Consider the following 72,089-nt stretch of genomic DNA (forward strand, 5'->3'; position numbering starts at 1 on the left):
CATCAGTCCTCTGGATATTCATGAACGAAAATATTCTTTCCACATTATGGACTGGGATTGCAAATAAATACCTTGCAATTATTACCCACTCAGAGTAATGCTGAAGACAGTCACAGCTTTTAAAAAAACTCACCCACTTCTCCTGACATTCAATGGTGTTTTTTTTTTTTTTTTTTTTCATCATTCCACTTGTGAAGACTTTCTTCAACAAAGTTTGTTAGTATGCCGAACTGATCAAAGAGAATGGAATCATCGTTTCAATCTCTTTACTCTTCAAATAAGAAACTGTCTCTTCAACACTTTCCCAATTTGGCACTCTCAGTAACATCCAATCAAACACCGGCGATGAGGGTAAATATGAGGCGCTCCACTTGCTGAGATATTCTACACAAGTATCATAAAACTTGTTAACTTCTTCTCTAAAACTCCTTTCCGCTGCTTCTGATACTTCTGCTCTTTTAAGGACAGATTTAACACTAAAAGAAATGAAATGCTGTTCTCTCCTCTTAGTAACAGTTTCCAGAGTATTTTTCGAAACATCATTTACCTCTATTATATTTTTCGTGCTTCCCTCAATTTCCTTTATCCCATGCTGTAAAGTGCTAAGCTGACTGTGAATGAACCGTAAGTAGGCTTCACTTAAAGTGTTACTGAAATACTGAACCAATATTTTGGGGGCTTTGTCTTCATTTAGGAAAAAATCTTTTAACGGTTCAAACAGGAGGATTACTCTTTCAACTGCTGGAAACTGTGGTAACCAGCGAGTTTTCGAGTGACATATTAAATTCGTATATTCAGTTCCCACATAATCGCAGAACTCTTTAAGCCTCTCTGTTGTAACAGTATATATGTAAAAGTGTGAGTATACCTTCATGACGATAGTTTCAACATCACAGCTTAAACTGTCAGCAGATGTCTGCACGCTATTGTGTAAAACATGTGCTGGGCACCCTATGCCTTCAATGTATTTATGCAATGTTGCCTTTCATTTGGTAAATACGTTGCATTGGCCTTGTCTTTTTAAACCACCAAAGTTTGTGTGGGTGTTGTCTCCACAAAATGCCACACATTTATTTTTCTCAAGATCAAACATTTCGATAGTATTCATACAAAATCTTGAAATTTCGTCAGATGTTTCATTAGGTAGGGAACTTACCTTCAAAAGTTTGGTCTGAATTGCCTGATTAATACCGAAAAACTGAACAACAAACGGAAATATTTTAGTGGCCTTATGATTGCTGGCATCAGTGGATATCCCGTAGAAAGAAGACTTTTTGATGTATTCAAGGCTTTCCTTTACACTCTGGGGAGCGATAACTCCTTTCACTAAGCCTGAGACTTTAGTTCTTGCTGAACTAAATTGCAATGGAAGAATCATGAAACATAATGCTGTTAAGCTTATTAGTACAATCACTAGATCTATAAGTTTGGTGATGTTTTGCCGTGTGGTAGGCTAGTGTAAGCTCGGCTGCTCGAACTTTCGTCTCTTCACTTGACTGATGTTTCACAAAATGATTTTGTAGAGTTCTACTTCAACTCGGTGCACTGTATCTGTTAATGTGTTTCTTTGACCTGATGTGATCAACTATGTCGGAACGTCCACCATGACTTATACTAATAAAACAGTTACATACGGAACACTCTGCTTCGTAATCAAAACGACCATTCTTAATGAAACTCCATTCCTTGGAATAACAGTCACTGAACTTGCAGGCACGTTTCGGCATTGCGTTTCACAGTACTGCAGCAATAATACCACTAATATGAGAAAAAACTATTGAAGTTTGTCTGACAAAACTTCAACTACTACACTGTTCTGACAATGAGTGTGTGAGTAAGTGGCGCGACAGTCGGACTGTTTCATACCTCTGTTACAATAATACAACTTACTACTTGTTGGCCAAAGTACCGCTCAAAGTAAATTATTGCCTGAGTGTATCAATACTGATACTGTGATTACTAGTATGGGAAAATGGAGGTTTCAGACAAATAATCTAAAATATATTACATTCTTGTGTTGTATTTCTTTTAATATAGCGAAATCCAAAAAAAATTTGAGAAAGTTTCACTATATATATTTAAAAACTGAATTCCAGGACTTTTGAGCGTCCCGAAACAAATTTTCGGAACACCGGAACACAGGGATGAAAACCGGGACAATCCCGGTTTTCCGGGACGTTTGGTCACCCTAATCTATTGCGGTTTCAGCCTTTGTTAACGCATTATCCATCTCGCAGTTATTATCAATTCAATGTCGAGGCATTTCGTCGCCCAAGGAAGTTCGACGACGAGCGAATAAACGTTTTCACGTCAAAAATAGCACAAGTAAGTGTTGGTGCGTGATCATTTAGCACTGAGTCGAAACATGAAATGTATTACAGAGCGAAGTGTTACATCTCTCAGCCATTCGTCTATGATTTTACCCGCGCTCGTTCAAGAAAGTAATTCAAATCTCTTGAATAAATGCGGAATCTTTTTTATAATTAGGCAAGCCAATGAGCTGCTCGTACTTGAACCACAGCCGCCATTGCAAAAATCTCGTCAGCGTGCAGCCGCGAGTGTACAGGGAGCGGGCAGAAATAAGGAAACACCAGAAATAGAACACATTACCATGCCCGATACGGTGTAGGGAAACCGTTGGCATTAAAAGGCTTCCTGTCATCTCGTAATGGATAGATGAAAGTCCTCTAAGGTTTTCATGGGACTCCTACACCATCTTCCCACAAAATAGTGGCAAGTTTACGTTACGGCAGGGCATCCCAACGTGTGGTCCGCGGACCCCTTAGGGGTCCGCCGGCTCCTTCTAGGGGGTCCGCGGCCACCCTTCACCAAATCGTGTAAAATAATGAGTAAAATTATTGAATAAAAATGTTTAAATCAAATTCATCACTTTTTTTCGTGTGGAAAACATGCTTACTTTTACTTCAGGTCGTATTCCCAAGCAGCCTTTGCGGTTTCTAAGTGAGAACGCATACACAGTTTAGTGCCGGAGAATGCGGCTTCTCTGATTGTTTCGCGACAATACGGGGGTCGTTTGTGCGCCGGCTCACAGCGGTAGTTGCGCTGAAACCTTTTACGCATGCGCGGAGCGAGCTTTGTCTACCAATCACAGTGCTCGCTGGCACGTATGCGGCCCCGGGAAACATTAAATGTTAAACTTGCTTTGTCATTGCACTACCTATTTCTTAAGTCGATTTTTGACCTTCAAGTTGTTTTTACTCATCTCTAAACCAAAGACTGTTGATACTTTGGAGGGGGGAGGGGGGGGAGAGGGGTGTCATTCTGAACATGAAACTTGCATTAAGCTTTCAGTTCCCATGGGTTTCGCTCTGAAATTTAAAGTTACTGTGCTCTTGACTGACTAGGGGCCCGCCATGGATTTTATACTGAAGAAGGGGTCCACCAGCTGAAAAGGTTGGGAAGCCGTGGGTTACGGTGCTGGACCCGGATAGCGACCACGCACCCTTCTCTCCAAAGTAGACAAAAAATGCCCAACAACAGTGATATCTGCTGACTTTGTCAGGAGCGGCGCACACAAAACAAGTCCTGGACGATACCAGCTTTTTGAGCAGGGGTCCAGTCGTCAAGGAGCACAGTTTCATCACTATAACAAAGGTTCGACCTTATCAGCCAAAATGGTGACGTAATCCTTGGCAGGTGCGGCGCAGGGTCCAGTCCTCCCTCGGGCATGGGTGTGTGTGTTTGCCCTTAGGATACTTTAGCTTAAGTAGTGTGTAAGCTTGGGGACTGATGACCTTAGCAGTTAAGTCCCATAAGATTTCATACACATCTGAACATTTTTTGAACCCTTGGCAGTGTTGAGATCTTGCAGAGTTCCCATGGGGCCAATGGAATACGATGACCAGGATGCTCAAAACAGCACCGAACCTCTGCCATGATTTTTACTTCGGACGTAAAATTGGCCAGAGGTTGTAAACAGTGTGATACAATGAAACAAGACTCACCCGACCAAACGACTCTCTTGCATTGCTCCATAGTCGAGGTGTTATAGCTCCGGCACCAAGTTCTCCTGTTACGGGTACTTCATTGATGAGTTGTTTCACTGATGAGTTGTTTTGGAATTCCGCCCCGCCCTGCAATTGCCTGCTTGCGGAGCTTCCTTCGCGTTGTTTTCGTGCTGATAGGGTATGCAAGTTCAACATTCAGTCTCCAGTAACTAATTTTACATCACAATCCTCTTCAATGACCTTTTTTACAATCACTGTTTCGTTCGCGTATTGTGCATTATAAATCGTCGATACATTGCCTCTTGGAACACCAAACACGTCGGCAGCACTCATCACAGGAGCACCAACAATTTGCCCACGTTCGAACCCACCTAGCTCAGACATGATGCGCTCAGAACTACATAGAACACTGTTCTGCCCACCGCTGACACTTGCAACATATTGAGAACGGTGCACAGGCGTCTCGTCAGTGATCAAATACAAGAGCACCACTTGTCGCCTCAGCTGGCATCTGCATTTACCTTCAAGCATACATTTCTCGCAGTATTTTCATATTTTGGTCCATCTCCTTTGCTCTGCATAGACCGTGCTTTGTGTCACATTAGCGATTTTCTGCCCGTGCATTCGAATACTGAGCTTAGGAAAACAACCGCGCTCTGCCTCATCTCCATAGAGAAGTACTGGAATCTGAAATGTTGAGTTTGACGGTGGAGCGTTGATTAACATCACTAGAAAGTCAGAGTTTATCAGGAACACTCAGCGGAAACACAATTTCTTGATGTTGTAATATACAATCACGGAAAAACTACAATTCCAAATGAAAACAAGGTGCGGGAATGAACTGTATCTGCGGCAAAGTTCTCTATAATTACCGTCAGTCAGTAATGCATTGGCACTATCAAGGCAGTGAGGTAGGCTGGGAAGCTGAGGACATTTTATCATTTCATTTTTCTTTCAGGGCTACATGTTAACGTCTGGCTCTTCACTATGACTAAACATGTAAGAGCCAGCAAGAACATCGTGGGAATTTTCACACCGGGCGCTCATGAGAACCAGAGAATTAAGACGCCAAGGACCCACGTGGTCGGGATTAAGATTATGATGTGAGAAGTGTTTAATCCCGGACAATCCGTTGATAAATGCAGCGTCAGCATCCGACGATGTATATTCTTGCACGACACTCTGTATATTAGGACAGAAACACACCGAAATGCGCTAGAGCCCTAAACTAACATTTACGTGCCATTCCATGCGTATTTCTCTGAAGTCGACTGCGATACAAAATTGCTGATTACTTAAATACACTGAAAATCCAAACAATTATGACCACTGTCCACCGTGAGACTGAGTACAGTCTGATGGTGTTGCAGGAACGTCACGTGGTAACAAAAGTATTCCAGCAGAACAGGAACGATTGGAGAATCATTCCGGCGATGATAGAGACTGCAAGTGGGGTCACCCATAGACATATGCAACTCTGAGAAACAACAGATCGTAACTGATGGTGCCTTGAAATGAGCGTGTCGGAAACGACGAAGGTTGTCGCCTATTCGCGTACTACTGCCGTGAGCATCTATGTAAAGTGGCTGGAGGACGGAGAAAACGTGAATAGACGACAAGGCGAACACACCTCATCACAAAACATGGTCAAGAGTATCCCGTTGTCTAAATAAAGACAGGCGGCGATTTGTTGCAGGTCTGATAACTGTAACAATGCTGGTGCATGTGCAAGAGATTCGGAGCACACCATTGTTGAACACGGCGCTCTGCAGCGTACGACCGCTACGTGTTCCCATGCTTACCAACGACAACGTGTTTTACCATGGAAAGGGGCACGATCATGGAGGTTACACCGTTAATCAATGAAAACATGTTGCGTAGTTCGCTGAACCACTTTCCCAGATATACCAGGTCGATGGTGGTGCCTGAATTCGCCGTCATCCAGGCTAGTGGCTGCTCGGAACACGTAACTAGTCACAGACGCAGACTGCTGGGAGCAGTGTTATGCTGCTTAGGGCATTCGCATGAACTTATATGGGAGCTGTGGTAATGATCTATGGCACAGTGACAGCTTTGGACTACATGAACATTATTCCGGACCACCTACATTCCTTCATAGGTGATGTCTTTCCTGATAGCGATGGCGCCTTCCAGCGGGTAACTGTCAGACTCACAAGACCAGAGTTTTCCTCCAGTGGTTTCTGGAGTGTTATACTGAACTCACGTTGATGTCTTGGTCGCCAAATTCGGCTGGTCTTAACACGATGGATACATATGGGTCGATATCGGACGCCAGCTCTGTAACAAGAACTCACAGGTCGTCAATTTATGGGAATTGAGTGACCTGTGCGGAAACCTTACCAAGGACATGTCGAATCTATGCTACGCAGAATCGCTCTTGCATTGAGTTCTAAAGTTGGTCCAGAGTTCATAATACCTTGGTTCATCAGAGTCGTGGACGTGAATATGAAAAATGGAATTAACAATTTAAAAAATATTTGGTGCGATTATTTTTCTCTCCCTGTTAACTTTTTATGCTATTGGGTGTAGTTAATTGGTAGCAGTAAGACTTTTACTTAATTAGTTTAAGGGCGAAAATTTTCAGGGTTCAGAAAAGTAACTGAGAACGTCTGTCTTGATGTGCTGATGGTATTGCATCTCAGTTAGGTCTTTCAGATAAATTAATAAGGAGACAGATAACCTCAATATAAAATAAGCTATTGCTCTATCAAATAGCTGTATTTTACTAATATTTGAGTTGGGGTTAGGGTGGTTCACAGTTATTATTATACGCTTCTAGGGGGACTTAGTAGAGGGGACTTAATGTACAAAATACCGATAAGGAATCCATGTCCGGATAGTGACCTTATACATGTAAAACAAGTATGGAGATCGGATGTCTTTAAGATCTCGGGCCTTGTGACACGCACACACTGGGATGCGTGTTGCCTAACACAGCCCATGGCCAGTGCAATGTTTCGAATATTCGCCGCCGTGTTCCGTTCTACGTGGCGGAGGATCTCTTATGAAAAGTCGAGAGTTCAGCGCGACCGTGGGGCACCATAGCCAACCCTCCTACATGCATAATAACTGAGAATATACTAGTTTCTCGCAGCGATTGCTGGAGTCAGACGAAAACGGTGTGTGATGTCATATGACAACCGGAACTGACGACGGCGCCCGCTTCCGAGTTGATGTGCGTTTTGCGTAGCGCGAGATTTGAAAGTGATCCGACTTTCAAGTTTCCGCACATGGGCTGGTTATCAGAACTATCTACTAAGTCCCGTCTGTAGCCCCTAGAAGCCTGTAATAGGAATTGTTAAATGTCCTACGGAAGCCTTCTCCGCTTGTCAATATAGACTCCTTAGGGTAAACTTCAATTACATTACTAAGCCCTGAAGATATGTCTTGCACCCTGATTAACATCTAGGTCTATATAAACCCAAAAAATGACAGTTTACGGACTGCATTGTGCTTTTTGTTACGTGTAACCAATTTCGCACGACAGCTGATGAATTAACAATTCACAGTAAACCAGAGAGACTATAACTAATGATTGGAAGAGAACAACGAACTTAATGTCGGTGTATTGCTTTTAAGGAAAACTAATACTTTATCAGTTCATTAAGTTCTCTAGGACCATGTAAACCAAAGCTATTTCGTCATCAAACTAGTCATTACATACCTGATGAGCAGCTAATAAGAAAATTTAAAAACCAAAATAAACACTATAAAATAGAAAATGTAGAAAATTACAATGATGTACACAATAAATAACACTTCCGTTAGCTGAGACAGGGGCTAACTTGTTATAAGTTATTATTTATTATTTTTGACACAATCACTTTCTTATCTTATAATCATAACTGGTTTCGGCCTACAGTGGCCATATCACGTGCTACGGGAAGAATTCGCTGCACAAATGTTCATACGTTGAACACTTGTCCACCGAATGCCGCCCATAGCACCTGAATATGGCCATTCTAGGCCAACACCGGTTATGATCAGTAAAAAGTAATTCTGTGAAAAATAAAAAATAATACCTAATAGTAACAATGTCTTCTAAGACTTTTGAATAAAATCCAGGTGTTAAGTATAGGCGATGGCTTATCTACATTTCTATTCAATGATGTGTTTGAAAAAATATTAGGAATATGGCATTAAAATTGTAAGAGCATCAAATTGAAAACAAAGAAATGATGTGTTTAAATAGTCTGCTATAATGACAGAAAATTTTGTTATTTTATCTCACAATGTAGTAGATGCAAAAATGCAAATCGGTCTCTCGGAACAGGATGTTGTATATCACCAATAAAAGTGTATATAAAGGATCAGTGTATTGAAGTAAACTGGCTGACTATTGCAGACGATTTTGTTGTTTTATCTGCAAATCTAGTATTCGTAGAAATGCTAGTCAGTCTCTTTGAGCAAAGTGTCGTATAATAGCAATAAAATTAGAAATAAAGGAACAGTGTATGGAAATAAACTGGCTAGCTATTAGAGACGATTCTGCTGTTTCATCCGCAGATCTAGTATACGCACATGTGTAACACAGTCTCATAGAACAGAATGTCGTATATCACAAGAAAAAATTGGAAATAAAGGAACAGTGCACTGGACTAATTGAAGAACTGCAAATCAGTCTCTTGAAACAGACTGTCATTAGAGCTGGTTCAAAGCTTCTTCCGCGGGGTTCTGCTGAACAGAATAAGGGTCGTGTGCGACAACTATACTTCTCAACTCAGATTTGAACTAGCTCTATTACTGAAATTTCTGGAACACTTTCGCTAACGAAACCCGCAAAATAGTGCCCCCCATAATACACAAAGGTAAAAGAACCGTTATCCAAGTACATACCGTTTTCGCTTCTACTGTTCACTAAATTAATTTAGCAGGTCCTTTTTAATTATTCCACATTATTAACAATACTCCCCATGAGGGAGTATATTCATAGGGATGGCATCAGATTTCCACACAATCGAAAAAAGACATCCACGGCATTCGCGAACTGACACAACTGCCGATTTCTGGGCTAAAAGTATTATTTGTGAAAACTCCGTTTTCCCCAAAATGCGTTGCTATAGGATGAAATAAAGTATACACAGTAAATATGGTTTCCTGTCTGTAAGTCGTAAACAGGGCGGTATTCCGACAGTAAAGATAACAGCTTTGTTTTTACTCCAGAAGTCTTCTTTTATTCATTTTCTTCTCATCATTAGTCTTCTGACTGATTTGATGCGGACGCCACGCCTTCCTCCCCTGCGCTACCCTTTTCATCTCAGAGTAGCAGTTGCACCCTACGTCCTCAGTTGTGTGTTGGCTGGATGTAATCCAGTCTCTCGCTTCCCCTACAGTTCTGATGGGACGGTATCCATCCCGCCTAATTTGATCTGAAGTCTGTAAGACCTCTTTTCAATTCGGACTCTAATATGTCTTCCATATCGCCTCCAGTTCCTCTCCCTCAAAGAGGACGTTATACTCTGTTCACCTATCCACTTCCTCCTCTGCGTTTAGCAGTGGAATTACCACTGCAGCTTGGATTTGAACATCTAGCTCTATTACTGAAATTTCTGGAACACCTAACGTTAACATCTTTGCTTTTAATTTCATCGAAGTTTGTTTTTGCTTTTCTATATGCTGAGTCAGTCCTCCCTGCGACCCTTTCGTTCTCGATTTCTTCGCATGTTTCGGGGGTGCAGCCATTTCTCGTTGACTGTCTTGCACTTCCCATTTATTTCATTCCTTAGAGATTGAAATTGCTATATTCCTCTCTCTTCCTTGATATTTTCTTTCTTCTGTTACCTATATTTCTTCGCAATGACGTTTCTTGTACATTTGTTTGTCTGTACAAGACGTTTGATGGCTTGAGATGTCTACTCCCTTTCAACAGATTTGGCTACTGCTGTATTCCTTATCGCAGTATCCACTTGAAACGCGCCTCATAATTCGTAAGTACTTCAGTATCCAAATTTCTTCCTTAATGATTATTCCTGATGATTCTCTTAACCTTCTGTCTACTCTTCATCATTACTGAATTGTGGGCTTTGTCTACATCTGCTCCTGGGTACACCTTATAGTCCCGTATCCGATTTCGGAATCTCTACCTGACCATGATGTAATTCAGATGGAATCTTCCGGGGTCTCCAGGTCTTTTTCAAGTATACCTCCTCCTCTTACGATTCTTGAACAGAGTATTCGCTATTACCGTCTGAAATTTATTGCAGACCTGAGTTGGTCTTTTCTCTGCCTAGCCCATATTCCCTTGTAACCTTTTCTTATATCCCTCGCCACACCCGTGTTCCAATATCCCACGATTATTAGGTTTTCATTACCCATTGCATTCTGAATTACCCGTTCGACATCCTCATATACTTTCTCTACCTTTCCATCTTCTGCTTGCAGTGTTGTGTATACTTGAACTATCGTTTTCGGCGTTGGTTTGCTGTCGAATCTTATGAGAACTGTTTACAGTTGCTCACTTCTTTACCGTATTTTGCTATTCATAACGAATCCCGCTTCCATTATAACATTTTCTATGCTGCTGTTGATATTGCCCAATATTCTCTGACAGATATCCTTATCTCCTTTCCATTTCACATCACTGACGGACTCTACATTTGGACTGAGCCTTTTCATTTTGTTGAAGTGTACTGCCAATCTGATTTCAGTAAGTCACAATGTTATACAATTTTCTAAATTGTTTATATTCCTTGTCTTTCACAATGACACTTACATCATCTGCAATCGGAAAAGTTTTTTATCACGCTGTCCACGTTCGGTGGTTCATAATTTACATATGTATTAAGAAAAGCAGAGACAAAGAACAGTCCTTTGGCCATCCAGTGACTAGCCGCTTTATGCAGAAACACAGTCAGAATCCAATCTTGCATACCTACACCGTCAGTTGTCATGCCTGGCGGAGTTACGCATTCGTAGTTTCATTTATACTGTACAACTTCGGAGAGAACAGTATTTTTGCAGGAGTACACTGCTAGTGGCAAAGTGTTTTATGTATCCTGAAGACTTCTAATCGACTACTCGACGATTTTGCCCGTAAATTGCGAAGAAAGAAACAATACTTTCTTTATGTTTATTTTCACGTCTGAACTGATAACACCACGCAATTCTAGTGGGATACTGGTCTGTAACGAAAGCGTAGATAACAACGGAATATGTGTAAAAAGCCAAACCTCTTGCTGCATTATGTATTGGAGCTTTTCCTACATTAACGAAACATCTGAAATACTTGAGCCGTGCAGCATCACACAGTGTGCATTGCGAACGGAATATAAGCCCCATATGAGTGGGATGTGAACGTGTTAATTAGTGCAGGTAACTTTACTACATGCCACCAGAAGTTAATTGAAGGCCCCGCAACTTTAACAGAACACAACGTAATTAGGTTAATAGCAAGCGGTGGTCTCGATTTGCAGAAGCCAACCCTACGTAGTTTGAAGTCACCCCGCAATATTTGAGGTACGTGCCACAACTGCCAAATAAAACGAGTTCTTTACTCTCCGAACCCATATTCCATAATATGGTAGAGTACACTTTGTGGGAGAGTTTTGTTTATTTATTCAGTCTCAGTGCAACCTCGCTAGTTAGAAGGTTTTCAAATCGCTCTTCGTCCATTATGATTTGCGTTGTGCTTCGTTTTTACGTATCATAAAAAGTATATGTTAGTACTGTTCCTTGGAGGTTTTTCTCCTAGCTTACATCAACCACGTACGTGCTAAGTACCTCCTCATTTATTATTCGATCTGCTCATGTAATTTCCTGTAGTCTTTTAAATGATGCAATACAAAAATGCTGAAATTTAAATGGGTAGATCGAATAACAAATAAGGAGTTACTGAATATAATTGAGGTAAAAAGAAATTTATGGTTCAACTTATCTAAAGCAAGGAAGTGGTTTTGCATCTACATCTACATGGACACTCCACAAACCACCGTACGGCGCGTAGCGGAGGGTACCATGTTCCTCTACTGGTCATTGGTTCAAATGGTGGTGGTTAGTGTTTAACGTCCCGTCGACAACGAGGTCATTAGAGACGGAGCGCAAGGTAGGGTTAGGGAAGGCTTGGGAAGGAAATCGGCCGTGCCCTTTCAAAGGAACCATCTCGGCATTTGCCTGAAACGATTTAGGGAAATCACGGAAAACCAAAATCAGGATGGCTGGAGACGGGATTGAACCGTCGTCCTCCCGAATGCGAGTCCAGTGTGCCAACCAATGCGCCTCCTCGCTCGGTTACTGGTCATTTCCTCCCCTGTTCCAGTCCGTATTAGCCCTAATTTCTCGAATATTATGCCAGATTTCTAAATCTTCTCAATAGTGGTCCTCTAAAACAACGTCGCCCTCCCTCCAGGGTTTCCCATTTGAGTTCCCGAAGCATCTCTGTATCACTTACGTATTGTTCGAACCTACCGCTAACAAATCGAGCAGCCCGCCTGTGAACTGCGTCGATGTCTTCCTTCAATGCAACGTGATACGTATCCCAAACACTTGAGCAGTAGTCAAGAATATGTCGCATCAGAGTCCTAGATGCGGGCTCCTTTGTATCTGAATCATCCTTTACTAAAATTCTCCAATAAGCTGACGTCGACGATTCGCCTTCCCTACCACAGTTCTGACATGCTCCTTGCATAACATACGCCCAGATATTTAAACGACTTGACTATGTCAAGCAGGAGAACACTCATACTGTTTCCGAACATTACAGTTTGTTCTTCCACCCATCCGCATAAACTTACTTTTTTCCACATTTAGAGCTAGCTGCCATTGATCACACCAATTAAAATTTTTATCTGAGTCGTCTTATATCTTCCTACGATCTTCGACACCTTACGGTACACCACGGCGTCATCAGTAAACAACTGCAGTCTGCTGCCCACTCTGTCTACCAAATCATTTATGTATACATATAAAGAACAACAGCGGGGATATCACACTTCCCTGGGGCTCTCCTGACTATACCCTTGTCTCTGGTGTACTCTCGCCGTCGAGCACAACATACTACGTTCTATTACTTAAGAAGTCTTCGAGCCACTCACATATCTACGAACTTACTCCATAAGCTGGTACCTTCGTTAACAATCCGTAATGGGGCACCGTTTCAAATGCTTTCCGGAATTCAAGAAATATGGGATCAGTCTGTTGCCCTTCATTCACAGTTGGCAGTATATTTCGCATGAGCGATGCTTTCTAAAACCATCCTGATTCATGGACGTAAGGTTCTCAGTCTGAAGAAAGTTCATGATATTTTAACTGAGAATATGTTTAAGGATTCTGCAGCAAACCGAAGTTAGGGATATTGGTGAGCAGAATTGATGAAGAAGACCAAGGCCTCAACATAGGAAGCAGATTCAGACTGATGTAGATGGCAGTAGATATTCGAAGATTAAGCGGCTTGCACAAGACATTATCTTCGAGAGACGTATCGAACCAGGCTCTGTAATGAAGATCACAACGACAACAATGGACCTGTTCATTTCTTTACATTTTTGACGATTCATAGCCGTAAGTTTTCGGTGTAATTTATAAGCTTTATCTGATATCGAGCTGTAACTATGTGACTGAAGCGTCGGCAAGCGTAATTTTGTGAATGCGGGCTTGTTTACAGATACCGCAACGGAGACCGGAACAATAAATCTAGAAACAATCGTTATCCGTTTTTCTATACCAATACCAGTAGAAGAAATAACGCTGCTGAGCAACAGCAAGCGATTATCAACAGCCACGTATCAACCGGAGCTAACCGGAATCGTCATCAAGACGATATTTTCCAAGGTGCGTGTACCATGAGGTGCGTGGCAGTGTCTTCAAAGGCGTGGAGGTGAAAGACATTGAAAACGGGAATTCTGTATGTTGTGGATTGGCAGGAGCCAACCCACGGAGTTTGGAGGAAGCCGAAAGGCACGCGTTTAAGCTCACGCAGGCTGGCGGGAGGTCTGGAACAGGACAAATAAATTAGACTTCAGAAAAAAGGTGGTACTAGATGGAATACTTAACTTTAATCCATTAATGTTGAACGTAGCTCTTGTCTGTACATTATTTACAATATCAATAGCAACTGATAATGGCGCCTTGCTAGGTCGTAGCAAATGACGTAGCTGAAGCCTATGCTAACTATCGTCTCGACAAATGAGAACGTATTTTGTCAGTGAACCATCGCTAGCAAAGTCGGTTGTACAACTGGGGCGAGTGCTAGGAAGTCTCTCTAGACCTGCCGTGTGGCGGCGCTCGGTCTGCAATCACTGATAGTGGCGACACGCGGGTCCGACGTATACTAACGGACCGCGGCCGATTTAAAGGCTACCACCTAGCAAGTGTGGTGTTTGGCAGTGACACCACACTGTACATGCTTTCCTCCCTCGAGAAGTTTCCATTCAAAGCCGAAACTGACAATCGAGACTGCGAAATACCCAACATTTACTGGCAAGAATTTCTGGCCTTCAGTAATGGGAATATATGAGTAGGCAAACCGTTGACATACCAGGATCCACCTATCTTTTAAATATTTAGGATCGTTAGCTCTTACAGAGGTAAATCAACGGAGTCGTTTCTTTGCCAAGTTGCCAATGAATAAATTAAATGAATTTTTTTCTTATTATGTATGTTTATTTCTCACAACCCAACAAGCTGACGATAACACTGATGGTGTGTGAAAAGTGTCGCCACCATGAAACATGAGCAGTGAACACTGTGTCTGAATAGATAAGTGACATGTATGGCATACTTGTGTCCATCATTATGTTGTAAACACAGCCTTCCTTCTGTTCGAGCAACTGCTTTTCAGGTAGCGACTCATAGTATCATTCTTAGTGGACTTCGTCATTTCGTTCTAACATTTATTTCAACGTTTTGTACGTGATTACTTTTATCCGAAATTCATTTAACTGCATCTGAAAAGTGCATGTGAAACTTGACTTTCTACTGTATCACATAACAGGGGATACTCGCTTTCCACTCGATTGTAGAGCAAGAATTATGACTGATTGCATGCTTCAGATAGCGCTGTAATTAGTTTAATCTTCGATTTTTTGTGTTACAAAGAGGGCTCTACTATCTTTCTTGTTTCCTGACTTGATACTGGTTTTTTGGACTTGGGCACAGTATTCCGCTGGAATAAAGAGCCAAATCATTGATATCGATTTGCAGTAGGGTTTTAGAGCGTATACTGTGCTCGAACAATATGAAGAGTATAGAACAAAACGATATATTGACACATAAGCAGGACGGATTCAAAAAATATCGTTCTTGTGAAACTCTACCTACTCTTTGAACCTTCCAGCCGATTACAACTGTGCGCAGTACGGGGGCTCGAAACCAGGACCTCTGTAAGTGGGACGTATATTGCTTTCCTGAAACGCTTGCCACGAATGATATAAATGTGATATCCTTTCAGTTTTCAAGAAGAAAAATTTTTGCGCATTCATTAATTCTGCGTAATGCGCGTACGCTTAGGCGCTTCCAGGCGCGTGAATAACGGGTTTCACCCATCTGCATATAAATCAAGGAAATAATTTTCAAATTATGATTCGTTCGATTATTTGACAAAATGTTAATTACAGGTTGCACTTTTGATTGTACATCTCGTTTTACTGATTGTAATAGACTTCTAGGCTGACTCTATGCATGTCACATAAATGCGTTGGAGTTGTTCTCCAAGCAACATTCCTTGCTGTTCTGTCTCTTTGTATTCCATAGATATGACCACATCCTCTGAAATCTGATGCCTTCTCAAGGTGAACCGTTCCCTCTTTCTTAACGCGTAACAGTTGGCCCCCCTTCCTTATTTCAACGGGGGCTTGGGGAGAAGAGCATTGGCGATGCATCTCAGGTTAAACATTTCCAAGGTGACACCTTACAAAATGTGAAAATTTCAGGTTTCTGCTCATCACCACTGCCTTTATCGATGATGTCATCATAATGCATGGTTCATACATCGAATACGGTTTTTGTTTTTCTCTGCGCAGTATGACACAGTTCATTTGATACTGAAGTCAGAGACCGAGGAGTGCCCAATTGTTCTTACTTGAAATTATTTCTTTGGGAGTTTCTCTTCTGGCTCTTCTAATGTCTGGCCCAATATCACACTGCTGAACGAGCTGTCACATTTACATTGTTGTCCGACAAATGGTTACATATCAATTGTGTAGCTATTCTTAGCATCAACAAGAGCGCAGCGCATATATTTAATCCATGTTTTGCTAATTTATCGTGTATGTACTGCCTAATGGATCAATTACCCCTGAAAGATACACTCCAGGAAATTGAAATAAGAACACCGTGAATTCATTGTCCCAGGAAGGGGAAACTTTATTGGCACATTCCTGGGGTCAGATACATCACATGATCACACTGACAGAACCACAGGCACATAGACACAGGCAACAGAGCATGCACAATGTCGGCACTAGTACAGTGTATATCCACCTTTCGCAGCAATGCAGGCTGCTATTCTCCCATGGAGACGATCGTAGAGATGCTGGATGTAGTCCTGTGGAACGGCTTGCCATGCCATTTCCACCTGGCGCCTCAGTTGGACCAGCGTTCGTGCTGGACGTGCAGACCGCGTGAGACGACGCTTCATCCAGTCCCAAACATGCTCAATGGGGGACAGATCCGGAGATCTTGCTGGCCAGGGTAGTTGACTTACACCTTCTAGAGCACGTTGGGTGGCACGGGATACATGCGGATGTGCATTGTCCTGTTGGAACAGCAAGTTCCCTTGCCGGTCTAGGAATGGTAGAACGACGGGTTCGATGACGGTTTGGATGTACCGTGCACTATTCAGTGTCCCCTCGACGATCACCAGTGTAGGAGATCGCTCCCCACACCATGATGCCGGGTGTTGGCCCTGTGTGCCTCGGTCGTATGCAGTCCTGATAGTGGCGCTCATCTGCACGGCGCCAAACACGCATACAACCATCATTGGCACCAAGGCAGAAGCGACTCTCATCGCTGAAGACGACACGTCTCCATTCGTCCCTCCATTCACGCCTGTCGCGACACCACTGGAGGCGGGCTGCACGATGTTGGGGCGTGAGCGGAAGACGGCCTAACGGTGTGCGGGACCGTAGCCCAGCTTCATGGAGACGGTTGCGAATGGTCCTCGCCGATACCCCAGGAGCAACAGTGTCCCTAATTTGCTGGGAAGTGGCGGTGCGGTCCCCTACGGCACTGCGTAGGATCCTACGGTCTTGGCGTGCATCCGTGCGTCGCTGCGGTCCGGTCCCAGGTCGACGGGCACGTGCACCTTCCGCCGACCACTGGCGACAACATCGATGTACTGTGGAGACCTCACGCCCCACGTGTTGAGCAATTCGGCGGTACGTCCACCCGGCCTCCCGCATGCCCACTATACGCCCTCGCTCAAAGTCCGTCAACTGCACATACGGTTCACGTCCACGCTGTCGCGGCATGCTACCAGTGTTAAAGACTGCGATGGAGCTCCGTATGCCACGGCAAACTGGCTGACACTGACGGCGGCGGTGCACAAATGCTGCGCAGCTAGCGCCATTCGACGGCCAACACCGCGGTTCCTGGTGTGTCCGCTGTGCCGTGCGTGTGATCATTGCTTGTACAGCCCTCTCGCAGTGTCCGGAGCAAGTATGGTGGGTCTGGCACACCGGTGTCAATGTGTTCTTTTTTCCATTTCCAGGAGTGTAGAAACTACTCGTCGACAGTTACGTGCTCACTTGTAGATAAAAGATCGCTAAACAGACTTGTTCGAATGGTTCAAATGACTCTAAACACTAAGGGACTTAAGATCTGAGGTCATCAGTCCCCTAGACTTAGAACTATTTATGCCTAACTAACGTAACGACATCACACACGTCCATGCCCGAGGCAGGATTCGAACCTGCGACCGTAGGAGCAGCGCAGTTCCAGACTGAAGCGCCTAGAACCGCTCTTCCACAGCAGCCGGCAGAACATACTAGTCAGAAGTTCAAATAATTCTCTGAAAAAACCATGTTTATCTTCCACCTCCCAAGAATTACGGGTATTTACATTAACGAAACGCAAACATGGGGAAAACTACTTCTCTTCTCACTCATAGCAAGAAACCAACACTCCAATACGTCGCCTTCAGACTTTAACAGTTATCCCACAATTGCTTCAGTTTATTTCGTCAACGAGCTATCGTACCACTGACATAAACGATGCCGAAGGAAGATCGTATATCTGTACTCTCTGTCAATCTTGCATCTCTTTCTCTGGTAAATCTTGAATGATCGTTTTGAGTGTATATCTCAGTACAAGAAACAGTAATTTGCATGTTGTCATCAGCATTTAAATTCACTGCTTCTGTTGGAGTATTGACATAATGAACCCCACCTTTGCTTCCAGGAAGATGAATAACTGCGTTACTTGCTGGAGTATGTACATTTTTTTCGAGAAAATTGTCTGTCACGTCTTTTATCAATATCCTTTCCATAAAGAAATTCAGACTGGATGCACACTTACTATTCATTTGAGCGGAACTGGATTTATTATCTTCACCACTCATTTCTGGTACCAATTCAGTGTCGTGGTCACTTGGAGTCAGGTGATCAATTTCATGATTAGTTTCATCAGAACACATTACACACGTCCGGCGCCTCCTCTTCCACTCAAGCCACTGCAGAACAACATCCACTTCATGTCATCTCCGTCTTTAGGCGTTTTGACATTTTACTTGTTATGTTTGTAGCTGCTCGATTGACAGCTGTCACCCAAAGATGCTTCTGCAGAGGATATTTATTTCGTACAAGCTGTGGACAGGAAGCAGGAGTGTGTTCTTGCCGCCACAAGAAACACCAAAAATAAACGTCCGGCGACAGAAATATCACGGTGGGACAGCTGTCATCCACGGGCTTAATCTAGGATTAAGTAAAGTCTGACTGCTCTGATAATTTTTATCTACTGATAGCTTCTAACCATTTATCTCCGATCCACCAAGCTGCAGACACACTTCATTCCTGAAAACTAGCCTTTTACTGAAACTATGAAACAAATTTTGTAATATTAACTGCGGAGTTTAACACAAATCCTACAACCAAGGATTGTGTACCAATGACCATAGGGCCTAAAATTGCGTGGAGTTCATACTGTACGCTCATCTCGTACTTTACAGCTGTTTCCTTGTAGCATATTCTGAAAGTTGATTACTACTTTCCTTCCCTAGTCTCGTATATTTTGATACCACTACTGACATTTGTAAATGAAGCTTTTGGTCTCAGATATGTAGATCTCTCGTCAGTTCTCCTTTAGCGCAATTGTAGAAATACTTCGACCTTTTCCCCTCTTTCCTTTAGCGGTACACTTTCGCGCCACGCACTTCATGCCCTCATGTACAGGTTTCTTCTTTCCTAGTCGCGATGTAGTACCATTGTCATATTTTCTTAATTTTGATTCCTTTTTTAAGCTTTGATTTTCGCATTTTTCCCACAGTCACATCATGCGTACTGTTGTTTTGTTGCCGTATAGTTGTCACATCACATCAGAGTTATTTGTCCGTTCTTACCATCAAAAATTTCGCAACTGCAAATGAAGAATGCGTATGTTCGGCAGCGCACTGTAATAGTATTAAGAATATCAATTAGAATTTTTCTTTAACGAATTCTTAATGAGTATCGTTCTCAGTGCAACACAATATCAGCGATAAGTAAGGAAAGGTAGAAGAAAACTTAAGTCAGTGTCAGAAGGCATCTGCTCTTATAATGTCATATTGTATTCCTCATTAATGACTTGAAGAGGACTTCGAAACAAGGGCCGTAAACATTCGTTTACTATATTCATCTAAGCTCTGCCCCGACTCGGGAATAGAATAGATCGCCAGAAAAATTCTTCATTGTATTATCGTTTGGTTTCTAAACTCTAGCAGCTGCTGTCTTAAGAGATTTAAGTATCGGAGTTCAGTTCCACTTATTATGAAAACAACTGTTCTTTTTAATGGCTACTGGTAATGGCACAAAAGGTGCTGATGTATATATGAACCTTAAATAAAATAGTTGATTACATAACACGCTAAAGTGAATTCGCTTAATGATTGTTATTTATCTCAATACAAAGAAAATATTTCGATTTCATTTGGCAGTTCAGTAGATATCTTAGAGATATCGATAGTATCAACTCAGTTCTGTTGTCTGTTATTTAAATAACCAGTTTCACAAGTGTTATTGTTACCTAAGAGTAAGTATGTTTTCCTCATTCAAAGTTTGTAAAAGTCGCAATCATTACGCAGGAAAAAAATCCCCACAGGACGTTAGGGTACATAACTACAGCTGTTTTACCGAACAACCGCTTTAATGGTTTTTCAAGAAGAGCGGTTAAAGCGAAGTGCGTCGTTATCAAAGTTTTGAAGCACTGTTCTCAAACAAGAGCAGTTTGTAAATTTAATGATGCGGTTTTCGCAATCGTTCTATTCTTTCTGTTTTTTGGCCTACAAGGGAGCAGGAAAATGGAAGATGACCTAGAAGTACTTTTAGAAAGTGCGTCCTGCATTAAATAACAAGTCAGAATGAAACATGCTACTTGCCAACTACGATATGGTTCCATCCACGCAACCGCTTCAGACGTAGCGCTCTTTCCCAGAACTCTCCCAGCAAATTGGTTTTCCTTTCACCCTCCGCACTACATCTGTTACAGTACAGTCTCGTTACGTGTCATATTGAAGCGCTGTATTACGCTCAGTATTATTGGAACGGTGTGACATGCTCTACACGTTTACCACAAATCTTGTAACAGGGCACTCCCGGTTTTTTTCTGCTTTTTACGGGTCCATAGGGTAAGTGCTGTAATGTTGTTTAGTTGCCATATTATTTTACGCGTTACACCATAGCTATTTTTCCGTTCTTCACATCAAAAATTTCGCATTTGCAATTGAAGAAGACGTATCCTCGGCAGTTCATTCTAATAGTATAAAACATTAATTTCCATTTGTCTTTAACCACTTGTTGAACACCATCATTCTGACTGCACCCCAATAATAACATAAGAAAGGAAAGGTAGAAGAGAATAAATGTATTGAGTGAGACGTATTTAATACATCATGTCGGTGGTGCGTTATCCTTCCAGTAATTCATAATTCGAGCATGTTATCGTCATCGGAAACAGCATATACCAAACAAACTGGTTGTGCGAATAAAACTGTAATCTCTATCCAATATAGAGTTTTAGTCTGTCGAAACAGTCTTCACACCGAAAGATTAGCTACAGTGTAGTCACGTCTTACGTGCTGTATTTTTACAACAGATGTACACACGTATTCTTTTATATATTTTCGATAAATTAGGGAAAATACTTATTTCCTTGATTTACGGAAGCATGTTCTCACCATCTACTATGACGTAGTCGTTCTGCTATTGAGAATCAGGCAAATTCCTCTCGATGTCATCGTACCTTTAGAAACAGCACAGAGAGTCAGAGAGGTCACAGTTCGTAGTAATTGACGGAAAGTCATCGAGTAAAACATAAGTGATTTCAGGCGTTCCCCAAGGTAGTGTTATAGGCCCTTTGCTGTTTCTTATCTATATAAACGATTTGGGAAACAATCTGAGGAACCGTCTTCGGTTGTTGGCAGATGACGCTGTCGTTTAGCGACTAATTAAGTCATAAGAAGATCAAAACAAACTGCGAAACGATTTAGAATAAATATTGGAATGGTGCGAAAAATGGCAGTTGATCTTAAATAACGAAAAGTGTGAGGTCATCCACATGAGTGCTAAAAGGAACGCGTTAAACTTCGGTTACACGATAAATCAGTCTAATCTAAAAGCCGAAATTCAACTAAATACCTAGGTATTACAATTACGAACAATTTAAATTCGAAGGAACACATAGAAAATGTTGTGGGGAAGGCTAACCAAAGACTGCGTTTTATTGGCAGGACACTTAGAAAATGTAACAGACCTACTAAGGAGACTGCCTAAACTACGCTTATCCGTCCTCTTTTAGAATACCGCTGCGCGGTGTGGGATCCTTCCAGATAGGACTCATTGAGTATATGGAAAAAAGTTTAAAGAAAGGTAGGACGTTTTGTATTATTGTTAAGTATGGGAGAGAGTCTCACAGAAATGATACAGGATTTGGGATGGACATTATTAAAAGAAAGGCGTTTTTCGTTGCGACGGAATCTTCTCTCGAAATTCCAATCACCAACTGTCTCCTCCGAATGCGAAAATATTTTGTTGACACCGACCTACATAGGGAGAAATGATCACCACGATAAAATAAGGGAGCTCGTACGGAAAGATATAGGTGTTCATTCCTTCCGAGTGCTGTACGAGATTGGAATAATAGAGAATTGTGATGGTGGTTCGATGAACCCTCTGCCAGGGACTTAAATGTGATTTACAGAGTATCCATATAGATGTAGATGTAAAAATAGTACATCCATGCCTAGACATGTAAATTTACCACAATTTACACGAGAGGGCTAAGGGCCGTATTTCCTTCGATTGGTTTGCTGGTCTGGTATTCTCTTTCGCTGTGCAGCTGACCTTTCCATTTTACGTACCTATCCTATTCTATCCACGGTCTAGGGGTAACGTCTTAGAGGAGTAGTCGAAAAGTCCTCAGTACCGGGTACATCGCCACTGCTTATATTTTGAATTAAAATCACCAGTAATGGCGGATGAAGATTTCCGGCGTGATAAGTCACCCTCGTTTTGTCAACATCCTTATCAAAGAGGACGCAGGAGCGGACATAGGTTGAGGGCATTCTCTAGCCCTTGGGTGGGAACCTTCCCCTAAAGGCGAGAGATTCAGCAAGACCAACGGCATGAGGAAGCAGAAGGCACAGGAAAACACTGCGTTGAAGACATATGCTGTGTATAAAGAGGACATGTGGCCTATAAATGAAAAAGTGTCGTGGTAATTTCTCCATCGGTAAGAGATTCCGGAATGATCCCTCATTCGGATCTTCAGGACGGGACTGCCAAGGGGAGGGTGAACATGAGAAAAAGACTAAATAACCAAAGAAAGGACAGCGTTGTTCTACGAGTCGGAGCGTGGAATGCAAGAAGTTTGAACGTGGGAATGATACTAGGAAATATGAAAAGGGAAATCTAAGGCTCCATCTATATATAATCAGGATCAGTGAAGTGAAATGGAAAGAAGACAAGGATTTACGATCGGATGAATATAGGGTAATATCAACAGCATCACAAAATGGTGGAACGGGAGCAGGATTCGTTACGAATAGGAAGATAGCGCAGAGAGTTGTAGTGAACAGTTCAGTGATTGGATTGTTCTCATCAGAATCGACAGCGAACCAACACCGAAAACGATAGTTCAGGTACACATGCCGACGCCGCAAGCGGAAGATGAAGAGACAGAGTAAGTATATGAGAATATTTTACGGGTTGTTAAATATGTAAAGGGAGACGAAAGGCTAACAGTCATGGGAGACTGGAATGCGGTTGTAGGGAAAGGAGTAGAAGAAAGGGTTACAGGACAATATGGGCTTGGTACAAGAAATGAGAGAGGAGAATGACTAATTGAATTCTGCAATAAATTTCATCTAGTAACAGCAAATGCTCTGTTCAAGTACCAAAACAGGAGAAGGGATATTTGGAAAACGCTTGGAGATACGGGAAGATTTCAGTTATATTACATTATGGTCAGGCAGAAATTCCGAAATCAGATACTGGATTGCAAGGGCTATGCAGGAGCAGATAGAGATTCAAATCACAGTTTAGTTGTGATGAAGAGTACGCTGAAGTTTAAAAGACTAGTCAGGAAGAATCAATGTGCAAGGAAGTGGGAGACGGAAGTAATAAGGAATGAATGTTTCTATGACGGGGAAGACTTGTGTGTTGACGTGGTAGAAGAAGAAACACGAGTCGTTATAGAAGAGAGAGGGTATCCAGTATTAGAATCATAATTTAAAACAGCTTTGGATCTTTAAGATCAAATAAGTATGAAGGGATAGATATCATTCCATCAGAATTTATAAAATCATTGGGGAAAGTGGCAACAAAAAGACTGTTCACGCTGGTGTGTAAAAAATATGAGTCTGACGATATACCATCAGACTTTCGGAAAAACATCATCCACACAATTCCGAAGATAGCAAGAGTTGACATTTGCGAGAATTGTCGCAGAATCCGCTAACAACTATTACTGACAAGAATAATATAAATAAGAACGGAAAAATAAATTGAAAACGTGTCAGATGACGATCGGTTTGGCTTTAGGAAAGGTAAAGGCACCAGAGCTACGGTTGAGAATGGTTATAAACAAAGTCAGGACACGTTGGTAGGACTTTTCGCCGTCGAAAAAGCGATTGACAACGTAAAATGGTACATGATATTCGGAATTCTGAGAAAAATAGTGGTAAGCTATAGGGAAAGACGGGTAATATACGATATGTACAATAACCAAGAGAGGACAATAAGAGTGGAAGGTCAAGGACGAATCGTTCGGATTAAAAAGAGCGATAGATATGGATGTAGTCTTTCGCCTCTTCTATTCAATCTTCACACTACGGAAATAAAAGAAAGATTCAAGACTGGAATTAAAATTGAAGGTGAAAAGATTCGCTGAAAACATTGATAACTTGAGGATAGGTCGAAGAAAGACGATAGTAACGATAAATAACAGAAATTAGAACAGCGAAACACTTGACATTAGGATTGGTGATGTCGAAGTAGACGAATTTAAGGAATTTTGCTACCTCGGTAGCAAAATAACGAATGTCTGACGGAGCAAGGAGGAAATGAAAAGCAGACTAGCATTACCACAAAGGGCATTCCTGGCCAAAAAATGTCTACTAGTATAAAAATAGGCCGTAACTTGAGAACGGAACTGAGAATGTACGTCTGAGTCACAGCATTGTATGGTAGTGAAACACAGAGGGTGGGAAAATCGGAACAGAAGAGAATGGAAGCATTTGAGACGAGGCGGTATAGAATAATATTGAAAATTAGCTCGACCGATAACGTATGCAATGAGGAGGGTCTCCGTAAAATCGGTGACGGAAAGAATGTATAGAAAACACTGACAAAGAGAAGGGACAGGATGGTAGGACATCTATTAAGACGTCACGAAATATCTTCCATGTTACTACAGGGAGCTGTAGAGGGTAAAAAATGTAGAGGAAGGCAGAGATTGGGATACATCCAGCAAATAACTAAGGACACGGATTGCAACTGATACTCTGAGATTAACAGTTTGGCACAGGAGAGAGATTCGTTGCGGGCAGCATCAAACCAATTGATCACTGATGACTGAAAAAAAAAAACCAAATGTTCTCGATAGTAAGTTTTACACATTTCAAGCATTGTCTGGCTTGATCATTTGTAATGATGCTCTCCACTTTCCCCTGCCATATTCTTAATCTGATAGTACCTTTATACATTTCTGATATTATCCAGCATTCTAAGTCTTCTTCTTCCTATGCCTCTTTCTATCCTGTAACATTCCCTTAGACCACTGTGTGTTGCAGGCAATGTCTTCACAATATTTGTAACTGGTAAGATGTTTACATCTTCCCTATACCACTGGTTTCCTACTCCGATATTTCGAACTTCTTCTCCGCTCTTAATTCTATCAGTCTATTCAATTTTAAACGCTTTTCGTCTCAACTACATTTCAGAACTACATTTTTCTTCTCTCTTTTTGGGCTTTCCTGATTCTCTGGCACACAGTATCAAGCTATAGGAATAAATTATTTGGTAATCTATTCCTATGTATTGTCGCAATTCTCTTTGCTGGGAATAACCAAAACTTTGCACCTTACTACAATATTGTTCACGAATTCCATGTACTGTTACAAAGCGTCCCCAGTAACTAAACCATTTTTCCTGTCCAAGATTTTTCTCTTTGATGCAAATGACATATTGGCTGATTATTTTTGGCTTCAGTGGCATTCAGTTGCAGCCTTTCCCACATTTGTGATCCTCTCCGTCATAAATTAATTATGATGAAAGTGTTTTTGCCCTCCGTAGCCCTTTCTAACGAGATGTTAATTATTTCTTCATACTGCAGTAAATTCTCAAGGTAAAATTTTCATATTTACAAGCAACCAATTTCAGACCCTATCTGCTGTGTTTCCCAAGAACTTTATAAAATAAGCCATGATTCAAAATCCGCAGTCTTTGTCGCCTCTTGACAGATAGCGCGGAAAACTGTTCTTGAAGCTACAAGTAATTTGAGTGTGGTGAATGAAAAACGGTATTTCACATTGTGTCAGATGATGTAGATTTCGGTTTTTGATTCATTCCTGCATTTTATGCTATTTGGCTCTGAAATCGTTGGAATATTATTTGACACCAATAAATGTAGCTAACTGGGGAAAGAAAATGAAAAGAAGTTTAAATAATTTTTAATCTACGACATTTTTATCAGCTGACATCCTGACCTCCTTCCATCTCGAACACTTCTTTCTTGTGGTAAGGGCTTCTCAAAAACTTCATTCAGTCAGTCTAGTAGCACTCCATACTTTAAATTATCTGTCTATCACATTTTTATCGATTTTCTGTAGCACTTAATTTCAAATGCTTCCATTTCCTTCCACGATTTTGCAATGATTCCGGTCTGACTTTAATGTAACTGATTGTTCTAGACACAGATTATTAATATCTTGTTCCTAAATTCCCGTATAAATTATACTTAAAGTCAATTTCAGTGTTGCGGTATATCTCACGTGTACTGTTATCATCTTCATACCTTTGTTTATCCTGAAGTTTGCTGTACATTCCGTTCTATGTGGTTCTTCCTTCGTTCAGACAGGCGACATGTGTGGGCTACTCTTTTCCTCAGTTAGTCTTTTACTTTGTTTACTCTGTTAGTTAATGAGTTCACTTGTTAGTAAGTAGGATGTTTGGTTAGCTAGTTAGGTAGTCAGATGATTTGTTTGATAATTAAAAGTTGTGTTGCCTCATGACCACGAAACTAACAAAACTTATCCGAATCTGCGGAAAATATTAATATTTGGGTCAACATTTGTAAAACTCTAATTCTTCTCTCTCAAACCACACCCTATGGGTAGAGAGGGAGAGTTTTAGTTTTAGCGAATCAAAGTTTACGAAGTAAATAAGTACTTTCTATTTATCCGTAACCATTATCCTCGCAAAAAAGAGAACATGGATTTTCTTGAAATAAAGCGCCAAATACCAAGAATCAAAACAAATGTTTAAGACAAAATGTATGTAGTTTTTCGCGTAGAATCTGATTCTGCAATAAAAAATGGGGGGTTCCCATTTGAAATTTAAAGGTTGCCTCCTGACCCACCCCCAGGGGGCTGGGGTGGAGGGCTAATTTTAGCACCAGCAGATGTCCCCCTCGAAAATAATCAACTTTGGATTCTACACATTTTTTCGTGTAAAGCTTATTTTTCGGTTTATTCTGGTTCGTCAACTAAAAATTTACACCCTATATATTAGGCGCTCCCTCGACTTCTGGTTGCATTTCGCCGCTTTATCTTTGAGGATATCTCCCGCAGCCTGAGGTGAAACTTTAGGAGAAAGCTGTATACATCGATCACGGCCCATCAACCCGGAAATTCAGCATTCTATCTTCGTGCCTTTTAAGCATTAAGAACTTCCTGATTATACTTTTGAAAACTTACGCCCTGTGGCAGAAACGCTGTAGCATAAAAGAGAATTAATTTAAGTGCCTTTACATTGCTTACAAAAATAGAAATATCCTACAAGGAAGGAAGGAAGAAAGGGAGGGAAGGAGAATAGGATTTAACGTTCCGTCGACAACGAGGTCATTAGAGGCGGGAATTACCACAGAGTCTGTCCCATTGCTAACGACGACATAATCTAAAAGTCACCAGATTATGCTTACAAAATGATGCGAACATCTTCCCTCAAAGTAACCAAACTATGATTACAAACTGATTCGAACAACACCCCTCAAAAGTCCAAAAAAAAAAAAAAATTGTGTGTGTTAGGCACAATTGGCTGTAAGTTCTCCCCATCCCTCTTCCCAACCCCTACCAATTAGTTCCTCAGTTGTCCATACAAGGGGTGACAGGATCCCGCTTGCCAGACTGGGATAGTCACCCGTCCAAATGCTGGGCAGAGCCGACAGCGCTCAGCTGCGGCGAACTAACGGGAACCGGTGTCACCACTGAGTCAAGGCCATTGGAACCAGTTCAGCTATAATCAAAAAACTGTGAAGGTCTAGACGATTCAGCTAATCAAGAAAATGTGAAAGGCTAGACAAGTCACACGTATTACGCACGGCGATACTATACAGCCACACAACATCGACGGATGTAGAGAGCACCGTATCGCCGTACAGTGACGTCTAGAGCCAGCCCGGCTACAGAAATAAACCACGGCACGTACGCTGTGGATAGCTCGGTGCTTGTTGACTCCGGTGATATTTCTTGTACATTTCACAGCTGTTTTCCTCGTACTATCGTCGTCTTCATGGCTACTGTACACTGAGCTGTCGCCGCACGCTCGGCCATCGCCGACTTCCTTGTCGCACTCGCCAACATTGCGTCTTCGCGAGTGTGGTGGCAGGCGCAGTCAAGGAAACCATAGATAACACACGACAGCACGCTGTGGCGGAGGCGATTAATCGAGGAGTCGATAGTCACGGATCAAATACATTGTGGAGAGAGTATAGCTCGAGGCAGAGAAGAAGTTATTTTCTCGAAATTTACATGATCGGCGTTAGTGAGAGTTTGCAGAGCAATTCTACTAACTCCAACCTGCTATTCACGTAAGGCCTATAGAGACAAGATGCTGGGGCTCGTATAGAGGCATGCTCCATTTCCAAGTGATCGAACGAGCATGCACAGAGGTGGAGGAGACGGCAATTCAAATCTCTCTCCGTCCATTCTGAATTTGGTTTACCGTGCTTTCCCTAATTCATTTATGGTAAAAGGCGAGATAGTCCCTTTTAAAAGCCACTCCTTCGCTTTTCCCATTCCGAGCTTGTCCTTCGTCTCTAATGTCCTCATCATCGAATGGACGATAAACCCTAATCTTCCTTCCTTCCTTCCACACATCTCCAAGTGCAACAGGAAGGGGAATAAGGAAGCTACATAATCCCTCTCCAAGCGATCTACGGTACAGCGGTACAGTAGCCTAAATCCCACTAATCTCAAATCAAGTTTCTTCCGCACGCATCTCCTGCCGCGTATTCTGTTTAGTACTTCTTCAATTCTTACTTTATATGTCCAATTACTTTGTAAGATTAGTCGATAACATCTAGAATTAAAAGCGTCCCAAAATATTTTTCCTGGAACTTCTTCCTCATTTCCATATCAGTATCTGCCAACAACAGCCATTTATTGAAGAAAGCTTTCTTCGTTTGTACTCATTTATTTCCTGGTTCAGCCGCTATGTAAACTTACATGCCAGATAGGAGAACTTTCTCACTTCTATTACTCCGTCTTTCGCCCATTTAACTTTGAGACATTTACTATGTCATCGGCGAACTTCATCCTCTTGCACTTTCACTCTTCTTACGAAATTTTCTTTCACTTGCTTCATTGCTTGTTTAGAGTGCAAGTTTAACGAAAGTGGTGGCCAGATGATACAACCATTCTTAAGATGAGCTTGTTTTTCTTGATTTCCACATTTACTCCACATCTAAAGTCTTGCAGAGTCCTACAGCTCATTAAGCCAGTATTCTGAGGACTGTAACACCTCATTATACGTTACACTGTCAAAAACATCCCACAGGTCCTCCAGTACTAGTAAAGTATTGAAGTTTCCATATTTTGCTTCAATCTGCCGTCCATTAGTAAGCGAGATGTCGGAATTACTTAGCTGGAAAGTTTTTTTTCTCTTCGTGAAACAAGTCTCCCTCCAGTACGTATTCGTATATTTTTTAATTGCTGTTATTGGCTAGGCAAAGTCCATTTGACAAGTTACACAGATCAGGACTTAATACTCAATGTATAGTACGAAACCAAAAATAAGAGAACGATAAAGTGAGATAATTAGTCAATGTCTTTCATGATGTATAATTACTGCCTGGCAAAAAAGATGAAGCACCCGTTAAGACTTTTAAAGAAGAAAAAAAATTAATCTTCACAGGTTGAGATGGTATATGATTTCAGTGAATATTACATCGAATCGCATTTATAAAGAACTTGTATGAGGTAGCTTACAGTATGACACTGTATTCACCGTAGCCTGGGTGCATGCAATGGTTCAGCTGGGACGAAGGTCATAAAGCCGTTGCACCCTTGACTGAGGCAAATTTTCCTAACTTGATTTCCCGGTTATTGGGGCAGTGGGATGGAGTTGATGTCCGAGCTGATACCACACATGTTCCATTGGGGACAGATCTGGGGATCTTGCTGTCCATGGAAGTATCTCAATATCAAACAGACAGTTCATACAGAGACGTGCCGTGTGTGGTCAAGTAATGTTCTATTGAAAAACGGCACCACAGTACTGTCTCATGCCAGGTACCACATGAGGACGCAGGATGTGCCTGATATACCGTTGTGGGGTCAGATTTCCCTGAATCAGTATCAAGCGTTAATCGAAGCGACAGACGATAGTTCGGTGTACTGCGATGCCGTGAGAAACACAACTGTGCCTCTGCAGATTATTGGAAGGTCAGGACCAGCTCCGGCGACCACCATACTTCCTGCGATTATAGTCCGTCGTTGGACAGATTTGTGATTCATTAGCCGTCCATGTTTCCCGGTCACGGCAGCACTCCAGATGCAGCCATTTGTGTTGTGTTAACGGCGGCCTATGGCCGGGATGGTAACTCCCTCGAACAGCTGCTCTGACCAACGGTGCGGGATGACACAGGATGTTTCAGGGAGTCCGTCACTTGTTCGAAGATGGAGGGTGCAGTTGTCAAGGAGCTACGATGTGGATGGTGCGCTGTAGGGCGATCTTGGCATGTGGTGGTCAGGCGAGTTCGACTACAATCTTAACGACTAGGAAGTCTGTTCTCACAATCCCCTGCAGTCCAGCGTTGGGCCAGTCTTACATTCGAACGCTACACAAATCTATATCTTGCACGATTCGATCAGTCGACCAACTGAAACCCTATAATGAGGCCCCCGTCAAACTCTCTCAGGTGCTGATAACACTCTTTCACATAAGTAAGAGAAATGTCCGCGTCCTTCACAGTGATCGCTTAATTTCGGAAGACGATCAAACACCTTATACGGCCTACCAAGCCTGCTCACAACACTAACCTCGAACAACACTAATGAACTCCGCTCTTTACCGAACTTTGTGGAGGAAATTCATCACAAGACTATTACTAAATGATTGAAAAGAATTATATTTTCATTTCATCCGCAACATATCCATCTGAACATCAATGTGAGACGTGACAGCGCACATAGGAACAAATACACCCTCGTATTCTTTGTGGGATAATGGTTCAAATGGCTGTGAGCACTATGGGACTTAACATCTGAGGTCATCAGTCCCCTAGAACTTAGAACTACTTAAACCTAACTAACCTAAGGACATCACACACATCCACGCCCGAGGCAGGATCCTAACCTCCGACCGTAGCGGTTGCGCGGTTCCAGACTGAAGCGCCTAGAACCGCTCGGCCACTTTGTGGGATAGACGCCAACCGAGTCGGAATCTCATCACCAGGAATATCTTGTTATACCTAAGACAAGTGCTCTGATATTTTATGAGGACCACGGGCTGTAGACAGGTATAAAATTATGCGTCTTCCCGTAGCCGGCCGCTGTGGCCGAGCGGTTCTAGGCGCTTCAGTCCGGAACCGCGCTGCTGCTACGATCGCATGTTCGAATCCTGCCTCAGGCATGGATGTGTGTGATGTCATTAGGTTATTTAGGTTTAATTAGTTCTAAGTATAGGGGACTGATGACCTCAGTTGTTAAGTCCCATAGTGCTCAGAGCCATTCAAGGCGTTTGTGGTGTAAACTAAACTGTGACTTCTTGCGTTGTCCTAACGGGATATGCCATTTGGTATTCTGCTTATCAAAAGTATGACAACAGGCTTTATCATTCTTGACACGCACTGGCGAGCATCCAAATTTCCCCTCAACAGTTACCGAATCAGTCTTGCTACTATACATACTAGCTCCTAAACTTTGAGTCAAAGAGTTGGAAACTTATGGGTGTGATCAATGGCTGCTTCTTGTGACCTTTCAGCACGTCGTCGAAGGACGCGTCAGCGTAAATGTGAGAGGAGACGCATCGCTGAACGGCACTGAAAGCCACTAAGTGGCCCAGCTGACTCCGACACTGCAGCATGTAAGTCTTTTTTGTCTGTGGGTTGGAGTCAACAGTAAACGGTGAACGGTAACTCGATATCTCTAAACCCAGCTTCCAGTAATGTCTTCCCGACGTTTTGTGGTGAAACTCTGTAGCTTCTGCTTGGATTTCAACTGTTCGATCCTCTGGTGATGTGCAGCCGTTAGTCCAATTTTTACACGCTACGCTAACAATTGTTCGGACACACACACACCATGTCAGCCCGCACATTAGTTACATAATGACAATTCGTTGCTTAACAGTGTTGCCTAATTTCTTGACAGATTTACTTCAGATTTTTACACGATAAGCATTCAAACGGACGTAGGTCACATTTTTATCGAGCAACAGTGACGAAGCTTCGTTTCAAAATTAATGCGAGAAGGAAAGTGATATGTTGTGCTATGAAAACGTGCGGTTTTGTGTTCTCTATTACAGTTGGTTTTAACTACGATAGTAGGACGTTTAAACCACTAGAAAAATTGCTTCTCCGTTTCACATCCTTTCTCCTTATACTTAATTTTACATAAAAACTATATACACCGCAAGGTCTTGTTATTTCTTCTTCCTCGCAGTCGGTTTTAACAGAAACCAGGAAAGTTTTAACTGTGGCTCAAGACACACAATCGGTTTCGAAATGTGTAAGTTGCATCTTCTCTTAAAAATGTCTGTACAATATAGTTTTTTAAATTAATGCTTTGATAATAAGGAATTGCAGTTACCTGAGATATCTAACACTGAATGACTAGACTTAAACATGGAAGAAGATATTACGCATCAAGTTTGGAAACTGGTGTGTATCGCATACGCCCCACAAGAACGGCATTATACGTGCTTAATAAATACAATTTGCAAGTTCATACTAAAATAAAATTACAACTACTGTGTCGTATGTTGCAGAATGCCGAAAAGTAATTACTGGCGTGGCTAGATAAAGTTTTAAGCCCTCCTCAATCGATAAAGATCCGTCGTCAGTTCATAAAAATACCATCCTCAATGATGAATGTCCTGTCTGCAACGAAAGAATAGAATTAGGAATCATAATTGATCCTTACTTTAAAAAATAGTAAAACGGTAACATAAAAGGAAAAACAGATGGGAATCATCCCCATGTGACGTGGATCAACTGCCAAAACCGTGACTGAGCTGTGTTAAGTCGCGGACTGTACAGTGTCCGATTAAAATACTCTTTTGTCGGCAGCCCATGTGAAGCAACAAAATGCTCCTCATAGAAGTTGTTCAGGGAAGTACTGGGCACTTGAGTGGCCCAAGAATCAAATAAAATTAGTGATGAAAACTAGTAAACTTAATGCACTGAAATCTACAGTTGAATTAATTTTCAGCATTAATTTAAAGACTATTTTAAACAGACATTTGCACCAGAAGATGCCACATAAAAGTTACGATCTCGGTTGTGTGGGTTTGTAAGTGACTTCAACAAATGCAGCTACAACGGACCGCCGGTCGCTGTGGCCGAGCGGTTCTAGGCGATACAGTCTGGAACCGCGCGACCGCTACGGTCGCAGGTTCGAATCCTGCCTCGGGCATGGATGTGTGTGATGTCCTTAGGTTAGTTAGAGCTTCTGTAAAGTATGGAAGGTAGGAGACGAGGTACTGGCAGAAGTAAAGCTGTGAGTACCGGGCGTGAGTCGTGCTTCGGTAGCTCAGTTGGTAGAGCACTTGCCCGCGAAAGGCAAAGGTCGGGCACACGGTTTTGATCTGCCAGGAAGTTTCAGGTTTAAGTAGTTCTAAGTTCTAGGGGACTGATGACCTTAGAAGTTAAGTCCCATAGTGCTCAGAGCCACTTCTTTTTTACAACAGACCATTGGACATTTCATTCAGTCTCAACGTTTGTATTTTACAAACTGTTCACTATGTGAATTGTCACGCAACCATGTATGACTATTTCCAATTGTCTTGAGGCTTCTCAATTATGCAGATGGAAGGCGCACGCTAGCGATTATTTTTGATTAGGTCGCACGTGATTTTCTTCATTGTTGTTGTTGTGGTCTTCCTGAGACTGGTTTGATGTAGCTCTCCATGCTACTCTATCCTGTGCACGCTCATCTATCCCCAAGTACCTACTGCAACCTACATCCTTCTGAATCTGCTTAGTGTATTCTTCTCTTGGTCTCCCTCTACGATTTTTACCCTCCACGCTGCCCTCCAATGCTAAATTTGTGATCCCTTGATGCCTCAGAACATGTCCTACCAACCGATCCCTTCTTCTAGTTAAGTTGTGCCACAAACTTTTCTTCTCCCCAATCCTATTCAATACCTCCTCATTAGTTACGTGATCTACCCACCTAATCTTCAACATTCTTCTGTAGCACCACATTTCGAAAGCTTCTATTCTCTTCATGTCCAAACTATTTATTGTCCATGTTTCACTTCCATACATGGCTATGCTCTATACAAATACTTTCAGAAACGACTTCCTGACACTTAAATCTATACTCGATGTTAACAAATTTCTCTTCTTCAGAAACTCTTTCCTTTCCATTGCCGGTCTACATTTCATATCCTCTCTGCTTCGACCATTATCAGTTATTTTGCTCACCAAATAGCAAAACTCCTTTACTACTTTAAGTGTTTCATTTCCTAATCTAATACCCTCAACATCACCCGACTTAATTCGACTACATTCCATTATCCTCGTTTTGCTTTTGTTGATGTTCATCTTATATCCTCCTTTCAAGACACTATCCATTCCGTTCAACTGCTCTTCCAAGACCTTTGCTGTCTCTGACAGAATTACAATGTCATCGGCGAACCTCAAAGTTTTTATTTCTTCTCCATGGATTTTAATACCTACTCCAAATTTTTCTTTAGTTTCCTTCACTGCTTGCTCAATATACGGATTGAATAACATCGGGGAGAGGCTACAACCCTGTCTCACTCCCTTCCCAACCACTGCTTCCCTTTCATGCCCATCGACTCTTATAACTGCCACCTGGTTTCTGTACAAATAGTTCCAAAAGGTATGCAAAGCCTCTTTCAGTTTTCTTTCAGTCTCTTCAAATGTTATTCCGTGAGCAGGTGTCCCGTTACTTTTTATCAGATAGTGTATTGATAGCATAGTTGTTCGGTACCGGTATATTATTTCGCACAGTAATTCATAAGAGTGACCTGTAAGACCAGTCGTCTGAAAAAAACAGTTTTAACTAGATTGGTAGGTTCACTTAGTCGCGTAATCGGCTGCACGAGAACCTTGGGGCCTTATACTGTGGAATGGCAGGCGGGTAATTTCGCGCCGCGTATCTCAGCAGCGACGCACCTGGCCTGTGCAAAGTCGCGACCGTGACGATAACGCAGAGGTCGCACACTCTCTGACAGCTTAACAACAAGGCAAGTGCGGCGCGGCGTGGCACGCAACCCGTTCCGGTGCACCGCACTCCCTGCCGTAAGTCCTTGGCCCAGTTACCTTTGTATGCCTCCCACCGTTCCCAGAAGTCGACCGGCAAACAGCTCTGTCCCAACCCGCCAATACTGCGGCCGGGTCTGGTCGGCTTCCGGAGACTGTTTGTTACAGGTGGCGCGTACTGACAGCGAAACAAAGACGCTCACACGACCAGCCGGCGCAATTGTAGGATGCACTAGTTGATTTGGTGGAGTGGGGAGGGGAGGGGGGATGGAGAAGGGCGTTGCCCGAACAGTTGGTCGTGCAACGGAGAAACACGCGGAAGGCACGCATATCCCGGGCTATCTCTCGCTCTCGCTTTGCAGCGCGTTAAGCCGTGCCTATCTCACGCTGCCGGCTCTCAAATGAGCTTATCACTGAGCTTTACGCACGCCTAAAGACAGCGAGATTGGGAATATCCGCCTTGCTGCGGCGCTGGGAAGGAGCAGGTAATCACGTGTCGTACACAGTGTGACTAGACAGCCGCCAGCATTACCAGTGTGTCTCCAGAGTCTTCCCAACGGAGGTACTTTTTCTTTTTTTCTCCCTAACATCACCGAGTGATGAGTTTGACAGAGCACTGAAAGAGCTGAGTCGAAACAAGGAACCGGAGTAGACAACATTCCATTGGAACTACTGACGGCCTTGGGAGAGCCAGTCCTGACAAAACTCTACCATCTGGTAAGGAAGATGTATGAAACAGGCGAAATACCCTCAGACTTCAAGAAGAATATAATAATTCCAATCCCAAAGAAAGCAGCTGTTGACAGATGTGAAAATTACCGAACAATCAGTTTAATAAGCCACAGCTGCAAAATACTAACACGACTGGCAATGGCAAGGAAAGAGTTTCTGAAGAAGAGAAATTTGTTTACATCGGGTATAGATTTAAGTGTCAGAAAGTCATTTCTGAAAGTATTTGTATGGAGTGTAGCCATGTACGGAAGTGAAACATGGACGATAAATAGTTTGGACAAGAAGAGAATAGAAGCTTTTGAAATGTGGTGCTACAGAAGAATGCTGAAGATTAGATGGGTAGATCACATAACTAATGAGGAAGTATTGAATAGGATTAGGGAGAAGAGAAGTTTGTGGCTCAACTTGACCAGAAGAAGGGATCGGTTGGTAGGACATGTTCTGAGGCATCAAGGGATCACCAATTTAGTAGAGGGTAAGAATCGTAGAGGGAGACCAAGAGATGAATACACCAAGCAGATTCAGAAGGATGTAGGTTGCAGTAGGTACTGGGAGATGAAGAAGCTTGCACAGGATAGAGTAGCATGGAGAGCTGTATCAAACCAGTATCAGGACTGAAGACCACAACAACAACAACATCACCGTCGCTGAGAAGCTGATCGGTCTTTCAAGCTCCGATCTATCAAGCGGAAGCCTTAATCTTGAAAAAAGGGAGACTAATGTCATGTCGACAATGAGCCCTCCAGTCACTAATTCTTATAGATGAAGCTGGGGAAGCACACTGATCGCGCCCAGCTTGTTGGAACCAGTACCGAATCCATACATATAAAAATGGATGACCAGGTGATCAAAAAAGTCAGAATACATTTGAAAACTGAATAAATCACGGAATAATGTACATAGAGATGTGCATATTGACACACTTGCTTGGAATGACGTGGGGTTTTAAGAGAACCAAAAAAATACAAAAGTTCAAAAAATATCCCACAGACGGCGCTTCATGTGATCAGAATAGCAATAATTACTATAACAATGTAAGACAAAGCGAAGATGATGTTCTTTACAGGAAATGCTCAATATGTCCACCATCATACCTCAACAATAGCTGTAGTCGAGGAATAATGTTGTGAATAGCACTGTAAAGCATGTCCGGAGTTATGGTGAGGCACTGGCGTCGGATGCTGTCTTTCAGCACCCCTAGAGATGTCGGTAGATCAAGATACACTTGCGATTTCAGGAAACCCCAAAGCCAATAATCGCACGGACTGAGGTCTGGGGGACCTGGGAGGCCAAGCATGACGAAAGTGGCGGCTGAGCACACGATCATCACCAAACGACGCGCGCAAGAGATCTTTCACGCGTCTAGCAATATCGGGTGATGCGCCATCCTGCATAAGCATCGTATGTTCCAGCAGGTGTTTATCAGCCAGGCTGGGGATGATGCGATTCTGTAACACATCGGCGTACCTCTCACCCGTCACGGTAGCAGTCACAAAACCAGAATCACGCATTTCCTCGAAGAAAAAAGGCCCGATAACGGTAGATGTGGCAAATCCAACCCATACCGTGACTTTCTCGTCGTGCAATGGAGTTTCCACGACAGTTCTAGGATTTTCGGTAGCCCGAATTCTGCAGTTGTGGCCATTGACAGACCCTCGGAGCGTGAAATGAGCTTCGTCGGTCCACAACACGTTACTCAACCAATCGTTATCTCCCGCCATCTTTTGCAACGACCGCACCGCAAATGCCCTCCACCTCACTAAATCGCCAGCTAACAGTCCATGATGCCGATGGATTTTGTACGGATAGCAACGAAGGATACGCCTCAGTGCCAACCAAACAGTAGTGTGTGGAATGCCGGTGCGACGTGCGACTGCACGAGCGCTGACTTCTCCGTGCATAGACGAACCCACTACAGTCTCCATTTCTTCCTGAACTGTTTCAGCAGCATTACGCCTTGTGCTCGGTCGGCCACTACGGGGTCTATCGCCTAAACAACCCGTGGCTTCGTACTTCGAAATCATCCTCGCCACAGCTGCATTTGTCAACGGATCTTTACCCGCCCGAATCCCCTTCCTATGTCGATAGGATCGCAATGCTGAACTAGCACATTCCCCATTCTCATAATACAGCTTCACTAAACGCGCCTTTTTAGGTAACGTCAACATGCTGCGACTGCTGGCGCATCTGATTCTCTCTCTCATTACAGCTCCTTTTATACACGATTGTCATGCGCAGTCATTGATGTTTTGCTGTCCAGTGCCATCGGTCGGATATTTTGTGAACATTGTTTTTTTTTGTTCTAATAAAACCACATGTCATTCCAAGCATGTGTGTCAATTTGTACCTCTCTATCTACATTATTCCGTGATTTATTCAGTTTTCAAATTTATCCTGACTTATTGATCATTAGGTATATTCAACAACTCCTCTTAAACCGCGCTACAGTCCGGAACCGCGCTGCTGTTACGGTCGGAGGTTCGAATCCTGCCTCGGACATGGATGTGTGTGATGTTCTTAGATTAGTTAGGTTTAAGCAGTTCTAAGTCTAGGGACTAATGACCTCAGATGTTAAGTCCCATATTACTTAGAGCCATTTAAACCGCTGGATCTGTTTCTGTAAAACTTGATACCCATTTGTACCGTCTGCAAAGAACCGCAATGGGCTGATACCTCTCAAAGTGGTTGGGGTGCAAAAGAAGCGTAGCTCACGACGAGCAAACAGCCAGACTATCTTCATTCAGTACTTGCGAAAGAAAGCACTTAGTGACTTGCAACTTACTTTACGTAAGAATTTCAAACTCTTACGAGAATTGTTTTCTTGCTGACACCGCCCACTAAATGATGAAAGGAAGAAAACTCTATCGCTTAGTACATTTTCTCTTTTCATGCAGCAAAAGTGCTGCATCAGCCATGACCGTTTAATTTATTACATCTTTACTACTAACTTTGTATGTAACAAATTTTGTAGAGAGTATTCAAATAAACCACTGAATGTACTTGCACAATTATACCATTGCACGACACATGGTTCAGAAGATACGACGTCATAAACATTTAGTTGTGTAAAAACGAAACTACAGGGTGAAATTCGATAGAGATACAGGTGAAATATGTATACATATACATGTGAAATACGTTAAATATATATGAAGCATATGGTACTTATGCGTACGGGGGAAAACCCACAGGTCATAACCACCTCCTGGCTCCATATCAGTGAATTATGTATAACATATTCCTTACTACTTGGAAAGAAATACTGTTTACTGTTGGGGTATAAACCAGGAAACTCCTGTAGGGATGGGTTGGACAGGGAAGGGATGAGAAGGAGATGGACAGACAGAGAAAGGGAGCAGGAGATGGGGAAGCGGAAAGGAAGTAAGTGCAGACGGACAGATAGAGACTATAACAGATGGGCAGATAGATGGTGCAGCACAGATTGACAGAGGGGCAGGAGGATATGGGCAGAGAGAGAGAGAGAGGGGGGGGGGGTGTTGGAGAGATCGACAGAGAGAGGTGTAAGGAGGAGATGGTCTGAAACGTTCCCATGCAACGCTGGATACTCAGCAAGATTTTTAATATTATTTACTGCTTTCAGCCCAAGCCCATTGTACCAGAAACACTTACTTGAGATGTTTTAAAGAACGACATCAAACCATCAAAAACTGTTGTTCTTGTGGAAAACTAGTTTTGGTCAAGCAGACATCTTCAGTTCACGTATATCATTACATCAGGTTAAGTGAAGGTTCCTTTCGGTCAGTTGTATACATATTATCAGTTGCAGCTTCTTTTCCTTATAGTCCAGCTGATTAATTACGTTCTTGCCTCTATTCATATATGTTTCTACAGCGTTGCATTTGCCCTCTATACAATCCTGCTTAGACGTTTTCCACTCTCTGTCAATGTCATTTGCCTGCTTCACTTGCTGCATTTCCATAATTTCTCCTTTCGCCAAGTAAATACAATAACAAGGATTTCTGTTAGCCCTTGTCTTTTTATCTATCTGATTCTGTGTTGTTATCTCTCTGTCATCTCTGAAAACTGCCTATTCCTTTGCGCCACTGCAGTCAACTGTTACCTGATATCCCCTTTAAAAGTCACAAAATCTCATTTTTTTAAAAATTTATTCCGGTTCCAGCATCTTAATTTCCTAAAGGTAAGAAACTGTGAGGGTATGTGAATGTATATCAATTTTATGTAAAACATTATACGGTCCATACTTCGTAATGAAGCGAGCTAAGTGTCCTATTTGTATAACTGTCACATAATTGTATCAAGTCAAACGGGCTAAAACGAATGGTATTATTACAAAATGACGTAATGTTTCCTCCAAAGTAGGCATGATCGGCCTCTCTCTCGCCAAGGGAAACCGCTACAATTATCACCTGATGCTGCTGACGTCGCCGCACTGTAAGTACGGAAACTGCAGGCTGCAAAGAAGTCCATTTCATAACCCGAGGCACGCGACGTATTAGTACGATCCTGCCACGCAGAACGAACATTATGTCAGCCTTCTCGTGTGCCAGGCGCCAGCGGACGCCGAGATCCTGAGTCGCGTTAACTACTGTGCTCCTGATGCTATCGATTCTACACTCCTGGAAATGGAAAAAAGAACAATTGACACCGGTGTGTCAGACCCACCATACTTGCTCCGGACACTGCGAGAGGGCTGTACAAGCAATGATCACACGCACGGCACAGCGGACACACCAGGAACCGCGGTGTTGGCCGTCGAATGGCGCTAGCTGCGCAGCATTTGTGCACCGCCGCCGTCAGTGTCAGCCAGTTTGCCGTGGCATACGGAGCTCCATCGCAGTCTGTAACACTGGTAGCATGCCGCGACAGCGTGGACGTGAACCGTATGTGCAGTTGACGGACTTTGAGCGAGGGCGTATAGTGGGCATGCGGGAGGCCGGGTGGACGTACCGCCGAATTGCTCAACACGTGGGGCGTGAGGTCTCCACAGTACATCGATGTTGTCGCCAGTGGTCGGCGGAAGGTGCACGTGCCCGTCGACCTGGGACCGGACCGCAGCGACGCACGGATGCACGCCAAGACCGTAGGATCCTACGCAGTGCCGTAGGGGACCGCACCGCCACTTCCCAGCAAATTAGGGACACTGTTGCTCCTGGGGTATCGGCGAGGACCATTCGCAACCGTCTCCATGAAGCTGGGCTACGGTCCCGCACACCGTTAGGCCGTCTTCCGCTCACGCCCCAACATCGTGCAGCCCGCCTCCAGTGGTGTCGCGACAGGCGTGAATGGAGGGACGAATGGAGACGTGTCGTCTTCAGCGACGAGAGCCGCTTCTGCCTTGGTGCCAATGATGGTCGTATGCGTGTTTGGCGCCGTGCAGGTGAGCGCCACAATCAGGACTGCATACGACCGAGGCACACAGGGCCAACACCCGGCATCATGGTGTGGGGAGCGATCTCCTACACTGGCCGTACACCACTGGTGATCGTCGAGGGGACACTGAATAGTGCACGGTACATCCAAACCGTCATCGAACCCATCGTTCTACCATTCCTAGACCGGCAAGGGAACTTGCTGTTCCAACAGGACAATGCACGTCCGCATGTATCCCGTGCCACCCAACGTGCTCTAGAAGGTGTAAGTCAACTACCCTGGCCAGCAAGATCTCCGGATCTGTCCCCCATTGAGCATGTTTGGGACTGGATGAAGCGTCGTCTCACGCGGTCTGCACGTCCAGCACGAACGCTGGTCCAACTGAGGCGCCAGGTGGAAATGGCATCGCAAGCCGTTCCACAGGACTACATCCAGCATCTCTACGATCGTCTCCATGGGAGAATAGCAGCCTGCATCGCTGCGAAAGGTGGATATACACTGTACTAGTGCCGACATTGTGCATGCTCTGTTGCCTGTGTCTATGTGCCTGTGGTTCTGTCAGTGTGATCATGTGATGTATCTGACCCCAGGAATGTGTCAATAAAGTTTCCCCTTCCTGGGACAATGAATTCACGGTGTTCTTATTTCAATTTCCAGGAGTGTATATTCGCCCGACAGTCGCGTAAAGATAAACAGCTTTCTAGATGGGCGACAATGCTGTCGCTATCGGGTTCCTACACCTGCTGGTACATGTTACTTTTCTTACTCGGTCTTACAAATGACCAACACTCAAACGCGATTTCTAGTTTAGAAAACCATTTCAAAAATCTTTCCCTATACTCGTAATGTAAACAAAATTAGTAGCATCTACTTTGTGAGCCTTACGCTGAAATTATAATCCTTTCTATACCCCAGCATGAGGTAAACTTTATTTCCATTTGACATTTGTTACGTGCCATCTAGTTTTAATTACTAGCGGTGTACTCTCAAACTTAAAATTTTGCATGATAGAAGGAACAGAATTTGTCTTAGAGGTACGAATGACGAATTGTTGTCTGTTAATGCAGGAAGACTCTTAAATATGACTGTACTTCATAGTCACTTGTCGTGGTCAACATCAAATGTTGTGGAGCTCTAATTATTCTAAAGTTAAAGATAGTAAAAGTGGAGATTATTGCTTTGTGGCATTGCCAACTACAGAGTGGCCTGAACTAATTAACAACTTTTGTCGGCATGGGTAATGGAAAAGATTTAACTGTCGGTATTTGTAAAACTGTCAATGTGAATAACTTAATCGAGCAAATAGAGGGAGATCATTAAAGATGAAACATAATTAAAACACATATTTAATATTGCGCCATAAAAGAGGAGATTAAAATTTCATTGTAATCATCAACACAGTACAGGAGGGATAAACAGTGATTTTTAATTGCAGCGTGCATAGCCTGCTGATACGCTTGTCACTTTACTATTGTTCATGTTCTTTTGCTGATATGATAAGCCTGGTTTATCACTGTCGGAAAGTGCAATTGGTAATTTCCTGTTTTAAAGACATGTGTGACGGCGAGTGTAGCTTTTACAATCCTTCTTGTCTCTCCTCGGCACAGCTGGTAATATAAGACAACATTGCTACAATGTATCAAGGAACCTTGAGATATAGCTGCGCCAATTCTGATTCTGCTGACAGTGTTTCGAGGTTTTTATCATTGTATCCAGGAGGAATACAGTTGGTAATACTGTCAAGTATATTTTATTACGTGTAAGCAGAGACTATCACGAATGTACCATCACTTCACTATTTCCAATAGTAACTATACGTTCTATTTTCGCATATTCGCCGGCCGAAGTGGCCGTGCGTTTCTAGGCGCTGCAGTCTGGAACCGCGGGACCGCTACTGTCGCACGTTCGAATCCTGCCTCGGGCATGGATGTGTGTGATGTCCTTAGGTTAGTTAGGTTTAACAAGTTCTAAGTTCTAGGGGACTAACCTCAGAAGTTCAGTCCCATAGTGCTCAGAAGTTCAGTCCCATAGTGCTCAGAGCCATTTGAACCATTTTTTCGCATATTCATTTAACAAACAAATATAATTTCAATGAATGAATAACGCATTTTCTTAATAAGTGTAATTTATGGCATATAATTTCGTAAATAACACACTAAGTCAGTGTTTTCTTACACAACGTTTCATCCGTTAACACAATAGTGTTTTTAATATACCACCTTAACAAAGTTGTTCTTCAGTATAGGAGGCAATACTACTTAGGATATCCTTTCCGCCTTACAACCGCTTCCAGGCACACGTGTAATTCACCAATCATTTCTGCTTTGTACTCAGCCAATAAGTTACGATTCTTCTTTCATAAGGGCTTTCATTTTGCAGTCCCACAACCATGTCGATTGTAACATGATAAGATCTTAAAGATGCATTAAATACCCGGAGTAGAGCTATTATTTCATATATCCTTCTTTGAGATTCTTTTCCAGATTGTCTTTCAGGGTGAGTGATGATTTCCTGACCCTTCTAACAACTGCGTCCTAAATTCCCTATGCGGTTATTGTCTGGCCACTGAGGTAGAATCTAAATAACTTTCTGAGAGTCATAAAGTAGCCCAGAAGTCATTCTTTATCAAGGAAGAGTTACAATGCAGATGTTAACGCCAAACTTTCCTGCACTTTTGTGCAAAATTTTTTCAGGTTTTTAATGTGACTTCAGCGAATGTTAACTCAGCTAAACCGGATGGTACAATATATTCCCATTACAACACACTCACGTCCCACCTACCTTCCTCCAACCATGTTTTACCGTAGGTTGCAACCGTTTTACCTTCTGCTCATCATAGCTTTCTCCATTTCGTTGATGTGGTCCCATGGGAACAGGAGTCTTCCGTGTTGCAACATTTCCTTCTCATATGACTTTTCCCTCTTATATTTCTTTTCTGACAAGCCTCCGGGCAGTTGGTTTACTTACTTCTGACCACAATTTTGAAACGGTCAGATTGCAGTTTTAGGTGCACTTAACGCAGGTTTAATCTTAGTTTTTTTATTATTGTATTGCCGGCCGGTGTGGCCGTGCGGTTCAAGGCGCTTCAGTCTGGAACCGCGTGACCGTTCCGGGCGGATGTGTGTGATGTCGGTAGGTTAGTTAGGTTTAATTAGTTCTAAGTTCTAAGCGACTGATGAGCTCTGAAGTTAAGTCGCATAGTGCTCAGAGCCATTTGAACCATTATTGTATTAGTCGTATTTCTCTTTCCTTAAGCTACCGTGGCTGCCCCTTTTGAGAAACAGATTGTATGCGACCCTTCTCGTTAAATCGTCTTATAACATATCCAGCTATAATTCTGTATCTGTCCGGGAACCTTGCGATATCTCTGTGGCTGAAACCCGTCGCACGGAGAAAGATGAAAAGTTTCATCTCTTAGAATCTCGCGTTAGTTCCGTTCTTTCCCACTGTTCCCTTGTAGAACACGTGATACGGCAGATTATTGCCAGAGAGCGGACAGAGATAAACAGATCGTAGCATACGAAACTCAGCCCGCATTAACTCAAGGGAACTCAAGTATTGCTCCTACACGACAGAGTTCATACCTTTACGACTTTTCAAATTAATTATTAATAAAATAAGATTATTAACATCTTACGGTGATTCACTGGCGCTTTCTGAAGCAATATCCAGCTCTCTCTACTGTTTCGAAATTTTTTTGCGTATGTTTGATACAACTTCAATGCGTGATCCTTTTAATAATTTCCACAAGGAATGTCTGTCCCGAAATCCCACAGATAATTCAGAGAGATTATGGTCGTACGCAAAGCACGCCAGCGTCAACACGCGATCAGTATCTTCACCACGCAATATCAATAGTAACGTTACTAATGGCAGTGCCGCTAAAGCAAAGTTACTGAACAAGATTTTCAGAAATTCTTTCCCCAGAGAAGATGTAAATACTTCTGAATTCGGATCAAGAATCGTTACCAACATGGATAAATTATAAGTGGGTATCTCCGGTATAGTTAAGCAGCTTAAATGACTTACAGGCAAATCTTCTGGTTCAGATTGTACACCAATCAGTTTTCTTTCGGAGTACGATGATATAATAGCTCTCTATCTAGCAGTCACAATCATACAATCACTCGCTCGACATAAGGTCCATTCCTAAGGACTAGAAGGCTGCACAGGTCACACCGATATTCAATAAAGGTAGTAAGAGTAAACCGCTGAATTAGAGACCCACACCGCTGAGTCGATTTGCTTTAGGATTCTGGGACATATACAGTTTTCAAACTTTACAAATAACCTCGAATGTAACAATCTATTGACACGTAATCGGCATTTTTTCAGAAAAAATCGTTTTTGTGAAACACAAGTAGCTCTTTGTTCACACGAAGTAATTAGCGCTATTGGGAAGGGACCTCAAATTGATTTTATATTTATTGACTTGTGTTTTGATACCGCTCTTCAGAAGCACTGCTAATCAAATGCATCTCAGTTATAGACTGTATTCGTGATTTCCTCTCAGAAAGGTAACAGTTGTTCACGAAAAGCCGTCGAGTAGGACAGATGTGGTATCTGGCGTTTCCCAACGAACTGTAATAGGCCCTCTGCTGTTACTTGTGTATATAAAGGAATTAGGAAACAATCGGAGCAGCTCTCTTAAATTGCAGATGGTGCTGTCATTTATAGCCTAATCAATATCGGCAGCTCTCTTAAATTGCAGATGGTGCTGTCATTTATAGCCTAATAAGTATCGGAAGATCAAAACCATTACAAAATCATCCGGAGCAGATATCTGTATGGTGCTAAACGTGACAATTGACCCTAAGTAATGAAAAGTGTGACCTTCATCCATAGGAGTACTACAAGGAACCTGTTAAATTTCGGATACACAATGAACCAAATAAATATAAAGGCTGTGAACTGAACCAAATATCTATGGATTAAGTTACAAGTAACCTAAATTGGAGCGGTGACGTAGATAATGTTGCGGGAAACAAAAACCAAAGATGTGATTCACTGGCAGAACACTTACGCGATGAAACGGTATACTACAGAGAGTGCTACACCACGCTTGTCCGCACTCCTCTGGAGTACTGCTGCGCGTTACAGGATCCTTACCAGATAGGACTGACGGAGGACATCTAAAAAGTTCATATTATGAAACATCCCTTTAGAAAAAAATTATAAATGACAGCGCTGGATAAGCTTTACGTATTTATATTATGAAACATCCCCTTAGAAATTCATATTATGAAACATCCCCTTAGAAAAAATTTATAAATGACAGTGCTGGAAAACCTCTACGTTATTTGATTTTCAAACAGCTGAGCAAAACTGGACGTACTCACACATTTCTCTCTTTACTTATTCTGATCAACACTAAGCTGACACACCATATTTTTCGAGCAACGCAATCTGACTTTCATTAATCCGTACAAAAGAATGGCCCTGACTAACAATAACCTATACCTTCCATGAATCACTTACCTCACAAAAATCTTCGTTACTCGAACTACTGCAATACAAAGAGCGCCAATACTGCCAACTAAATGAAAGATTCTAACTACTGAAGGCACTAACTACGGATAGGCATAGTTAGCAAATGAAAGATTTTGATGGAGAACAAACAACGTATTTACCTTAATAGTGTTCAAAAGTCATTATATATACAGTCTTACAAATTTCCTTTTTCTGGCGGACACACGTCCGGATCGTCCGCTCTCAAAACTCTGCCATTACTCTCCCCACATCCACCACTACAGTGCAACGCTACGCGCTGTTCACACCCAACTGCCCAACACTACAATAGCAAATATTCCAAAAATGCAAACCAGCCACAGACTGCACACAGCACAGTCGGTGATTTTCATACAGAACGCTACGTGGCGTTACCACCATAAAAGCCTTAACAGCCTACTTAGAATTTGCCTGGACAGTTTATAACTGTATTAAGTAATGTATAATGGTATTGCTTAGTGTGACCGATGTTCGAATTCAGCTTTCAGAAAATGTAATAACTTCGAAAAATATGACGTGTTCAGTATTACCTGTCCTTCCCCTGCACTGCTTTTGCATCTATCTGACGGTTGTAAGTTCTAACGCCTCAACATTCAGCTTGGTACGTACATATGGAAGAACATGAGGAACCACACGCAGTAACAAAAAGTTAATAAACACCGTAACAAATTGATGGCTTTTCGGTATGGATTAATTAGAGATTTTTCGTCTGTGGTTTCTTATGAAGCTACATCCGTTGGTAACAGTGGCAGCCACTTTCAGTGAACGTTCTGTAAGCTGTAGTTAAATGAAACTGTGGTCTGGCGCGTGGGGTAGCCGTGCGGTCTGAGGGGTCTTGTCACAGTCCGTTCGGTTCCCCCATCGGAGGTTCGAGTCCTCCCTCGGGCATGGGCGTGAGTCGTCCTTAGCTTAAGTTAGTTTAAGTTAGATTAACTAGTGTGTATGCTTAGGGACCGATGACCACAGCAGTTTATTCCCATGAGATCTTACCACAAATTTCCAAACTGTGGTCTGACCATGTTCAATTCAGTTAGCACATTAAGAATACAAATTAAAGTTACTTGGTTCGGGTCTGAATTTAGCATAATTTACCCTCTGTAAGAATTCATATTAAAGAAAACAAGAGGGATTTAACTCAATGTCCGAACAGTTTGCAGAGCTATTTTTTTAAAGACAGGTCACATTATCTTCATTTCCAAGTCACACTACCATGTAAATAACCTTGCAAAGACGAACATTGTTCTGGTGCGGAAGTTTTGTTAATCATAGCTCCAGTACACGTGACCGAACGACCAATAAATTTTAGCGCTAATTGAAGTTGTTGGGTCTTATCATATTATTAGCAAAGCGGATAACGACTGTTAGATGTGGCTACGGGATAGTCATATATGGCAAACAGGGAAACACATATGCAGCATAACATTTCTAATATTTCACACATTAATGAAAATATACTGTTTCTAATAATTTAAAAAGTTCTCTATACTTTGTAAGCAAACTGTCTTCCTCATTGCATTGTAACACAGTTCGAAGGAGTTCCACTTTCACGGTTCACTCAACCGTACAAGGCACACGACATCGGAGTACCTATAATTTGAGTAACAACTCCATGACTCGTTACAACAGCGTACTAGCGTACTCTGTACAATGCACTGTCATTCTTCATCACCTTCCAAAAGCAATCAGATAGCTCATTTGCTCTCTAGCGCAGCCAAAAGTCAGTCAATAGACACACAACCCAATTGTTCTTGCGCTTAGTCTACTTACGCTTACAAACTGTTGCATGCGGAACATAATGCTGATAAACTATACCAAGTACTTTCACCACCAAAAATATAATTCCTAAAGTACACAGTTACTACAACCTTCCGAGCAAACTATGGGTCAATGCAGTATATGCTTGAATTTATGTTAGAACACAAAGTAATATAAGGAATGAGTTTAATGTTGTTTCAAGCTAACACACTCTCTGCAGAAGTACTTTGCGATAGCGGAGCTCTCGCATAGACTGAAATAACAAACAAGGAGCGGTGTCGATTGAATAGCTCACAACATAAAATATACGCATCCGTCTATGGATGGCTTTTACGTCACTGTTTGCTTAAGTATACGTCATGAGAGGAGTATGAGCCTAGAAACAGCAATAGAAACCCTAGTAATAACGTTTAGAGTGCGTCCTCTTTTTTCTCCTTGTCAACGACTTGAGTACTTTGAAGGACCAAGTTAAGTGACTCAGCGCGTAATGACTTAAGCGTTCCCACGCTGTCATGTTACCAACTGCGCCTTCTCCGCAAGACCTTCGTTCAGAAGAACTGTTGCAGTCAACAATATACTACAGGGAAGTTAAAAAAACTGTTGACTTACATCCGATATTACAGAAAAGGGCGCGAAAACTGGAACTTTGGAACCAAAATTATGAATTGTTTGTACCGTAGCGCAGAGAGTTAACAAAAATATGAAGTACTTTTTAAGTGGCCTAAAACGCATATGTCTGGGTCTCCAACGCAAAAAATATGCTTATGGCATGTTACAGCCCGCCTGGTGCAAGTCTTTTTATATTTGAGGCCACCTGGGCGACTTGCGTGTCGATGAAGATGAAATAAAGATGAGGGCGACGCAACACCAAGTCCCCGAGCGAGGAAACTCTTCCACACGGAACCCTTAGCTACGGAGGCGAACCTGCTTAGCACGAAAAGCACACCCTAACTAGTTCTTAAAAAGAAGTATTCCATATTCTGGCAAGTGAGAGTATGGACCGCAATGAGACAAAAATGTCCAGCATAATTGCATACCTTAAGAGCTATTAGCACTTGCTCAATTTTACTACTCTAAAACGCGTCTCTTCTACTGAACAAGAGGTTATAGCACTTAAGGTGCGCATTTTAGAACCCATGTTCACTGGGCGTTTATCCTTTTTTGGTCCCGACCACCATCTCTCAAAATGTGGACACTCTGTATAGCTAAGGGATGTGTTGGCCATGTTGTCATCTTAGCATGGGTGATAATGGAAGAAAAGATGTAGAAGTGCTCTCCTCGCTAGGAAACTCGTTTGCCGTCCTCTTTTACAGAGTTATTTCACTTTAAAGACCTTTTCTTCTCACATGTGCATAGTAGTACGTCCTGATATTGTCTCATTTCCTCTTATAAATGTATCATAGTGCAAAAAGTTAAAGAAAACGTGAAATGAAAACGTGAAATGCCTTATAAGTGGTCTAAAACGCATAAAGATAGGTCTTCAGTGGAAAAATGTGATTGTGGCGTGTTATAGCCTGGAGTCCCCTTTCGTGTGTGTGTGTGTGTGTGTGTGTGTGTGTGTGTGTGTGTGAGTGAGTTCGTGTATTTGTAAGAGAGAGGGAGAGGAAAGAGACAGAGACAGCGAAGTTGCAAAGTTGTGGAAAAAATTATACTGAAAAATAAGACAGTTCCGACAAAATAATGAAACAAATAGGGAAGAGATGCAAAGCAAACATTTTACGGAGAAGTATTATCGATTTTGATAAGGATTTCTTATCTGTATGACGATGTCACCTGAGGAAGGTAAAATTATGTTAGTAGCTTTTTGACTGTTTACTGGTACGTGTCGGCAACAATCCTGGTACACAATGAAATCACTGTGCCACACTATAGCAGCTCATTGTTAGAGTAAACAAGACTAATGGCACAATCTACTGATAAACTGCTGTTTCTAGCGGTAATTCGTTTTCTTCATGTCTTAACACACGTCCTACCATTCTGTCCTTGTAAGTGTTCTCCACATAATACGTTCTTCACCTATATTTCAGAGAACCTCCTCACTTCTTATCTCAGTTTGTCCAGCTAATCACCATTCCTCTCTGGCGCCACATCTCAGATATTTCCATTATCTGCCCTTCTGGTTTCCCTACACTTCATGAAGTTCTTTCATAAAATGATGAGCACGAATCCTACATTCTCAAAAAATGTATTCCTCATGTTAAGGACTATGTTTGACATCGAGAATTGTGGCTTCTTACAGCCTTCTTCCTTCGTCAATCGTGTGCACTTTTTCTTCCAAGCTAGAAGAATTCTTTACTTCGTCCACTTCGTGGTTTCCAATTTTAATTCAAATGTTCAAATGTGTGTGAAATCTTAAGGGACTTAACTGCTAAGGTCATCAGTCCCTAGGCTTACACACTACTTAACCTAAATTATCCTAAGGACAAACACACACACCCATGCCCGAGGGAGGACTCGAACCTTCGCCGGGACCAGCCGCACAGTCCATGACTGCAGCGCCCGAGACCGCTCGGCTAATCCCGCGCGGCCCAATTTTAATGTTTAGTTTCTTGCTAATATCATTATTGCTACTTGCCTTTACTTTCGTCTGTCAATCAATATATACTCTGCTCATCAGACTGCCCTTTGCGCTCAACAATTTCTGTAATTCTTCCTCTATTTCACTGAGGATTGGAATGTCATCGGCAAATCTTATTATTGATAACCTTCCGCTATGTATTTTAATTCTACTTCTGAAGCTTTTTTTATTTCCGTCTTCGCATCTTCGATACATTGACTGCACAGTATGGGACGTCTTACGCCCTATTTAATCCGAGCACATCTATCTGGGACTTTCACTCTCATTTTTTCCTCTTGATTCTGGTGGATACTGTGTGTGACCCTTTTTTTCCTTTAGTTTATCCTTAACTTCCTCAAGATGTCAAACTTCTTTCACCGTTTTCCTTTGTCAAACACTACGTCTAATCCAACAAGTCCTGTGAAATTTTGCTGATGTTTCTTATCTGTTGCTTTTAGTATCAAGTGCAACGTCAGAATCAGCTAAGCTGATAGTCAGCTAACACGTCTTCGATTTCCTAGCACATTCTGCACTATATTAATCTTGTCAGCAAGTAAGTTACCCGATGTGCTGTACTTTTTTCTTGTCAATATTTTTTATATGTTCCTTTCTTCGCCGATTCCACCTAATTTTCAACCTTTACCGTAGCAGCACTTGTGAGACATTTCGACTCCGTTCTTTTTAAGTTGTCTCGCAGCCCATGTTTCACTACGAGACAATGCTGTGCTCTAAACTTCCTTTCTGAGAAATTTCTTCCTCAGATCAAGGACAATGTTTGATACCAGCAGCCGTCTCTTGGTTAGGAATGCCCTCTTTGCGTGTGCTAATGTGGTTCTTATCTCTTCCTTGCTTCGTTCGCTGTGTGTTATTTTGCTTCCAAGACGGCAGAGAAATGGTTCAAATGGCTCTGAGCACTATGCGACTTAACTTCTGAGGTCATCAGTCGCCTAGAACTTAGAACTGCTTAGACCTAACTAACCGAAGGACATCACACACATCCATGCCCGAGGCAGGATTCGAACCTGCGAGCGTAGCGGTCGCTCGGTTACAAACTGTAGCGCCTAGAACCGCACTGCCACTTCGTCCGGCAGACGGCAGAACTCCTTAACCGCGTTTACTTATTGATCCCCAGTTCTGATGTTAACTTTATCACTAATCTCATTTCTGTTACAGTCGTTTTTTCTTCAGTTTACTCTCAGTTTATTTTCTGTACTCGTTAGACTACATTCCATTCAGCACGTCTTGTAATTCTTCTTCACTTTCACTGAGGATAGCAATTCCCATCGTTATTTCTTCGATGGATCGATTGAACAATAGGGGTGAAAGACTGCATCACCGTCTTACACCCTTTTTGATCCGAACGTTCCGTTCTTGCTCTTGTATTCTTAATGTTCCGACTTCGCGCTTCTGCAAATTGTGTATTATCACTCTTTCACTGTAGCTTAGTCTTATTTTTCTCAGAATTTCGAGGATATTGTACCATTTTACATTTTCTGGCGCTTTTCCCTGGTCGAATCTTGGTTTTCCTTAAGTCTCGATTCCATTAACAATCGCAACATAAAAACTGCCTCTCTGGTTCACTTACCTTTCCATGAGTCAATGAATGATGTTTTCTCGAAAGTCTGATGGCGTATCTGCATTCTGGCCGATTCAACACATCAGCTTGAACAGTTGTTTATGTTTATAATTCGGAAAGAACTCACCTCATGTGGTCGCAGATCTTCAAAATATTTGTCAAATTATGGCTTTAGTCTTGGATCCCCCCTGTCTTCCAAATCGCCTCCCAATGCTTCTCTCGTGTGCTAAGTGTGCGGTAATCGTGACAGCCGCGAATAGCTCATTCGTGTCGCATGCCACTCGCAGCCAGCCGCGCCACCTCAGGCCGGACGAGGTCGTTAGGTGCCCTCCCCCTCCCCCCCCCCTCCAACACACACACTCCTCGCCCCCCCCCCACTCCCGCCATCACCCAGACTAGCGCAAGCCCAGCCAACGCTCACACCAGAATAGCCCTCCGCAGCCACCATCGGTCATCATCAATCGCTGCAGCATGTGACACGCCACGCTCGACGCCGATCACCCATACGCCCGAGTTGGCGTCACTACTTCCATGTCAGCGCGGCAATGTCGTCAGTGGCTGAACATTCTAGTCCCTGCCGCACCAAGCTTTTAGCATACAGTGTCCTGGTTACGCCTCGTCCTTGCGGCCATTGCTGCAACCATTGCTATTATTATAAAATATCGTCTGTCCAGTGAGCGTTCGCTTTATTCAACTTTCATTTTACTGCTTTAGCCGATAAAAATGCTTAGGGGTTGTAATGGTAATTGAATTACGTCACCATTACGGCACCTCACCTGAACCTCTCGATACCAGTAGTATTCTACTGTGTTTCTGTTAACTACTCAACATATTTCTGAGACAACATTAAGATTTGATTTCATTTGTGATACATCGATATGTTTATATTGCAATGATACTATTCTTATGTGTATTCTTTCGTTTGTCACTATGATCTTTGACGTACTTGTAACTCTGATTTTTGGGCGCGTAAGCGATAGTTAGTTAGTTGTGGAGTTATTGGAGAGTCGGACCTTGAGAACGTCAAGTCTTGGACGTCATGTTGGAAAGACGCGTATTGTAGTCCGCTTATAAAATGTGAACTTTAACAGTGACTGTGCGGAAGATGTTTTCAAGTATATTTTGTATTGTGAAGTGATGTTTTGCGTTTACGTGGAAAACACAAAAAGATGAGTGCCTAGTTTTTTGATAATTACATGAAATGACTTTATTAACTGTGCTCTAATAACACCTGCCACATAATAACTTAGTTGTTGCCCGAAAACGCAGTATTTAACAGCGTGAGCAACACCACAATCGTTATTAAATGCTGACCTTTGTTGTGGTAGGGTTGTTAGAGGGTGCATAAACACTTGTTGTCGTTTGGAGGAAAGTAATGTTATAGTTCACCAGGTTTCAGAAATTGGAAATTTTGTGGTAAGTCTTATGGGAGCACACTGCTGACGTCCTCGGTCACTAAGCCTACACACTACTTCATCTAACATAAACTAACTTATGCTATGGACAACAAACACACACACACACATGCCCGAGGGAGGACTCGAACATCCGACTGGGGAGCCACGCGGACCATGACAAGGCGCCTAAAACCGCGCGGATACCCCGCGCGGCCACAAGGTTTCAGAATTCTGTGGAGATTGCACAATGGAATACTTCGTGGCATTACCTCTTTGCATGACGTAGTAACAGGTTAATATCAAAGATCAGTCTGATATCATAATTCGTAAAGTCTTCATGAACTTGTATCCCTTTGGTTTCGGAATACAGTGAACTAAAAAGAAGGTGGTTTATTTGTTCTCTATAATGCTTTATTATTACTTGTTATCAATTCAGTTATAATAAAACTAGTATTTAGAGTTATAACAAATCATTGTTGTACATGAATACCATACCTTCTGTGGCTTTCAAAAGTGGTACAAAATAAACAAGCATACTGTTTACGCTACTGGCCGTTAAAATTGCTACACCAAGAAGAAATGCAGATGGAAAACGGGTATTCATTGGACAAATATATTATACTAGAACTTACATGTGATTACATTTTCACGCCATTTGGGTGCATAGATCCTGAGAATTCAGTACCCAGAACAATCACCTCTCGCCGTAACAACGGCCGTGATACGCCGGGGATTGAGTCAAACAGAGCTTGGATGGCGTGTACAGGTACAGTTGCCCATGCAGCTTCAACACGATACCACAGTTCATCAAGAGTAGTGACCGGCGTATTGTGACGAGCCAGTTGCTCGGCCACCATTGACCAGATGTTTTCAATTGGTGAGAAATCTGGAGAATGTGCTGGCCGGGGCAGAAGTCGAACATTTTATGCATCCAGAAAGCCCCGTACAGGACCTGCAGCATGCGGTCGTGCATTATCTTGCTGATATGCAGGGTTTCGCAGGGATAGAATGAAGGGTAAAACCATGGGTCGTAACACATCTGAAATATAACGTCCACTGTTCAAAGTGCCGTCATTGCGAACAAGAGGTGACCGAGACGTGTAACAAATGGCACACCGTACCCTCACGCCGGGTGATACGCCAGTATGGCGATGACGAATACACGCTTCCAATGTGCGTTCACCGCGATGTCGCCAAACACGAGTGCGACCATCATGATGCTGTAAACGGAACCTGGATTCATCCGAAAAAATGACTTTTTGCCATTCGTGCACCCAGGTTCGTCGTTGAGTACACCATCGCAGGCGCTCCTGTCTGTGATGCAGCGTCAAGGGTAACAGCCATGGCCTCCGAGCTAATAGTCCATGTTGCTGCAGACGTCGTCGAACTGTTCGTGCAGATGGTTGTTGTCTTGCAAACGTCCCCATCTGTTGACTCAGGGACCGAGTCGTGGCTGCACGATCCGTTACAGCGGATAAGATGCCTGTCATTTCGACTGGTAGTGATACGAGGCCGTTGGGATCCAGCACGGCGTTCCGTATAACCGTCCTGAACCCACCGATTCCATATTCTGCTAACAGCCACTGCATCTCGACCAACGCGAGCAGCTATGCCGCGATTCAATAAACTGCAATCGCGGTAGGCTACAATCCGACCATTATCAAAATCGGAAACGTGATGGTACGCATTTCTCCTCCTTACATGAGGCATCACAACAACGTTTCACCAGGGAACGCCGGTCAACTGCTGTTTGTGTATGAGAAATCGGTTGGAAACTTGCCTCATGTCAGCACGTAAGTAGGTGTCGCCACCGGCGCCAACCTTGTGTAAATGCTCTGGAAAGCTAATAATTTGCATAACACAGCATCTTTTTTCCGGCGGTTAATTTTCGCGTCTGTAACACGTCTTCTTCGTGGTGTACCAATTTTAATGGCCAGTAATGTAATACATTTCCCGTTATTGAAAATACGTCGCAACAGCTAGGTCTCTTCCCTCGGAACGTGTATCATAAAAAGGTAATAAACAACATAATAAATGACTATAATCCTGCATGAACCCAACTTTTCCGTTAAACCTAGTAACTAATTTTCTTTTCGTTCACCATGGAGCAGTACTGAGTGGGATTTCATTGTATCCCTTTGCCACAATAGTTTTACTTGCCTTAGAAGGCTCTAGATGCACTTATCTCATTTTGTCACTTGCATCCCTCTGCTTCTGATCACCTCATATTAGTTCTTCGACTAACACTGGTACTGATACATAATAAGTTCACACACACACACACACACACACACACACACACACAAACACACACAAACACACACACACACACACACACCTTAACCATTATTATTATTATTATTATTATTATTATATTAAAAAGCGATAATAGAGTAGGTCTGAAGAAAGAAAGAAAATAAATAAGTTAGCAAATGCAACAGCCGGTTTCGGGTATAAGGGAAGGGGGCTATCCACAATCTGAAAACGGGGTCATTGTTTGTCTAGTCCTTCTAAACGAGCTGTGGTGAGACTTACACCGCTGGTTCCAGGAGGGACCAGCATTGGCATTGTTGGCCGGGAGGCCCCTTGCGGGGAAGTTGGGCCGCCGTATTGCAAGTCCTTTTTAGTTGACGCCACTTCGGCGACTTGCGAGTCCTATGATGAAATGATGATGAAGAACACACAACACCCAGTCATCACGAGGCAGAGAAAATCCCTGACCCGCCGGGAATCGAACGCGGGACCCCGTGCGCGGGAAGCGAAAACGTTGAGTGATATCTTCGGATAGCATTTGTTTCCCAACACTTGTTAGAAAGCGAAATTGTGAAAGTTCTCGCGGGAAGCGACCTTAACGGGAAGTGTAATTAGCGTTAGAGGGAAACGACCTATAGAAATGGCAGAAATACGTGTGGACGTGGGAGCCGACTCAGCCCACTGCCTCTTTCCCTGGCGGTTGTTACTCATTGCCGGGCCTACACGTGCTCCGCACCGAGCGGCCGCGTAGCGGAGCGTGGAGGCACGCAAGCAAGAGGTAGTGTTTAACGAACGAGGTTTATCAATAGGTAAATAATTAGGTTTATTAGTAATGGAGTATATACTGTCACGAACGATGCCACAGTTGTATACATTTTTAAACTATTTATTGTAACAGTCTCAATAAAATGGCTCTGAGCACTATGCGACTTAACTTCTGAGGTCATCAGTCGCCTAGAACTTAGAACTAATTAAACCTAACTAACCTAAGGACATCACACACATCCATGCCCGAGGCAGGATTCGAACCTGTGACCGTAGCGGTCACGCGGTTCCAGACTGAAGCGCCTTTAACCGCACGGCCACACCGGCCGGCTAACAATCTCATATGACAACCTCCGTCTGTGCATTCACTAAACGCAGATGTACAGGCTTGAATGAAACAAGAATAGGCTAGTATACACTTCAAAAACTGTTAAATATTTAATCTTTGGAATAGATCAGAAACTCCCATGCAGCTCATGTGTTAGCAGAGTAACGCAATAATGCGAAAGAGCATTAAATGTCCTACGAGCAGTTACTGGTATTATCTCAAGGGCAGACCCCAGTGTCACTCTAAGCATTTACAGAGTACTTATTCGTTACTGTCTGGACTCTGCATGCATCTACAAACAAGTCCACACTATTTAAAACACGGTATAAAGCGACCCGCAGATGTGTCTGTGCGATGAAATCGAAGCCAACCAATGCACTTTTATGTGAGACATTAGAAGCACAACTGCATCCCGCACCGAAGTTTATGCTAAAACTGAATCAGGTTACTAGATCTTTGGTTATGCACGGTCTCCAAACCGTGGCTATCGATTATTTTACCGGACGCAATTGGATGAACAAACAAGCGCCTATATATATTGTAGAACAACAACCCCAGCACAAAGTGATGCGCGCTACAGCTGCACATTTAAGATAACTGTTATTATATATCCATTGTTCAGATCGAAGAGAACAGTTTGAAAAATACCTATGATAATCCATCAGAGCGTGTGATGGCCACATATGACTAGCAAACATAGCGGATACCAAAATACTACATATAGATGATGCCAAAAATGTAAATGCTACCGGATGTGCATTCATAGACCAGACAACATAAGCTTGGGGATGTTCTAGATTACCTAAGGGAATGTCTGTTATGGCGGCAGACCTTGTACTAATTTAGAAACACTTAAGTACGCAGGAAACTGCATCGAGGGCAAATTCGTTATCTTAATCGACTCCGGAGATGCAGTGATGATTTTGAAAAATCTTTTTACACAGCGACAAAACAACCCAGTCGTTTATGAAATTATGCAGCAAGTCAGTAGACTACAATATCAACAAAACGAAATAGGGGAAAGTCATGGGAGGACGACGGTTTTATGCCGCGTCCGGCCATCGTGATTTAGGTTTTCAGTGATTTCCCTAAATCGCTCCAGGCAAATGCCGGGATGGTTCCTTTGAATGGGCACGGCCGACTTCCTTCCCCATCCGTCACTAAACCTATGAGACCGACGACCTCGCTGTCTGGTCTCCTTCCCCAAACAACCCAACAACGGGGAAAGTCGTAAGAGGGTACGCACTTAGCATTTAACCGTTGAGATCTACTAGATAAGACGGTTTTTCTTGTAACAGCTTATTGCTGGTTCATTCGGAACAACATACATCAGTTACAGCTGCATAACTTTGAACATAAACCTTAATGTAGACATATGTAACATATTAAAACGAAGGACATAGTACATTTTCTCGTGATTTTTGTTAGAGCGTACTCTTTGACTACGATGCGAATGAGGTTAGGTGAGGAATGGAGCTGACGTACCAACGACAAAGGGAAACAACATAAAGCGATACACCCTGTGATCTCGTCTGTTAAGAGTACCCGACATGTAGTCAAAGAGTACGCACTAACAAAAATCACGAGAAAATTTACTATGTCCTTCGTAGCCTGTGCATTCTTTATGCCGCCATTGGGAGCAGTTATCACACTTAATCCATTCTGCCGTGACAGGCTCCTTGTAGATTTCACCACACCCTGGGCAGTTCAAAATGCTAGATCTCTCCTCGGATTTGGACCTGGTGGTTCCTGAACATGATGGCGCGATTAAGTCCAAATTAGTCCTAGAGGTACTGCGTTGATGGTACTTATATTTTGTCTCTTCTTGGTTTTGTCTGGTTTAGCTTGTTCGTCTAAGACTGCATTTTTCTCGTATTTTTTTGACTTTATCTTCTTTGTTGACTTTATCTTCTTTGTTGTGGGTCGATCATATTTTGGCAGTGGATAAATACTGGACAGGCCAACGCTTGTTCGTACATCATTCCTCTGAACGTCATTTGCGTAAAGTTCTTGCTTTTTTTACTCGTGATTGCAAAGACAAATCATATGTCACTGAGGAGCAGCATTAGCCCGTGGGCTACTGTTAAACTCATTTGCCTTCTTGAGTTATCCGAAATTCGGCTCTCTCACTGATTTCTGATGGAACAAAGTCTTCTGTTGTGAAGATATTCCAATTGAATGGGAATGTTCCCGTTCAGTCAAAGGACTTCTCAGCTGTTTGAATTGCAGTTACTCCAAAACATGCAGCTCGAAACAAAGCACTCACTCCTGTGTGCCTAATGGGCCTTCCTGGGTTAGTAATCGCTATAAAAGAAAAGTGAGGGTGGAAGTGGGAGAGGGGGGGGGTGATTAGGGTACGCTCGTAGTCTTTTCTGCACATCACAAATGGCAGTCTCTGCTCGGTTCCTCTGTTTGCCTTGCCGTGGTTTGTTCCTCCTAGTGTATGTTTACTGCTTACGATATACAACTTCAAGATTACATAACTTGAAACAGGAACTTATATTTACCCGCTACAACAAATGACTCCCGTGGAGCTCTTCTGGGTTACATGAGATGGTGTCATTATAGGACGAACAGGTGAATGTAGTTTTTCGTTGTCCCTCACTGTTGCCGATGTAGAAAAAATGCCGCTGCGAACTCTTACCACACTCGTACACTTACCCGACCTTATCCTAACACTAACCTGTGTCAAAGACCACAGCGGAATGCGCGTCAGCGAACAGGTACCCAAAGGTACCACATACAAACTTCATACAACAACTTAAATGGACGATGCGAATGATGTGAGATGAAGAATGGAGCTGACGTACCAACGAAAGAGGGAAACATCATAAAGCGATACACCCTGAGATCTCTTCAACGCAATGGTATATAAATCACCGGGTGTCAAAATGTTTTACAACCACTACACGAATAAAATTAAAACAATTGCGCCGTTGGTCGCGAAAATGAAGTTCAAATGGTTTAAATGGCTTTGAGCACTATGGGACTTAACATCAGAGGGCATCAGTCCCCTAGAATTTACAACTACTTAAACCTAACTAACCTAAGGACATCACAAACATCCATACCCGAGGCAGGATTCGAACCTGCGACCGTAGCGATCGCAAGGTTTCCGACTGAAGCGCCTAGAACCGCTCGGCCACAGCGGCCGGTGAAAATTAATTCTTTTTGGCCTACGTTCGGCCACTTCTAAGAGTAAAAGTCCCCATCAGAAATAAAACGTTTAACGTTGGCACGTCACGTATAAAATAGATATGAAGTAATAACGCTTTAGTCAGAAAATACTGAGCCGGCCGGTGTGGCGGTGCGGTTCTAGGCGCTTCAGTCTGGAACCGCGAGACCGCTACGGTCGCATGTTTGAATCCTGCCTCGGGCATGGCCGTGTGTGATGTCCTTCGGTTCGTTAGGTTTAAGTAGTTCTAAGTTCTAGCGGACTGATGACCTCAGATGTTAAGTCCCATAGTGCTCAGAGCCATTGTTTGAACAAAATACTGAAATTGAAAACATAGTGGCAGGCCACTACGGGCTGCACCACATGTCGAGCGGCGTTAGTATCAGACTGAGACGCCGATGTTAGCAATTGCGGGCAGGTGAACGTTATATCAAAAGTGTCATCTGGTAGCCGCAAATACAAACCGGCTACTTAACATTCTAAAGATACACAGGTGAAATGTGTAATACATGATGTAAGAGGCAATATTTTTATCTGACAGCAGCAGACATGGTAACAATTTGTCTACATAAGAGCTTAGAAGTACAGTTTAAAGACTGAAAAGCGCCATTACATAATTACAAAGGGAGCTGAATAGCTCAGCGAAAAAAAAAAAAAAAACGTATAACATGAAATGTAGTGTATATAAACAATTTAATGACTGAACAGTTATGAATCAACTTAGATAGAAGAAATATTGCGGTAACTGTACGAAGAAACACGAAATCAAATATCAAGTAACGGCTTTATACCGGTGACGAAGCTTTTATAGCGTAATTGTAGCTGCTCATTAAGAATAAGGCCATCATTTCGAGAGAGATGTTTAAAATTTCTAATTCTTCGAGAACATCTAATTTACGCCCTTCCTTCCCAGTGCGTAAAATGTTGATATCGTGAACAGTTTTAAGTGCGTGACCCGTAATTAGAAGGTGGTCGGCAAAAGACGAAGTTTTGGTGTTAGTGCCAATTTTTCTTAAAAGATGTTCTTTGTATCTGACTGTAAAGGCACGTCCTGTTTTTCCTATGTATTAAGAAGTGCAGGCTTCGCAAAGAATCTTATAGACACCAGAGTTTTTCAGAGGAGATAGGGTCCATTTTATATTATGAATAAAAAAAATTTTCAAACTGTTATTGGTTGTAAAGGTGACATTACAGTTGTATTTATTACGAAGAAGGCGTTGGATCTGATAGGAGCTGGGTCCCAAGAAAGGAACAGAAAAAACTTCATTAGGCTGGAGTCAATGATAGAGGTGCTGAGTGTAGTAACTACTTTTACAGTTTTCTTTTTAAGGATGTTATCCATTATGGCAGGTTCGTATTCCTTATTAACTGCTATCGTTTTCATTATATTAATTTCTTCCTCGAATTTTTCTTTCGAGAGTGCAGTAGATGTAGCTCTGTGAAAATCAGATTGAAAGGAAGCGTTCTTATGAGATTGTGGGTGCATACAAAAAACATTAAATGAGATTTTATTTTCTTCTCCTGTAAGCGTCAAATCAAGAAAATTCAATTGACGAGCCTCGTTTTCGAGTTCGCTGGTGTAGGATACTTGCTCGTGAAGTTCACTGGAGAGAATGAAAATACGGTCAATGCCATCGACAGGTCCTTTGTAGATCACTAGAGTGTCATCGACATATCTGAAATAGGAGAGAGTGGCTAGCGCTGTAGCTGAGAAACGGTTGATGAACTTTTCTTCTCGAGAGTTAATGAAAACGTTAGCAAGGATACTAGCTAACCGATTTCCCATAGCGAGACCGTCGGGTTGCTGATATAATTGTTTATTAAGTTCATAATAGCTGTATTTGACTACGATTGTAATTCGACTCATCAATTCAGTGATTTATTCGTCTGAAAGTTCTGTTTTGAGATTACGTAGAGTTTTTTTCACAGATGTAAGCGTTTCTTGTACGGGATCGTTTGTAAAAAGATTTTTGATGTCTAGTGAAACGACTTGGTATCTGGGCAGCATTCTAAATCTTTCATTTTATGGACTGAGGCGCGACTATTGCAGATAGATTAATTGTTCTCGAAAACGAACGATTTTTTCACAATTTCATGAAGAAATTTGGCTAAATCATGGTACGCGCTGTTCATACTATTAGAAATCGGGCGTATTGGATGGTTAGGTTTGTGAATTTTGAATTGAGAACGAATTTTTTGGGGCTGAGGGATCATAATGATAAGCATTTTATTATGGAAAGGTCTGATTTAAAATTTTGCGTTGCTGATAGCTGAACTGACTTCTTTTTGTAATTCCAGAGTCGGATCCTCACGCAGTTCCGAAATATTATTTTCGTTAAAAAATCTAATGTTTTAGAAATATATCCAGAATTGTAGGTAATAACCAAAGAGCGACCTTTGTCAGACTTAGTTATTAAAACATCAGCTTCTTTAACTTAATTATTGATAGATTTATCCAGTTTCCTATCGTTATGCTTAACATTTTGAAACCAGGCCTTGTTTTTACTAAAAATGTTAGCTACGTCAAAGGCAATTCTAGTTTGACATGAATTATCTATTTTTATACAATTAAGAGCAGGTTTTAGGTCGGCAAGCATATTTTCTATTACATTTTTCTCTGTCAAGTTGGGCACGACATTGTACTTTAGGCCTTTTTCGAGTAAGACAGTTTCATTCTAACATTATTAGTATGTTTGTTTTCAAAATTCCTTTGTGCTATACTGGAATTCTCGGCATACTCTACATATGAAACGCAGCCATTATTTAAGTAATCACAGATGTGATGCTGTGCCCTAAACTGTTTTAACCCTAATCCATGAAGATGGTCTGTGACTGAAACTGTATTGTATTTGGGTTTTAAATAAGAAAGCAGTTGATGGTTAAACATGCATTTTATATATGCGTTCGATTAAATTGGGTCCGCTATAAAACGGTTGAGAGATAAGCTTTGGTGCAGTGCGTATCGTAATTCGTCTCGTCCGTAATGTTTCGAGGCGAATTGTTGGCCATTTACAATAGTTGCCGAAACGTAATGTGGCGGTGCGCCTGACAAGCACTCTATTTGTGAGGGATGAAAATAAAAACAGTTTCTTTGTATTGTCGTCGGACTCGGGCATTCAGATCGAGACGCAACTGATTTGGCCACTTATAGTTGTTTTGTTTACATCCGCACTGTCAATTGTATTGATGTTTCGAACGCTTTCAGATCCCTGACGTTATTTCCGCAGACAGTTACTCGCATGCTCTACGTTTTTCCTCTCGGTTTGCTGTTACGGCTTTGTTTGTACGCTGTTGACGATTCCTGGTTTTCACGTTCTGTATTACTCGCGGTTTTGTCGGCCGGAGTGGCCGTGCGGTTCTAGGCGCTACAGTCTGGAACCGAGCCACCGCTACGGTCGCAGGTTCGAATCCTGCCTTGGGCATGGGTGTGTGTGATGTCCTTCGGTTAGTTAGGTTTAATTAGTTCTACGTTCTAGGGGACTGATGACCTCAGAAGTTAAGTCGCATAGTGCTCAGAGCCATTTGAACCATTTTGAACTCCCGGTTTGTCCCTTCCGCCGTCGACTACTCAGTACTTCTCAGAACAAACTTGTGACAAACCCACAACTTGGCAGTGCGTTGTTAAAAGGACTCTTGTTTAGTTGCGACCCTAAACAAAAAAAAATGTTTACTGTCGCTGTGTAAATAGACTACATGTATTACCTCTAGCTCGCTGGAATAATGACCTCTACTAAATAGAAAAGTGCGCAGGTCGCACCCGTTTTCGAGGAGGGCGTAGAACAGACGAAAACATCGCACAGGTCCATATCTTTGACTTCAGTCTAGTGTAGAACTTTGAAACATATTGTACGCTCCCGTGTTATGATTTTTGAGGAGACCGAAAATTGTAGGAATCAACGTAGATTTCGTAAACAACGATCATTTCAAACCAACTCGCTCTGTTTGTCTGTGAAAATCACAAGCTGACACTACCGGCTTTCATGGTGTTGACGTGTTCCTTGACGTGCGGAAAGAGTTTGACACCCGCGCTGAAAGCCTTATAAATAAGACACGAGCGTATGGATTAGCTGATCAGTTTTGTGATTGGGCTGAAGAGTTCCTAGCCAACGGGACATCTTTAAACTATGAGACTGGTGCGTAAGTTCGTAGCGATTTTTTTAAATTTTTTGCGTGTTGGTATTGCGGCTGCTATGGCTTTATTTATCGACTGTCATTTTTTATTTGTAGTTCACCGTTGATGTATATAAAGGTATATGGAGATCATTTGGAGGTAGATTGTCATTTGGAGATCGTTTGGAGATAGTGAATGAAACTCTGGACGCTGTAAACGGAGTGCGAAGTGTCGAAAACGCAACATGTCCCACGTATTCTTTTGTTTGCGTTCAGTGAAGGGGTTACAGCAGCGGGGGCCGACAGAAACATTTGCACAGTGTGCGGGGATAGTGCCGTTGGATAGAGAACGGCAGGAAAGTGGTTTTATGGTATTAATTCTTGAGTCAAGATGGTACACTCAGTGATAAAACAAAGCAGTGTCTAATAGTGTATTTTAAGTACGACAGTATGCCATCTTAGACACTGTATAACACTTAAAACACATGATAATGGCACTTTGAAACCGAAATCATGATCGTGTAAAAGTAAAACTGCAAATAAAAAACAGTCTAATGGCGGTACTGACTTTAAAGAAATATATTGTGACTGTGGCCCCACATTATGCAAAATTACAAAATTACACAAGTCAGCGGGTGGCGATAACTGCCCCTCTGCTTGATAGTCATCAATTGGCTCGTGAACAGCACCGACCACTCGTATCCTGTAACGCTGCTGGTGATAGTAAATGGTGTCTTTGTGCTGAAGGGAAAGAAAGGAATGGCTGAGCCCAAACAAAGCAGCAGATTTGCGAGCACATAGAAAAGAAAATGATTTGTAACTGATAAAACAGCAACGGTGTATTGTACTATGAATTCCTTCCGCGAGGTGTAATTATCACTGCTGACATTTATTGTCAACAACTGAGACGTCTTGCTGAAGTAATCCAAGAACAACAACCAGGAAGACCATGTGAAGTAATGCTACCTCACGATAACGCCTGCCCGCATTCTGCTAGCCTGACAAAGAAACACCATACAGAAGTTTGGTTGGGAAGTCGTTCTGCACCCATCATATTCACCTTATCTTGCGCTCTCAGAATTTTAGCTTTTCCACTCTCTGATGAATAACTTTGAACTTACTCTACGGATGAAAATACACTCCGGATGTGACTCGACGAGAACTTCTTCTCAAAAACTCGTGGTCTTTACAGTAGCGGAATCGAAGCGTTACCCCAGGGTTTGCAGACTGTTGTAAATAGTGAGGGAAAATAGGTTATTGATGACTAAAATCTCTGTTATGTGTATCTATTGCGTTTATTAAAATGAGGAAGAACTCTACGAACATACGCACCAACCTAATAGCTGAATCTTTAGAAAAAAATGTAACTTCTAGCCTACCTCACGCGAGTGATACAGAACCGTTATTTTTCAAGATGTATAAGATTTATAAATACCTGTTACAACTTCATTCCCATTATTGGTTCTGATCTGATTTCCTTGAGGAGTGACCGTGCCCAGAAATTTGGAGACTACTGCTCCAACAACTGAAACCCAGTGATAGAGATTCCACATCACATAACCTCGAAAGCGTGGAATCCGATCTTACTTAGAGGCGTGGATCATGTTCTGAAATTATACACTGATTGATGAAGATTAATCGTACGGACGTGTGTGAATACGATGGAACGTACCATAGTCATAACGCCAAAATTTGGCTCGTCAAATAAAATATATAGCGCACCAAAAATTGACATTTCCTCAATCAAAATACAGGGTGATTCAAAAAGAATACCACAACTTTAAAAATGTGTATTTAATGAAAGAAACGTAATATAACCTTCTGTTATACATCATTACAAAGAGTATTTAAAAATGTTTTTTTTCACTCGAAAACAAGTTCAGAGATGTTCAATATGGCCCCCTCCAGACACTCGAGCAATATCAACCCGATACTCCAGCTCGTTCCACACTCTCTGTAGCATATCAGGCGTAACAGTTTGGATAGCTGCTGTTATTCCTCGTTTCAAATCATCAATGGTGGCTGGGAGAGGTGGCCGAAACACCATATCCTTAACATACCCCCATAAGAAAAAATCGCAGGGGGTAAGATCAGGGCTTCTTGGAGGCCAGTGATGAAGTGCTCTATCACGGGCTGCCTGGCGGCCGATCCATCGCCTCGGGTAGTTGACGTTCAGGTTTCACAACTAACCTTTTTCGTAGGACTCTCCATACAGTTGATTGTGGAATTTGCAGCTCTCTGTTAGCTCCGCGAGTCGATTTTCCTGAGCTGCGAACAAATGCTTGTTGGATGCGTGCTACATTTTCATCACTCGTTCTCGGCCGTCCAGAACTTTTCCCTTTGCACAAACACCCATTCTCTGTAAACTGTTTATACCAACGTTTAATACACCACCTATCAGGAGGTTTAACACCATACTTCGTTCGAAATGCACGCTGAACAACTGTCGTCGATTCACTTCTGCCGTATTGAATAACACAAAAAGCTTTCTGTTGAGCGGTCGCCATCTTAGCATCAACTGACACTGACGCCTAGTCAACAGCGCCTTAAGCGAACAAATGTACAACTAAATGAAACTTTATAGCTCCCTTAATTCGCCGACAGATAGTGCTTAGCTCTGCCTTTTGTCGTTGCAGAGTTTTAAATATTGTAGATTGAAAGCAGGGGGAATTAGAATTTATGGAATTTAAATCACTGCATTTGACATCAAGATTGAAGTAGCAATGGATCGTAAGCGTAGCTCGACAAGTTTATAGCAGGTGTTGTTTACAGAATTGTTCATTGAGCATTGTGGGACCACAAGACTGGAATTAGAGGCCGGCAAAAAAGAGGGATTGAAAACATGAAGATGATGGCTGAAACTGCACTGTACTAGATGACCCAAAATCGAAGACAATGGAAACATATGGAAGAGAGTAATATCCAGCAGAGGACTGAAATGGACTGAGGAAGAGGAAGAAGGAGGAGGAGGAGGAGGAGGAGGAGAAGGAGAAGGAGAAGGAGAAGAAGAAGTGGAGGGAAGTGCATTCTTACTTGTAGCGATTATCAGGTTTCACTAGCTATGATTAACATGCATCTAGAAGAACATAACAAAATCAATGTCTTCTGATATTTAGAGGAAACTAAGGGGTTGAGGCAAATAGGGAGAAAGCTGTGAGAAATGAGTGTAGCATAACAGCATGAAACAAAGCTAACTTACGCGTCGCGAAAGGTAAACATCACGATGTACCACACATTTTTACTGCTCCCCTGGGTGCAGGATACATCGAGATATCCGTCGACATAGCACACACTGTGAGGTGTGTTATGGTGGATATTGACCTATACAACTGCTGGATAGGCTGCTCGAAAAAGCAGAAGAATTTGAGACTTGATACTGGGCACAGATTCTGGTCGGTTCAAATGGCTGTGAGCACTATGGGACTGAACTGCTGAGGTCATTAGTCCCCTAGATCTTAGAACTAGTTAAACCTAACTAACCTAAGGACATCACAAACATCCATGCCCGAGGCAGGATTCGAACCTGCGACCGTACAGATTCTACTCCAGCAAGGAACCAACATATTGCCATAACTTGGAATGCTCTTTTGTTCACCCTAAACGTATTTCCTAAAAAGCTTCGCCCCTTTCATAAGCGAGTTCTGAGGGAGAATATCTGACAGAGTTCTATTACCTGGTTGCTAATAGCTGTCAATTAACCTCGCTAACGGTTCGTTGCGATCATGGGATGCCCTTTCATACCGAGGGACCCGTGAAACAATTACCTCCGTGTAGATGAAAATTAATAATTACAGGCTGAGCGGAGTCGAACAAAAATTAAAATCAACCAATAATTCCATGTACTAAAGAATAATATCTAATATCCCTCTCTATCTCTCTTGTCTCGTTATGAAAATTTACATATTTACTAAATAATAGCTTATTCGCAAAATGAAATACACTTTAAATAAAGTCCTTGTATTTTTGTTATTTCATTGTATTTAAATAACATTAGTCTTGGTGTTTCGCTGCACTGGAACCTTTCCCGATGCTTGAGCTAATACAAGTAGGTATTTCAGCGAAAAAAAAAAAAAAAAAAGCGAGACAGTACGTGTTCGCTTGAAAATATAAAGCGATATTAAGGCACATAGAGAAGCACTGAATCGTTTTTCCCTAGTTCAACAAGCGAATGGAAGAGGATAAAGAATTATTATGGACACAGAATGAACATAACTTGCAACAAACAAGGGAGTAGTTGTTGGGTTAAACACAAAAAGTGGGACAATTGTTTACAATAGTAGTTATTAACAAGAAAAATAAATTTCATTTATGGGTCTACGAAAATTTTGAAATTAAAATGACAGCTCTTAAATAAATAACTAGCATAATTTAACATGACTTGTTTTCATCATTTTAGTCAAACAAGAAATCGTGAGCCTAAGTTTAGAAAGAAAAACACTCAAGCCAATATTGTAATAGAAACTACCACTAGATACAGTGCGCAAAGGAATTAAAGGAAACTCCGTAACTGTCTACAATACCACCGTATAAGACAAAGGTGCCTACAACATTCCCCTGTAACGGTGCAGCCGGCCGAAGTGGCCGAGCGGTTCTAGGAGCTTTAGTCCGGAACCGCGCTGCTGCTAAGGTCGCAGATTCGAATCCTGTCTCGGGCATGGATGTGTGTGGTGTCCTTAGGTTAGTTAGGTTTAAGTAGTTCTAAGTCCCATAGTGCTTAGAGGCATTTTTTCTGTAACGGTGCAAAGGCGTGGCGCCCTGTGACGTCACGCGCGGGCTCGGCGACTCTTCAAACAGCGAAGTGTCGACAAATGCGAAAGAAGGCCACAGGTCGAAAGTTCGTGTGACTTTAAAGTGGGTTAGTGATATCACATTGGCACCAAATGTCACCAAACTTCTACACAACGCCTCCGTGTGCGCGCCACACTATGGAGAGGTCGTCACAACTCCTCTTACGGACGTTTCACTCCTTCTTTTGGCGACTCTGCGATGGAGGTCAAAACCGCGACACCCAGAGTTGAAATTACGTGGTTTTCAGATGAGTGGCCATAAAAAACGTTTCAGACACATAGTCACTCAGAACTGAAATGAAAAAGCCTCAGGAGATGGCAGAAAGTGCTCCCTGCCGCCGTTGGATAAGCAGCTGAGCAGCAAGTCGTATACTCCTAGCTCACTCATTTGTTACATAGTTTAATTCTTAATTTCTTTGCGTGTTTTTGGTACTTGCATTGTTTTATTCATAAATTTCTGGCGTATTATAGTATTTGAGAGTTGTAGCATCGCGTTTTAGTACCTGAATAGTGTAAATTCGCGTAGTCGTTAGTCTTCTGTTTTTGTTCTGAACGGCCAGTGTCGGTTGGTCACAGTCAGTGTGCTCCCTGCCGCCGTTGGATAAGCAGCTGAGCAGCAAGTCGTATACTCCTAGCTCACTCATTTGTTACATAGTTTAATTCTTAATTTCTTTGCGTGTTTTTGGTACTTGCATTGTTTAATTCATAAATTTCGGGCGTATTATAGTATTTGAGAGTTGTAGCATCGCGTTTTAGTACCTGAATAGTGTAAATTAGCGTAGTCTCCTTCCACCGCCGAGCAGTGTCAGCAGTGCGCAAGTAGCAGCATTACTGCATTTACTAGGCAATCTTGTATTTTAATAACCGTTTAAATTTTGTTGATTTGTTTGCGCTCTCTGTAGATTAGTTCAGACGTTCTTTGCAAAACAGTTTTTAGCATGGGTAGGGACTGCAACTGCTGTGTTCGGATGCAGGCTGAGTTGGCATCCCTTCGCTCCCAGATTCAGGCAGTGTTGGCTTCGGTCGCACTGCTTGAGGCTGTTGCCAATGGGCATCACTGTGGGGGTCCGGATGGGGGTTTGTCGGGGACTGCCAGCTCGTCCCACGCATCCCCTGATCGGACTACGACTGTGGTTGCCCGGGATACTGCCCGCATTGAGGCTGATCCCTCACCTGTGGGAGAGTGGGAGGTCGTCTCAAGGTGTGGCAGGGGGCGGAAGACATTCCGGAGGGCTGAACGGAAAGCCTCTCCAGTTTGCCACACGAACCGGTTTCAGGCTCTGTCTCAGGCTGATACTGATCTTCGGCCTGACATGGCTGCTTGTCCTGTTCCAGAGGTTGCCCCTCAGTCTACAAGATCCGGGCAGTCGCAGAGGATGGGCTTACTGGTAGTTGGGAGCTCCAACGTCAGGCGCGTAATGGGGCCCCTTAGGGAAATGGCAGCAAGAGAGGGGAAGAAAACCAATGTGCGTGTGCATACCGGGGGGAGTCATTCCAGATGTGGAAAGGGTCCTTCCGGATGCCATGAAGGGTACAGGGTGCACCCATCTGCAGGTGGTCGCTCATGTTGGCACCAACGATGTGTGTCGCTATGGATCGGAGGAAATCCTCTCTGGCTTCCGGCGGCTATCTGATTTGGTGAAGACTGCCAGTCTCGCTAGCGGGATGAAAGCAGAGCTCACCATCTGCAGCATCGTCGACAGGACTGACTGCGGACCTTTGGTACAGAGCCGAGTGGAGGGTCTGAATCAGAGGCTGAGACGGTTCTGCGACCGTGTGGGCTGCAGATTCCTCGACTTGCGCCATAGGGTGGTGGGGTTTCGGGTTCCGCTGGATAGGTCAGGAGTCCACTACACGCAACAAGCGGCTACACGGGTAGCAGGGGTTGTGTGGCGTGGGCTGGGCGGTATTTTAGGTTAGACGGCCTTGGGCAAGTACAGAAAGGGCAACAGCCTCAACGGGTGCGGGGCAAAGTCAGGACATGCGGGGACCAAGCAGCAATCGGTATTGTAATTGTCAACTGTCGAAGCTGCGTTGGTAAAGTACCAGAACTTCAAGCGCTGATAGAAAGCACCGAAGCTGAAATCGTTATAGGTACAGAAAGCTGGCTTAAGCCAGAGATAAATTCTGCCGAAATTTTTACAAAGGTACAGACGGTGTTTAGAAAGGATAGATTGCATGCAACCGGTGGTGGAATGTTCGTCGCTGTTAGTAGTAGTTTATCCTGTAGTGAAGTAGAAGTGGATAGTTCCTGTGAATTATTATGGGTGGAGGTTACACTCAACAACCGAACTAG

This window comes from Schistocerca piceifrons, chromosome 3 (assembly GCF_021461385.2).
Source record: "Schistocerca piceifrons isolate TAMUIC-IGC-003096 chromosome 3, iqSchPice1.1, whole genome shotgun sequence".
NCBI classification, from domain to species: domain Eukaryota; kingdom Metazoa; phylum Arthropoda; class Insecta; order Orthoptera; family Acrididae; genus Schistocerca; species Schistocerca piceifrons.